The sequence below is a fragment of the Nomascus leucogenys genome, chromosome 4 (genome assembly GCF_006542625.1).
Source record: "Nomascus leucogenys isolate Asia chromosome 4, Asia_NLE_v1, whole genome shotgun sequence".
NCBI lineage: Eukaryota > Metazoa > Chordata > Mammalia > Primates > Hylobatidae > Nomascus > Nomascus leucogenys.
In genome coordinates, this window is record NC_044384.1 from 75,408,514 (window position 1) to 75,480,602 (window position 72,089).

The 72,089-nt window shown below is 36.3% G+C and overlaps 4 protein-coding genes and 1 pseudogene across 4 annotated transcripts; 1 reads left to right on the forward strand and 4 right to left on the reverse strand.

Moving 5' to 3' along the window:
• Positions 1 to 6,376: 6,376 nt before the first annotated feature.
• LOC100596790 (olfactory receptor 10AG1) lies at positions 6,377 to 7,381 on the reverse strand. Its single transcript, XM_003275276.3, has one exon. The coding sequence runs from the start codon at positions 7,378 to 7,380 to the stop codon at positions 6,430 to 6,432; it is 951 nt and encodes a 316-aa protein (XP_003275324.1). The 5' UTR covers position 7,381; the 3' UTR covers positions 6,377 to 6,429.
• A 10,886-nt stretch (positions 7,382 to 18,267) lies between these two features.
• Positions 18,268 to 25,839, reverse strand: LOC100599295 (annotated as a pseudogene).
• Positions 25,840 to 26,881: 1,042 nt separating this feature from the next.
• Positions 26,882 to 27,826, reverse strand: LOC100597139 (olfactory receptor 5F1-like). The gene is given in 1 exon segment (XM_030810114.1): positions 26,882 to 27,826. A coding segment is annotated over 1 exon segment (945 nt).
• A 19,561-nt stretch (positions 27,827 to 47,387) lies between these two features.
• On the reverse strand, positions 47,388 to 48,323 carry LOC100597482 (olfactory receptor 5F1). The gene has a single exon (XM_003275277.3). The coding sequence runs from the start codon at positions 48,321 to 48,323 to the stop codon at positions 47,388 to 47,390; it is 936 nt and encodes a 311-aa protein (XP_003275325.3).
• Positions 48,324 to 63,433: 15,110 nt separating this feature from the next.
• LOC100597818 (olfactory receptor 5AS1) lies at positions 63,434 to 64,408 on the forward strand. Its single transcript, XM_003275278.2, has one exon. It carries the CDS (start codon positions 63,434 to 63,436, stop codon positions 64,406 to 64,408), a length of 975 nt encoding a protein of 324 aa, XP_003275326.2.
• Positions 64,409 to 72,089: the final 7,681 nt, after the last annotated feature.

The window sequence follows — 72,089 nt, forward strand, 5'->3', positions numbered from 1 at the left end:
TTGATCATGGTGGATAAGCTTTTTGATGTGCTACTGGATTCGGTTTGCCAGTATTTTATTGAGGATTTTTGCATCAATGTTCATCAAGGATATTGGTCGGAAATTCTCTTTTTTGGTTATGTCTCTGCCAGGCTTTGGTATCAGGATGATTCTGGCCTCATAAAATGTGTTAGGGAGGATTCCCTCTTTTTCTATTGATTGGAATAATTTCAGAAGGAATGGTACCAGTTCCTCCTTGTACCTCTGTTAGAATTTGGCTGTGAATCCATCAGGTCTTGGACTCTTTTTGGTTGGTAAGCTATTGATTATTGCCACAATTTCAGAACCTGTTATTGGTCTATTCAGAGATTCAACTTCTTCCTGGTTTAGTATTGGGAGGGTGTATTTGTTGAGGAATTTATCCATTTCTTCTAGGTTTTCTAGTTTATTTGCATAGAGGTGTTTGTAGTATTCTCTGATGGTAGATTGTGTTTCTGTGGGATAGGTGGTGATATCCCCTTTATCATTTTTCATTGCATCTATTTGATTCTTCTCTCTTTTCTTCTTTATTAGTCTTACTAGTGGTCTATCAATTTCGTTGATCTTTTCAAAAATCCAGCTCCTGGATTCATTAATTTTTTGAAGAGCTTTTTGTGTCTCTATTTCCTTCAGTTCTGCTCTGATTTTAGTTATTTCTTGCCTTCTGCTAGCTTTTGAATGTGTTTGCTCTTGCTTTTCTAGTTCTTTTAATTGTGATGTTAGGGTGTCAATTCTGGATCTTTCCTGCTTTCTCTTGTGGGCATTTAGTGCTATAAATTTCCCTCTACACACTGCTTTGAATGTGTCCCAGAGATTCTGGTATGTTGTGTCTTTGTTCTCGTTGGTTTCAAAGAACATCTTTATTTCTGCCTTCATTTCGTTATGTACCCAGTAGTCATTCAGGAGCAGCTTGTTCAATTTCCATGTAGTTGAGCAGTTTTGAGTGAGTTTCTTAATACTGAGTTCTAGTTTGATTGCTCTGTGGTCTGAGAGACAGTTTGTTATAATTTCTGTTCTTTTACATTTGCTGAGGAGAGCGTTACTTCCAAGTATGTGGTCAATTTTGGAATAGGTATGGTGTGCTGCTGAAAAAAATGTATATTCTGTGGATTTGAGGTGGAGAGTTCTGTAGATGTCTATTAGGTCAGCTTGGTGCAGAGCTGAGTTCAATTCCTGGGTATCCTTGTCAACCTTCTGACTCGTTGATCTATGTAATGTTGACAGTGGGGTGTTAAAATCTCCCATTATTATTGTGTGGGAGCCTAAGTCTCTTCGTAGGTCACTCAGGACTTGCTTTATGAATCTAGGTGCTCCTGTATTGGGTGCATATATATTTAGGAAAGTTAGCTCTTCTTGCTGAATTGATCCCTTTACCATTATGTAATGGCCTTCTTTGTCTCTTTTGATCTTTGTTGGTTTAAAGTCTATTTACCTGGCTAACTTCTTAGTATTTTTTGTAGAGACAGGGTTTTTTCCATGTTGCCCAGGCTCGTCTCAAACTCCTGGGCTCTAGCATTCCTCCCGCCTTGGACTCCCAAAGTGGTGGGACTACAGATTTGAGCCACAACACCTGGCCTTCTGAATTTTTAACTTGAAAGTGGGATAGAACTTCTCACATAAATTTACTAATCTCATTTGAAAGTATATTTTAATTAGTTTTTGCTTTTATATATTTTTATCATTGTCTTCAGATTTTAACATTTGTTTATTGTATAACTGTACTAGGTACAATTTTATTAATGGCCCAAATATTACTGCTCCCTCCTGTACTTATACCTGTCTCCTAGTTGTGCAATTAACCACTAATCTAGGCCTTGCTGTAAAAGCATTATGCACATATAATTAAGGTCTAATATCAGTTGACTTTAGGGTAATTATTCATGTGGACCTGACCTAATCATATGAGTCCTTAAATCTAGGTACAGTGGTCAGAGATAAAAAAAAAAAAAATCAGATTTAAAGTGAGGGATATGGAAGAGGGGAGAGGGCATGGGAATGCAATTAGCTTCTAAGAGCTAAGATTTGGCCTCAGCTGACATCCAGCTAAGAAATTGGACCTGTGCAAGAGATTGAGACCATCATGACCAACATGGTGAAACCCTGTCTCTACTAAAAATACAAAAGTTAGCTGGGTGTGGTGGTGTGTGCCTGTAATCCCAGCTACTCTGGAGGCTGAGGCAGGAGAATCACTTGAACCAGGGAGTAGGAGGTAGCAGAGAGCCTAGATTGTGCCACTGCACTCCACCTTGGCGACAGAGGGAGACTCTGTCTCAAAAGAAAGAAAAGAAAAGAAATTTGACCTGTCTTACAATCTCAAGAAGCTAAGAAATTAGACTCTGCCAACAATGTAACTGACCCTAGCTATAATCAGATATTCTTCCCCAGAGTCTCCAGACAAGAACTTGGCCCAGCTGACACCTTGATTTCAGCCTCTGAGACTCTAAACAGGGAGCCTACCATCCTGTGCCAAATTTATGACCTAGAGAAACTGTGGGATGATAAATGTATGTTTTCTTAAATTGCTAAGTTTATAGTCATTTGTTATGCTGAGTTAGAAAGGCAATGCAATCACTTAAAAGGCATTGAATTTACCATTACCATTGTGGATATAGAGTTGATCTACACCTTTTGTTAGAAAAGCTCTCTTTATCTGGGAATGTATGGATGCCTAGATTTTTACTACTGGTGAAGATAAGATCAGTGGACTTTATGATATTCTGTATAAGGTCTAAAACAACTCTGGAACCTCAGTCACTTTCTTTTTAGATGGTTTGTGACTGCTCTAATGAGTTTGACAACCTGACTTGATTAAATGACAACAGAAATCATACTCCACCTCAATTCCCTTTACTCTCTGACCTCTCCAGAAATCCAGATTCTTTCCACAGTTCATCTGATGTTATTAATAAGCAAGAATGTAATTTCGTGTATGGGAAAGAAAGGGCCCTGGGAACTACTTCTTGCTGAGTACTCTAAGACATTCAATGCATGCCTGCAGTTTTCCTTTTCTCATAAACCATATTTTTTTACTCCATTTGTTTTTTTGTTTGTTTGGTTTGGTTTTGAGATGGGATCTTGCTGTGTCACCCAGGCTGGAGTGCACTGGTATGATCACAGCCTATTGTAGACTCAAACCCCCAGGCTCAAGCAATCCTTCTGCCTCTACCTCCCAAGCAGCTGGGACCACAGGCACATGTCAACATGCCAGCTTATTTTAATTTTTTAGTGGAGACAGAGTTTCACTATATTGCCCACACTGCTCTCAAATTCTTGGTCTCAATTGCTCATCCTGGCCTTGGTCTCCCAAAGTGCTAGGTTTATATGTGTAAGCCACCATGCCTGACCTTTGACTTTAAATAAAATCCTTTTTTGAGTACATTCTGTATAATCTAGTGAATCCTTTCAAATATTCAAATTAGAGAAAACAAGATAAATGTATTTATTTTCTTTAGGTTTAATAATGATACATAGATAGGAAATATTTGATCAATGATTTGACAATATTTAGAGATATATGTTTTCTTAATTGGGCTGATATGGTGGGATATCAAAAAATTAACTTACTGGCCAGGTTCAATGGCTCACGCCTGTAATACCAGCATTTTGGGAGGCTAAGGAGGGCAGATCACTTGAGGTCAGGAGTTCAAGACCAGTCTGGCCAACATAGTGAAACCCCGTTTCCTATAAAAATATAAAAATTAGTTGGGCATGGTGGCACGTGACTGTAATCTCAGCTACTTGAGAGGCTGAGGTGGGAGAATTGTTTGAACCCTGGAGATGGAGGTTGCAGTGAGCTGAGATTGGGCCACTGCACTCCAGCCTGGGCAAAAGAGCAAGACTTTATCTCAAAAAAAAAGAAAGAAAATTAACTTACCTATTGTATTGTCATTAAGTATAAATAGATTCATGTTATCTTTATTTTATTAGCCTTATTAAGTGCTTTAAGTTCCATTTTTTTAAATGATTAAATTTTTGCTATTTTTTTACTTTGTTATTTTGGAATTTGTTTAAATTATCATTGTCAGTAAGTATATGAACAAAAATTTATACATACCTTTTTGTATTAAAAAGGACAAAGGCTCACTTTATAAATATACCACTTATATGGCTTCTGATAATATGCAAATTCATTTTTATATATTTCATTTATTAAAGACTGAAAAATCATTTGTCAATAGTTATGTAAATTTTTATTGTGCTTATCATCTATTTGATTTGCTAAATATTAGTAAGAATCTGGTCATCAATTCAATATTTGTTCATATTTTTCTCTTTCCTTTTTTCTAGATTGTTCCATTGACCATCATTTAAGGCTCACTATTAGTCATTTGTTTTTAATTATGCCCACTTTTATTATTTTAAATTTGTCTCTCTCTGATATCATTAAATGACTTTCAGTTATTCTTTGAAAGAATGTCCCTAAATGCCATATGTTTTCATTCCTGTTAGATCAAAAGATATTTACTTTTTCTTTCAAAATTCAAACATGATTTGGTTGATATAAAAAATTTACCTACTTGATGGGAAATATTCTTTAAGACATTTAGTAGAAATAAAAAGAGAAATGCAAATATTTTCTTTGTAATATAGTTTTATATTTTCATAATAACAAAACATATTATTTCTTGTGATCTAGCTTTATATTCCCCATGTAGTAAATATAAATTGTAAATTAAAGTATAATAAAACAGAAATCTTCTGAATTCTTGCCAGTATGAGGAAGCCAATATTCTCTTCTAATGCACATCCCCCTGGACACTGCTAATATGCAAACAACCCATTCCTAACATGCACATGTAAAATGCTATATGAAATTATAGTTGCTATTATTATTGGTTTTACAAAAATGATGTTATATTTTTTAAGTACATATGCATTCTTTCTTACATATTAGGGAAGTAGGAATTTCTTCAATTGAGAGGTTCTGAGACATTATCTTGAGTGGTTGTGCATTACTGTAAGGTAAAGATGTACTCCAGTGTCTTCATATACTCTGAGACTGACTTCCCTTTACTCCTAAATTTGTTTTGCATCATTAAAACAAAGTTCATTATAAAAGTTTTTGAAAAAACACGTTTGTAATAACTATTGAAAATATATTACCTCTACAAGATCGAATTTCATTGATTTAGCTTGTAAAGTAAGAAATATATATATATGTAAAACAAAAGCCAATTTACTGCCCAAAATGCATGCAACAATTGAAGGGTAGGGTGGAATGGCATATCAGCTGAATCAGCTGAGGCAAGGTGGAATACAGAATTCATTCCAGATATTCGAATAAAAGAACTTAAATAAGAGGACAATTTGTGTGATATATTATTTCCCCTGGTTTATCTTAACAGCTTACTGCAAATTGGGTGGCTTAAGGCAATAGTAGATTAGTCATTCATCAGTTTTCTATGCTTCTCCAAAATCACAACGTTGGCAGGAACTCACTTCCTTCAGAGGCTTTAAGGATGATTCATTCCTTGCGCCTTTTTGTTTTGGTGAATCTTGACCATCTTTGGTTTGTGATTGAATCATTCCAGTCTCTGCCTTCACGTTTACATGATGTTCTTCTCTGTTTCTCTGCGCCTTTTTTCCCCTCAAACTTCTGCCTCTTTGTCTTTTATAATAACACTTGTCATTGGACTTTATATGCAATCTAAATCATGGTACTTTCGTTTAAAATCTTTCGCTTCACTATAGCTGAAAGACTTTCTTTTTCTAAATAAGATTAAATTTGAAGGTTCTAGTTGGAGATTTCTAATTTGAGGGTCCAGCATTCAACCCAAAACACATAGGTAAGGCTAGTTTAGGATGAAAACTAAATATTAACAAAGCAAGACCTGAAGCTACAAGGAGAGAAAATGTTATCAGAGAAGAGTAAGATGTAAGCAGTTAGAGGAATAAACATTCTCAGGATATTTAGATTTAAAAATATATGGACAAAGATACGAGAAACAAGTAGGGTAAAATGCAAAGAAAATCCCATATCCTTTGTTTCCACCATCTTAGCTATTTTTGGTGTTTCTAATCAGTTAAATCCAAACCCAAGGCTCAGAGAAAGGCAGTAAATACATCTGAAGGAATGGGAAGGTGAAAGAAGATGTATTACAGAGCACGATCCTAACCCCTAATTATATGACTCACTCAGTTATTTTTCATTTTATTGCTCAGGTGGTCTTTTAATCAATAGTTAACCATTGATCAAAATGAGATCTTGGCACCTGAGTTAAATTGTGCTCCAATTACACGGTAGCACATAACTATATTCTGTGAATAAAATACCCCTTGACATAATGTATGTTTGTATTTATGATTTCAGTACTCATTATTGAATACCATAGGAACAAAGCTAAAAAAATTTCATTGAAGCCACATGACAAATCTGTAGAGGAATTATTTCTGTAATTTCAAGTCTTTGTCTCATGTTAATAACTTAGCTAGTAATTTTCTCAATGCCACCATGATATCTTTGTTCCTCAGAGTATATATAATGGGATTCAAAGTTGGAATCAGAATGGTGTAGAAAAGAGAAATCAGTTTCCCCATCCTTTGAAACTGATGTGGTTTGGGCTGTAAATAAGTGATAGTACCTGCTCCAAAGAATAAGATTACAACTATTAGGTGAGATGAGCAGGTGGAGAAGGCTTTAGCCCTTCCTCTGGCTGATGACAATTTCAAAATGTTGGAGATAATTTTGCCATAAGAGACAACAATCAACAGAAATGGCACCATGATAAACACCACTGCCACTACATGGACTGTTATCTCATTCACAAATATGTTTCCACAAGCAAGCTTGAGTACTGGTGGGATGTCACAAAAGAAATGATTAATTGTGTTAGTTCCGCAAAAGCACAGAAGGAAAATTTGGCATGTTTCCCCAATTACTACAGGAATTGTGATGATCCAGGAAGCTATTATCAGCTGAATGCAGACTTTGTGGTTCATCACTAGAGGATACTGCAAAGGCTTACAAATAGCCACATAGCGGTCATAGGCCATCACTGTCAGAAGGAGACACTCTGTGCCTCCAAGCATAAGAAAAAAACACATTTGTGTAGCACAAGCAAACAAAGAAATATTTCCTTTCTGAGTCCAAAGGTCCATGAGCATTCTTGGGATAATGATTGTTACATAACAGATTTCCAAAAGGGAAAAATTGCTAAGAAAAAAATACATGGGAGTCTGGAGAGTGGGGTCAATTTTTGTTATTAGTATTATGATGCCATTGCACATCAGGATAGTCAAATATATCAGTAAAAATATACCAAAAAGCATCCAGTGGAGATTGGGAATTTCAGAAAACCCCAAAAGAACAAATTCCATTATTGTAGTCACATTTGGTTTTTTCTCTTTTAGTTTGCTCCCCATCTGCAGATATAGTAAATTCAAGACAGTTAATTCATTCATATTTTGAGCAATATTTTCCTCTTGAGTTAACTAAACGAGATACAGAAATATACTTACATAAGCTCTTAAGTCATTTTCACCAGTACTTGCTCTGTTTCTAGATAATAAACTGATTTAGCATTAAAATCAATTTAAGAAATGAAACCTTAATGTATTTTATTATACTAGGATATAATGTAACCAGAGGCATTGAGAAGCAGGCATTGTTGTTTAGAAAATATTGTGGAGAAATAGCATCTTATTATTTCACACTTAAGAGTAGAGTTATAGTGTAGGCTTTTACTGTTTCATCTGAGAATGTCATTTTTCTTTGTATTGGTAGTCATATTCCAGTTTTTTTATTCAAAATGTTGCCCTTTAATATTATGATTAATTCTTACTCAAAATGAATTTTAAAGTTTTCCTTTTATGCACCAGTGAGAATCAATTCTCTTAAACAACTTCTTGGTTACTGAGAGACTAACTACATGCGTTATTGTTGCTCTGCTTCATGTCTCTCTCCTATTATTTATGCTAAATGTAAAAACACTAATACCAGTAGGCAGTTTATTGACTTTCTCTGTTAGTGCCCTGAATACAGTGAATGCTAAATAGTAATTAAATTATAACTTAATCAAGATATAGAAATTCATCACAATTTTTTTTACATTTTTTTATCTAAGTGAAATTCTCCATTGTCATATAACCAAATACAATTCCTTTCAACCAAATACAATTCTTCTCTCTATTTTCCCTTCATCTTGTTGCCTTATTAAAGTAAAACTCTTTGATTAAACCCAGCTAACATTTACTCTGGCCATCTAAGTGGCCAGAGCATATAAATGGGATCAAAAAATTAAACAAAACAAAACAAAAACACACTGTCTTGCTTTACTTCACATCAATGTCATCCAATATGAAGAAATTACTGCTTGTCAATTCCCATTACACTTGCTTAATGTTTGTTTTCCAACTTTCTAAACAAATTCTTTTTTTCTGTGTCTTCAAATCTATACCCGCTACACCTATACCCATTTTAGCCCGATCAGCCGATGCGTTTGACTTAATACATTGATAAATGAAAGTGATCAGACAAATATTATCTCATATTTATACATTTCTATTAGTAGTAGTTTTCAAAATTACCTTAAATGATTTTTTATTATTAATGTAATTTTACCATTATCAGACATCTAATTTTATTTAACTTGAGCTACATAATTTATATATTGAATAATTAATTTTCAGATAAAGGTCTCAAATTTTCATGCTTTTCTGTTTTATTAGTTGCATTTCTATCCACAAACTTATAACTATTCTTAAATAAAATAATCTATCAACCCAGTTATGGCTTACCTTTAGGGATTTGGATGAAGCTGTCTGTACAAACTTTTGAAGCTCTTCTCTTTCTCAGGAACTGTAATTTTGCAATATGCTTGCTTGTTTCAAATAGCAACAGCTCTTAAATAGGAATAGTCAGACTCACCCTGGGGTATGTCTTCTCTTGGGTATCAGTTTAATTTCTAGAAGGCTGCTTCTGTTTGTCAATCGTTCTGATTCATTTTTCAAAACTACTTTGTTTGAGTAAACTTATCCTCCTCTTCATCTCCTCATGAGGGGAGTTAATTAAATACCATTTAGTTGTCTAGTATTACTTTCAGAAAAAGTTAAAAATTTTCTAATTATGTATTTAAGGCCCCTAATACTTAATGTGGATTTGTCTGCCTTACTTCTATTCCCATAATTTATCCAGATCCAAATTAACTAGACCTTTAAAAAATGTATCATGTGTTTAATCACATGAACATGATATGCTTGATGTCTTCGACATATTGAACAGTGAGATTCTTTTTCAGATGTGGAAGCTTCTGTTCCTAGGTTAACTTTTTTTTGGATATTAAAACATGTTAAGTCTGCTGAGAAAATCCATCTATACATTTATTTCATTCTATGTTGTCTATAAGGCACCAGGGAAATGTATCCAGCTGATTGAAAATGTAATACACCTCTCCAAGACGCACTCACGTCTGCACTAGACGCAGTCAAGAGGAACATCTTCCATGAGGGGCCAGGACATCAGGAAGATTGGTGCACTCCTAGCAGATCTTCAGAAGGAAAGGAATTCTGCATGGGGCTACCGCACACCAGGAAGCATTCCTGGCCCCCAGTGACTCCTGCAAAGGTATGAGTTGAATGGGCAAGGAGCAACCCTCTCTTTCCATGAGCCTCTGAATCCCAGCAGGAGAAAATCCCTGGACCACCAGCAACACTTGAAATGGCAGGGAGAGATACTTAGACAAGTGTTAGGGGCAGAACTCCAGGCTGTGTGGAGTCCAGAGGGTTTGGTGTGTAAGTGTCTGTAGTTGAGCATGGCCAGGGATGCCCATTCCCCCAGGCTTGACCTGCTCCTGTAGGAAGCTTTAGCCCTAGGGGAACTATGGGACCTGAATTCTGCAGGTCAGTCTCACCCACTACATGAGGCTATACTAACCTCAGCACCTCTCAGTTTGCTGGCCTCTCCTGGGTCCCAGCTTGGCCCCCAGCCAGGTACCTCCTGGGGGCCACATCATAGCTCCTGTGCTGGTGGACCCCTGGCTGCCCTGCAGACTGTTCCAGCAGAGTAGCCCGTACAGACACAGGCCAGCCCACCAGCACCCTCCCTGCACTGCAGCCTCTCCAGCCACTTTGCCTGCACTCACTCACCCATGGCCACCCTCTATTTATGTCTCTCTCCTATTATTTATTCTAATTATAAAAACACTAATACCAGCATCCCTTTGCCAGTAAGTGTGTGTGCCAGAGGACATTGCCTTCCCTTCCCTGCCACTGTGAGTGTGCCCATACATCCTGTGTGCCACTGCTGCCAGAGTGAGTGCACCTTTGCCCCTACCGCAGAGCCATTGTCCTCGGAGCGTTTGTGGGCCCATCCCTCCCTGAGCGGGTCTAATGGTCACTAACTAGTGATCATTAGAGAAATGCAAATCAAACTTTTCATCACTAACCAGTGATCATTAGAGAAATGCAAATCAAAACCACAATGAGATAGATACCATCCCACACCAGTCAGAATCACTATTATTAAAAAGTCAAAAAATAACACATGCTGGTGAGGTTGCAGTGAAGAAGCAACACTTACAGTGTCTTGGTGGGAGTGTAAATTAGTTCAACCATTGTGGAAAGCAGTGTGACCATTCCTGAAAGACGTAAAAACAGAACTGCCATTCTACCTCGTGATCACATTACTGGCTGTAGACCCAAAAGAATAGAAATCATTCCATGATAAAGACGCATGCACATGTATGTTCATTGCAGCACTATTCTCAACAGCATAGACATGGAATCAATCTATATGTCCATCAGTGGTAGACTAGATAAAGAAAATGTGGTACATATACATCATGGAATCCTATGAAGCCATTAAAAAGGAAGACTATGTCTTTTGCAGGAACATGGATGGAGCTGAGGGCCATTATTATCCTTAGTGAACTAACTCAGGAACAGAAACCCAAATACTGCATGCTCTCACTTAAAATTGAGAGCTAAGTGATGGGAACACATGGACACATGGAGGGCCTACCTGAGGATGGAGAATGAAAGCAGGGAGAGGAGCAGAAAAAATAACTATTGGGTACTAGGCTTAATACCTGGGTGAGGGCCGGGCGCAGTGGCTCACGCCTGTAATCCCAGCACTTTGGGAGGCCGAGGAGGGTGGATGACCTGACGTCGGGAGTTTGAGATCAGCCTGACCAACATGGAGAAACCCCGTCTCTACTAAATATACAAAATTAATCTCAGCTGCTAGGGAGGGTGAGGCAGGAGAACCACTTGAACCTGGGAGGTGGAGGTTGCAGTGAGCCGAGATCGCGCCATTGCACTCCAGACTGGGCAACAAGAGTGAAACTCTGTCTCAAAAAAAAACCAAAAAATAATGCCTGGGTGAAATCTGTACAACAAACCCCATGTGGAACAACCCTTCAAATGGACACCTGAACCTACAATAGAAAAAGTTTTTTAATGCAAGCCACTTCAAAAATAAACATTTTAAACTAGATTATTTAAAACAGAAGGAAAAGAAGACAATTTCAACATCCTTTCCCTATTGCAGCTACTTCCAGGTGTGTATGGTGATGTTTGTCAGGCATCAAATCAGGACCACCAAATCTACTTCTATGTGGCGTTACATTTGTTTCTTCTTGTTTGGGGTTCTATGACCATTTGACAGTATGTTTCTAAAACCAAGTTCCTTTATGCATGCTAAATCTGCTTCTCTATACCACAGCATGCCTCTCCTACATTGTTCCTCTGTACTCTTTATTATCACTGATTTGTTATGTCCAAATAGGGCTTTCTTCGTTGCCGTCTACAACTGAAAATGGCACTCATGATTTTCCAGAAACTTCCCATTACCAGGTTGGGACAAGCTGAATGTCCATTTTCCACTGGAGTACACTGGTCTATTATGAAAAAGGAGAATTGGATAAATTGGGTATTTCATAGTTCATTTAAATACCACAGTGACCTGAACAAGTCTAAAACTTGAAACATTACCACAGATATATCAATGCCTTATCAAAATTAATAAGTATCTTTCATTCATATCACAGTGCAATGTGGTGGTTAGTAATTAAAAAACTCTATTTCGGGCCGGGCGCGGTGGCTCATGCGTGTAATCCCAGCACTTTGGGAGGCCGAGGCGGGTGGATCACGAGGTCAGGAGATCGAGACCACGGTGAAACCTCGTCTCTACTAAAAATACAAAAAATTAGCTGGGCTTGGTGGCGGGCGCCTGTAGTCCCAGCTACTCGGAGAGGCTGAGGCAGGAGAATGGCGTGAACCCGGGAGGCGGAGCTTGCAGTGAGCTGAGATTGCGCCACTGTACTCCAGCCTGGGCGACAGAGCGAGACTCCATCTCAAAAAAAAAAAAAAAACAACACTCTATTTCCTTCCATCTAATAGTTCTATTGTTCCCTAGGTCATCTTTGTAGTTCTCTATTGGACCAGGAGCATTCAGAGAGCTGAGAACCAAGTATAGACAGAGCATAAGGAAGGAAACTCCCTCTAAAGAGTCTCAGCACATGATAGATGTGTCATTTCCACACATATGCTATTGTAGAAACTATTAACATGATCTAACTTAAATGTGAAAGGGCTAGGGGATGTTGTATTACTGTAGGTCAAAAAAACAAAACGATTTTTGGAGACCATCAAGGCAGATTCCACCCCAGGATATTTCACTCTTTCTCCCAAATATGGAAGATAATTCCCCAATGCCAAAACGTTCAGCCCTAAAAATTTATGATCTGTGATTATTACCCATTTCTCTATATTAGGTATGGGTGATCTCCTTCAGTTTAAGAGACCAATGAATAAAAAATGGAAATATTTCTTCCACTACACACTCAGTATACAGTCACATTGGGGTGGAACATGCTGATGCACTCTTTTTTTTTTTTTTTGGAGAGACAGCTGTCACTAGTTCTCTGGGTAGAATCTTAAGGACACTTACCCTCCATACAAGTAGATTCCTTTATTAATTTTTCTTCTAAACGCTTGGTTCCACTCTACCTTGTTTACCTCTTTTGCGGTGGCATCTAAAGGAGATTTGAACAATCCCAGTCTCCTTGCACCCTGCTCAGCTTTTGCATCTCAATTAATGGTGAAGCAAGTCTGAGGACCTAGAATTTATTTATAGATCGAAGAGTCAAAGATTTAGTAATCTTGACCTTGTGATGCTTTTGGCTATAACATTTTCTTGGAAATAAAAAAAATCCTCATTTAATTACTGCACAACAATCCCTGTGACAAATTTTTCTGAAATATAGATTTTAAATATCCTAGTACCCCCATGCCTCTCTGTTTCAAGTTAAAGCTGGCTAATTGGTAGCTCTCTGAGATTTTAGGCATCACTTAGAGCATCAATTTATTTATTATCTAACTCTGACAGTTTTGAAAGTAAATGGAGAAACTAAAGTTGACATATTATATTGTGAAACCTATATTTAAAAGCAAGTTTCAAATGCAAAATAGCATGTGATAACTTGAATACATTTATATTTATGTTTAAATGTTAAAATGTACAACACAATAATTATTCCTGATATTTGTCCATGTATTTTAGTTGTTTTATAAAAATATATTTGCATCTTATATTAATACAATGTAATTATTATTTTTAATATGGTCTGACTCTTACATTAACAAAGTTACTGAGGCATAATTTTCAGAAAATAAACTACATACATTAAAATATATTTAATTATATTTAAAATTCAATGTGGTGACAGACATATTCAATTGTGAAACCACAATCAAAGTATAGAACATTCACATTATCCAGAAACAGTCCTTCTTAAAATTTTTCAATATCATTCATTTTCGCCTGTAACCCAGGGAAACCACAGATCAGAATCCTATAGTTAAAGATAATTAATAATCAACAGAATATACATTTTTATGTGTGAAGTTTTTTTCCTTAGCATAAAGATTTAAGAGACATCTATGACGTAAATATCAATAGTTTTTTCATTGTCATTGCAGAATAGAATTCCACTGGATGAACATACCATAATTTGCTTATGCATTCCTCTGCTGGTGAGCTTTGATTGTTTCCATGTTTTGGTGTTGTACATGCAGCGGCTGTGTGTATTCATAAACGCAGTTTACATATGACACATATTTTCATTTATTTTGGATAAATGTTTGAACCATATTATAGAATTTATTTATATTTTAGGAAATTGTCAAAGTGTTTTTTGAAGTACTTATATTCTTTTACATTCTCTCCAACAGTGTATGAGAGTAAAAATACTTCTACACCTTTGCCAAAACTTGACAGTGTTAGAATTTTCAACTTTTGCCATAGTCATGGGTAGTTTCTGGATTTTTATTCCTATGTCTTTAATGACTAAAATGCTGTGCACATTTTTATGTGCTTATTGAATACTTAGAAGTAATTTTTGGCTGACGTGTTTAATAAATTCGTTTATTTCTTACAGGATTGTCTTCTTTTTTTTTGAGACGGAGTCCCTCTCTGTCGCCCAGGCTGGAGTGCGGTGGCGCGATCTCGGCTCACTGCAAGCTCCGCCTCCCGGGTTCACGCCATTCTCCTGCCTCAGCCTCTCCGAGTAGCTGGGACTACAGGCGCCCGCCACCACGCCCGGCTAATGTTTTTTTGTTGTTGTGTATTTTTAGTAGAGACAAGGTTTCACCGTGTTAGCCAGGATGGTCTCGATCTCCTGACCTCACGATCCGCCCGCCTTGGCCTCCCAAAGTGCTAGGATTACAGGTGTGAGCCACTGCGCCCGGCCCAGGATTGTCTTCTTATGATTGGATGGCAAGTGTTCTTTACACATTTTGTATAGAAACTCTTACTCAGAAATATTAAGAAATATTTTTACCACTCTTTAGTTTCCTTTTTTATTTTATTAACGCTATTCTTTGAAGAAAAGAGCCGTTAGTTTTGGTTTAATTTAATACATATTTTTATGAATTATGCTTTCTGAGTACTCTTTTAGAAGTGTGTAATAACCTTTATATCCCCACAATTTTCTTTTATGATTTTTTCTAGACGTTTCTATACTTTAGATGTTACTTTCATGTCTATGACCCATTTTGAGTTGATGTTTGCATTTAATGTGAAGTCAAGTTTGATGTTCCTTTAGTCCCTATGTAGATACCTGCTCTTGCACTGTTTCTTGAAAAGGCTTTTAATTCCCCATGGATTATCCCAACATCTTTGTCAAAAATCAGCTAATTATCTATAGATTATGTTATATGTATAAGATAATATACATTATTAATATATTATTAATATGATATAATATATTAATATGCAATATATTATATAATATCTAGTTTATATATTTTTTTCTGGACTCTTTATTTCATCCCACTGATCTATATATTTAGATACCTTAAGATATTCTAGGTAAATATTCATAATTCTTACCTAAAGGAGCAACTTTTCCTTTAATATTTTCAATTTTACTTTCCCTCACTTCGTTGCACTGGCTAGAACCTCCTGCACAAGGTAACATGCATATTTTTCTAATTGATATATAATAGTTATACATATTTATGAGCTGTATGTGGTATTTTCATACATGGATACATCGTGTAACTATCACATCCAGTGTAATTGGGATATTCATCACCTGAAACTATTATCATTTATTTGTGTTGGCATTATCCTAACACTTCTCCTCCAGCTATTTTGAAATATGCAACATATTATTTTTAACTGTAGTTGCCCTGTGCTATCAAGCACTAGAACTTATTCCTTCTATCTCTCTGTATTTTTGTACCCATAAGCCAAACGCTCCTCATGCTCCCTTCCTCCCATCCCATCCCAGCCGTTGGCTACCACCATTCTATTCTTTACTTCCGTGGAGTCAAAATTTTTTAGCTTTATGTATGAGTGAGATAATGCAACATTTGTCTCTTTGTGCCTGGCTTAGTTCACTTAACACAATAACCTCCAGTTTCATCACATTTTCTGCAAATGACTGGATTTCATTCCCCATCCCACCCCTTTTCTTCCTAGCCTCTGCTTCTGTGGAAATCAAGTTTCTCCAGCAACATTTATTAAAAAGGCTGCTTTTCCCACCAATGAACTTTCTTGGCACTCATGTTAAAAATCAGTTGAACATATACGTGAGAAGTTATTTATGGCTCAAAAACAACAACAGAGAAAATATAGCATGGGCTGGGCGCAGTGGCTCACGCCACTTTGGGAGGCCAAGGCAGGGAGCACAGTGGCTCCCAGCACTTTGGGAGGCCAAGGCAGGCAGATCACTTGAAGTTGGGAGTTCAAGACCAGCCTGACCAACAGGGAGAAGCCTCGTCTCTACTAAAAATACAAAATTAGCTGAGCATGGTGTCGCATGCCTATAATCCTAGCTACTCAGGAGGCTGAGGCAGTAGAATTGCTTGAACCCAGGCAGCAGAGGTTGTGGTGAGCTGAGATCACACTCATTGTACTTCAGCCTTGGCAACAAGAGGGAAACGCCATCTCAAAAAAAAAAAAAAAAAGAAAAAGCATGATTTCAGGAGTCCCAATTTAGGCTCAAAATGAAGAGTACAGAAGGGTGTGATTGGAGCAGAAAGATAATATCTTAAAAACCAGCATAATGAGAAAGTTAAAAGCTTCTTTCCAAGCCATCTGGAAATATGTAGTAAATTCTTGTGAACTAAAATTTCCATACTGTACTATCAAACACTAGAACTCATTTATTCCATCTTTCTGTATTTCTGTACCCAATTATCAACTCCTCTTCATTCCCCATCCCACCCCTTTTCTTTCTAGCCTCTGCTAACCACCTTTATACTCCACCTTCATGAGATTCCTTTTGTGTGTATGTGTGTGATGGAGTCTCGTTCTACTGCCCAGGTTGGAGTATAGAGACATGATCTTGGCTCACTGCTACCTCTGCCTCCTAGTTTCAAGCAATTCTCCTGCCTCAGCCTCCCAAGTAGCTGGGACTACAAGCATGCACCACCGCACCGGTTGTTGATTTTTGTATTTTTAGTAGAGATGGGGTTTCACCATGTTTGCCAGGCTGGTTTTGAACTCCTGGCCTCAAGTGATCCATCCGACTCGGCCTCCCAAAGTGCTGGGATTACAGGCATGAGCCACCACAGCTTGCCAAGATTTTCTTTTTTGTTCCTACATATAAATGAGGGCATGTAGTATTTGTCATTCTGCACCTGGCTTATTTCACTTAATATACTGACCTGCAATCTCATCAATTTTTGCTGCAGTGGAGAGGATTTTATTCTTTTTTAGGCTGAATAATTCTTCATTGTGTGTGTATACCACAGTTTCTTAATTGAAACAAATTTTTAAACAACAAATATGTTTAAAATGTATCAGAATGTGAAATTTTAGGGATACCCTGACCATTTTATTCTTTTTTAGTTCCCATCTTATGTATGTACAAGTGTGAAAAAACAGCAATCGATGTGTGTATAAATCCATAACTCAACAAATGTAAAATGAAAATGCTAAATGGTAAGAAAAAACAGCATAATAAAAATTGGTATGGTGTTGAAGGACAATGCATTTGAAGATAATATTTGAAGAAATCATATTACATTTAACTTCTGTTCTTACTCGTTGGAGCTTGATCCCTCTAGGAACTTTATCATTGGAACCATCTCTGGTGCTTTAAAAAAAGAAAAAAAAAAATCTGCATACCCACACAGGTGCAAGTAAATCAGAATCTCAGGTAATGAGACACAGGCCTCAACATTTGTAAGCTCCCCAGGTGATTTCAATCAAAGCCAAGATTGAAGACCGGTGACATGGATCTCTACCCATAACCTGCCTAAATAGATTCCATAGAAGTAGTCTCTAAAGAGATTCCACATGAACTCAGGAAAAGGATGTGAATTTGATGTACAGCATGTCCTCACTGAACATTTTTGATAGTGTCTTGGAAACTGAACCTTTAAGCAAAATTATGTATAGTGAAACCAATTTATTCCTCATCAACATTATAAGTAAGCAACTTTGAACAAAACAGTGGTGTTGGAGGACCTACTGTACATTGTTTCCATGAAGTCAATTTTCAGGCAAATACAAAATGAAGTCAGGACTTCCTGTATATAAAAAGGTGGTTGTGATTTCCCCTGGAAAACAGGGTTATTGCTCAGAAACTAAAGGGAGCCACCTAGGTATAGAGGATTCAGTTGTGATGTTTAAGCTAAACAAAGGATAACAGAATACTCACTATTCCAGTTAAAGACATAACAAAGAAAGCAATATTCATATAGGAAATGTGGAAAGGAATAAAATCCATCAAGCAACAAAAATAATGTGACCAAGGGGGTAGGATTTGCAGCTGTAGAGATTTAATGTGCTTGCGCTTTCTAATGCACCCAAGAAAAAGGATGGAACAGATCATGAGATTAGACTGTTGTGCTGTGCAGCCTCCACAGGGCACTTTGAATGTCCCTCTTAGGCTGCAGATGAAGGGGTTCAACATGGGGGTGACCACCACGGCGTACATCACTGACGCCACCACATCATTCCTGGGGGACGATGACACAGCTGAAGTCAGCTACACGCCAATGCCTGTTCCATAAAATAAGCAAACAACTGCCAGGCGAGAGCTGCAGGTGGAGAAGGCTTTATACTTCCCATCTGAGGATGGAATTCTTAGAATGGAGAAGACAATCTTATAGTAACACAAAAGGATCCCTGAAATGAGAAGAAAACCAAATATAGTACTATCTAAATCTATGAATATGTTATTCATGACACTGTCAGAACAGGCAAGGTTGAGAAGTTGAAATGGGTCACAGAAAAAATTAGAGATTTCCACATTCTTGAAGCAGATGAATTGCAACACAATCAAATTGTGCAGCTGGGAATCCAACAGGCTAAGGAAAAAAGACACCAAAACTAATAAGACACAGAAGTGAGGATTCATGATGCCTGGGTAGTTCAGGGGGTGACAGATGGCCACAAACCGGTCATAGGCCATCACAGTTAGGATTATGTCATCTATACATGCAAAAAGGACAAAGAAAGACATCTGTGTCAGGCAGCCCCCATGGTAGATGACTCTGCTATGCGATTGCATCTCCTCAATCATCTTGGGGACCGTGGTCGAGGTGAAACCGATGTCAGGCAAGGACAGGTTGGAGAGGAGGAAGTACATGGGAGTGTGGAGGTGGGAGTCAGAGCCGATGGCCAGGATAATGAGCAGGTTCCCCAGCACCGTGACCAGGTACATGGACAGGAAGAGCCTAGCAAGGATGAGCTGCAGTTCTGGATCCTCTGAGAGTCCCAGGAGGAGGAATTCTGAGACACCTGTGAGATTCTGTGGCTCTGTGTCACTTGGACACCTTGAGAAGAAAAGAGGATTGGAAAAATAAAAGATAAAAACCAGCACTTAATGCTGTGTGTATATTTTGGATACAAGCAATTCACAAGGAACATTTTCACACTTGAGGACCATACACCCTCAGCAATATTTCTCCGTTGTGACAAACCCAAAAATCTCAGAATTATTACATAATTTACTTTTTTGCTATTCAACTCTTTCTGTACATACCTACTTTAGAGAAAAGCCACTGACCAATGTTAGAAGATCAAAATGTAATATATAACAAATCCATGATCTCAGTAAAATATGGCCTACTCTTTTCAGAAAAAAATTAATAAATAAAATGTTCTTCTCTCTTTAAGAAAAAAAACAATCTAACTGAAAGAAATTAAGAAGCAGTGAAACACACTTTATTTTATTCTGACTCTGTGCTACAAATTCCTTTGATGTAGAATATTTATAAGCACTATATAAGAGCTAGGACCGCATTATCTAAAAACTAAATCAAACTTTACAGTTTTTAATCAGAATATCTTTTTACATGCCAGTTACTTTTCATATTTATTATCATCCTTAGGTTTTCTGACATCATTTCTTCATAAAAGTAAATGCACAGTCAAATATGGGAGCTGTGTTTCCAGATTTATTAAATGTATAACTCTTGGCCGGGTGCGATGGCTTACACCTGTAATCCCAGCACTTTGGGAGGCTGAGGGTGACGGACCATCAGAGGTCAGGAGTTCCAGACCAGCCTGGCCAACATGGTAAAACCCCATCTCTAGTGACAATACAAAGTTAGCCAGGCATGGTGGCGGGCACCTGTAACCCCAGCTACTCAGGAGGCTGAAACAGGAGAATCCCTTAGAACCTGGGAAGCAGAGTTGTACACCCTTTGATATTATTTTTGATATCCTAGGGAGATACTGCTTCTAATATCATAGTGGGCATACACCCTGTGATACTATTTATAATATCCTAGAACAATATTGCTCCTAATATCACAGTGGGTATACACCATGTGTGTACACCCTGTGAAACTATTCTTAATACCCTAGGAAGATATTACTCCTGATATTACAGTGGGTGTACACTCTGTGATATAATTAGTAATAATCTAGGCAGATATTTCTCCTAGTATCACAGTGGGTGCACACCATCTGTGTACACTCTGTGATGTTACTCATAATATCCTAGGGAGATATTTCTCCTAATATTACAGTGGGTGTACATCATGTGTGTACACACTGTGCTGTTATTCATTATATCCTAGGTAGATATTACTCCTAACATCACAGTGGGTGTGCACCATGGGTGTACATTCTGTGATGTTATTGGTAATATCCTAGGGAGATATTTTTCCTATTATCACAGTGCGTGTACCCCCAGTGATATTATTCATAATATCCTAGGGAGGTATTACTCCTAATATCACAGTGGGTGTACACCCTGTGATATTATCTGTAATATTCTAGGGAGATATTACTGTATATGCTGTGATATTATTTGCAACATTTTAGGGACATATTTCTCCTAAAGTCACAGTGGGTGTGCACCCTATAATATTCTTCCAAATATCACAGCGGGTGTATGCTGTGTGTGACATTGTTCCTAATACCTGGAGGGGGGAAGATGATATTACTTCCAATAGCACAGAAGGTGTACACTGCCCCCCGCCGTGATATTGTCCCTAATTTCCAGGGAAGGAGACGATGACATTATTCCCAATATCACTGGGGGTGTACACGCTTCTGTGATATTGTTCTTAATATCCAGGAGTGGAAAGAATGATATTACTCCCAATATCCAGGGGGTTTACAGCACCCCTGTGATATTGTTGGTAATATTCTGGAGGGTAGAGAATGATATTACTACCAATATCGCAGGTTGTGTAAACACCCCCTGTGATATTGTTTCTAATGTCCTGTGAAAGAGAAAATATTACTCCCAATATCACAGGGGGTGTTCACCCCCCTATGATATTGTTTCTAATATCCAGCGAAGGAGAAGATGATGTTACTCCCAGTATCACAGGGGGTGTACACCTTTTTGTGATATTGTTTCTCATATCCAGGGAAATAAAGGATGATATTACTGTCAATATCGCAGAGGGTGGACACCTCCCTGGGATATTGTTCCTAATATCCAAACGGGGAGAGGATGGTATTACTCCCAATATCGAAGGAAATGTAAACCACCCTCGTGATATTGTTCCTAATATCCAGAGAGGAAAAGAATGATATTACTCCCAACAGCATAGGAAATGTACACCCGCGCTGTAATATTTTTCCTAATATCCGGGGGAGAGAGGATTTTATTATTTCCAACATCGCAGGGTGTGTACACCCCCCTCTGTGATCTTGTTGCTAATATCCAGGTTGGGGGAGGATGATATTACTCCCAATGTCTCAGGGGCGTACACCCCCCCCGTGATCTTGTTCGTAATTCCCTGGATTGAGAGGATGATATTACTCCCAATGTCGCAGGGGTGTACACCTCACTGTGATACTTTTTCTAATATTCAGGGCTGGAGTGGATAATATTACCCCCAATAACGCAGACGGTGTACACTCCTCCTGTGATATTGTTCATAGTATGTAGGGAAGAAGAGGATGATGCTACTCCCTGCATCGCAGGAAGAGTACGTCCCTTCTGTGATATTGTTCCTAATATCCAAAGTGGGAGCGGCTGACATTACTTTCAACATAGCTGGGGTTTTCCACCTCCCCTCCCCCCACCCCCTTGATATTGTTCCTAATATCCAGGTGGGCAAAGAATTAAAAATGTGGGTCTCATGGAAGTAAAGAGTAGTATTGTGGATACCAGAGGCTGGGAAGAGTTTGTGTGGGGAGCAGGGGTAGAGAGAGGCAGGTAAATGGGTACAAACGTACAGTCAGATAGGAGGAGTAAATTCTAGTATTAAATAGTAGAATAGGGAAACTACAGTTAAAAATAATTTACTCACTTTGGGAGGCCGAGGTGGGTGGATCACGACGACAGGAGATCAAGACCATCCTGGCTAACACGGTGAAACCCCATCTCTACTAGAAATACAAAAAACTAGCGGGGCGTGGTGGTGGGCGCCTGTAGTCCAAGCTACTCTGGAGGCTGAGGCAGGAGAATGGCGTGAACCTGGGAGGCAGAGCTTGCAGTGAGCCAAGATTGTGCCACTGCCCTCCAGCCTGGGTGACAGAGCGAGACTCTGTCTCAAAATAAATAAATAAATAAATAAATAAATAAATAAATAAATAAAAAAATAATAATAATAATTTACTGTATGTTTCTAAATAGCTAGAAGAGAATGTTTGAAATGTTCTCAACACAAAGAAATGATGAATATTTGAGTGGATGAATATCTTAAATATACTGATTTGATCATTATACATTTTATGCATGTATCAAAATATCACATGTACTTCCTAAATAATTATTCATATCAATTTAAAAATGCTTAAAGATTTAAAAATAAATAAAATCGAGTTTGATGTTTGTAACTTTTTTTCTTTTCTCTATTGGCACCTTTCTCTGAGTTCATATTACTTGGTTCTCTCGGGCCCTACTGTTTCTGTTTTTCATCTGGCACTTTCCAAAACCAGAATAGGTTCAGAGAGACTCTCAAGGGCCTGAATACTGGGGGAGAAAGCCGTATCATTACAGTCAGCCACAGGAGGTCATTTTCATTCGCTCTTTAGTGTTTTTTGTTTGTTTGTATCTTTTCACTAACATTCACGAGATCTGGCATTTCAGATGATTCTGTCAACATTCCTCATCCATAACACATGACTTGGACTGATGATTTTATAATCTATAAATTAAAATCTCAATATTTATTTCACATTTGTCTGCTGTTTACAAGCGTTCTGTTTCCCAACTTAATAAACCTTCTATTCTAGTCCTCACCAAGTCTGTGCCTTTTTTTTTTCATTTTTCTGTTTCTCTTAGCAGTGTATTAATGAATCTGACATGCCCTGAAAAGAAATTTAGCTAATAAATTACATTTTATTTATTTGTTTTACAATACATAGTTAAAATAATCATACAAATTTAGGAGGCTGAGAGTTTTGAGCCCAATTCAGAAACTCAGTGTTTTTGATAAAGATTTCATCAGGTTTCTCTCCTGCTTGCACCTCAGAATGCCTTGGAGTTCCTTAATTAATATTTATCATCTCATGCTTTACTAACAAATATGGGGAAAATAATTTTTTTAAATGGATGATACATCCCAAGAATTCTTCTGAAGCTCAGGGATATTACAAGCATATGTGCACTGTTTTACAGTAATATTAAAATAAAAATAAAAAAGAAATTTATAAAGAGAACACATACCTGCCAGGCACAGTGGCTCACGCCTGTAATCCCAGCACTTTGGGAGGTCGAGGCAGGCGGATCAAGAGGTCAGGAGATCCAGACCATCCTGGCTAACATGGTGAAACCCCATCTCTACTAAAACTATACAAAAAAAAATTAGCCAGGCATGGTGGCGGGCGCCTGTAGTCCCAGCTACTCTGGAGGCTGAGGCAGGAGAATGGCGTGAACCTTGGAGGCGGAGCTTGCAGTGAGCCGAGATAGGGCCGCTGCACTCCAGCCTGGACCACAGAGACTCCATCCCCAGATTCATCCCCCCCAAAAAAAATCTAACACATACCAATTACTTAGCCAAAGCAGAAAATTATATCTAAGTTTAACAATGAATGACCACTTTTCCACTTTCTGATACCAGAAATTTCATTAGACACAAGCACTCTATGTATTTTCAGTAAAGCTATTAAGTTATTTGAATATTCCTCTTCTACAGATTACATATTTTCACAATTTACCTACTTTGTATTTGAATTTTCATGTAGACACCTGAAGTGTACCTTGAAGCAAGTTGCCTATGAATTAATCCACCATTTTTATTTGACTTATGTAAATTTAAATGAATTACTTCATTAATCTAGATACTAACCTTTAATAATTTACAAATCTTTAATTTCACATCTTAATAGACCAATGAAAATCACATTGTGCACATTAGTTTTTATTTAATAAACTAAATCTAAACTTGGTATTACATACTAATAACAAACAATTTATATTCATTTTATGCCTTAATGTAGGTCTCCATCTATTAATATAATTTTATTTGGGGGGTTATTTGGATATAGGTAATCCCTGAATCTTGATTCTTTCATTCTTTCCAACTTGTTGCTTACTTTTCTAACTTTGGGACATTCACAGATTTTGAAAACTAGTTTCCACTTGGCCTTATCTAATTACTGATGAAGAAATTGACTCAACATAGTCAATAGCATAATTTTAACAAATAAATTATTCAAAAACCATTAAATGAGGAAAAACATTGGTTGATAGCTGCAAATTTTGAGAATGTGGTAACAATAAACACCTAAATGAAAGAAAAGACTAGAAATTAGAAAAGTTGGGCCTGGCATGATGGCTCACACCTGTAATCCCAGCACTTTGAGAGGCTGAGGCAGGCAGATCGCGAGGTCAAGGGTCCGCGACCAGCCTGGCCAATATGGTGAAACCCCATCTCTACTAAAAAATACAAAAATTATCCTGGCACGGTGGCGGGAGCCTATAGTCCCAGCTACTCGGGAGGCTGAGGCAGGAATTGTTTGAACCAGGGAGGCAGACGCTGCAGTGAGCCGAGATCCGGCCACTGCACTCCATCCTGGGTGACAAAGCGAGACTCCGTCTGAAAAGAAAAAAGAAAGAAAGAAAGAAAAATTGGAATACAATAGAGATAGTTGCATAACAAAGAGACTAAAATGTTGTCTTTTTGAGAGATGGTTTCGAAATATTGTTAGTTTCTAAAGAAAGAAGATGAGAAAATCACATTCAATACAATAATTAGCAGTTTCTTAATGCTTTTACAAGTTAAGTTTCTTTTGAGTTAAATAAAATAAAAGTATTAGGAACTTTGTTGTATACAAATGCATTGAACAATATGCAAGAAAATATAATAGTTAACTAATATAAATCTGATGAATCAGGTAAACATTTAAATTTACATAAAAAGTACACATTCAATGAATTAAAAACTAAGCAAAATCACCAAGTGATAAGAGCTCTTAATTTAAAAATATTTGTAGATTTTGTGAGTTTAGACATAAGAGACTTGAATTAGAGGGTAGGGAGCACAGCTCAAAACATGTCTAAAGCTCCGAATCTCAAAATAACTGGATTTCATCTCCCAAACATTGTTTCTAAGTTCTACATCAAAAGAAATATAAGCATTTACTTGTACAATATTTTAGTCCCATATGTGATTCCATTAAATCATACCAGTACAGGGGAGGCAGAGAAAATGCAGCGGTCATCTGGTATGGAAACTGTACCTGCTTAGTGGACAGGGCTCCAGGGCCTGGTAACCACTGTGGTCCAGTAAGGTGAGAGAATAATCTGTAGGTGCATAGACAACACCAAATTATTCATGAACATCTACGTGGCCAAAGTCACCCAAATGAACCATGGAGGGAAATAAGATGGTGGAATTGGGCAACATTTTGTGACAGGCCATAGTGTCTGCTATGCCCACATACCAGATGATGTGCTCATCGCCACTTCTATCAGGTGCATATTCACTGACAAGGTCAAGAGCAAGAGCCATGGGGAATTTCCCTCCATAGAAGTGTCTGTCTCCTTACCAAGCCACAGCCCCAACTCAGCTTCTTCCAGAGTTCTACCAAGGCAACTTCCTGTTTATCTCCACATTATTAATGCCTACATTTAATACAAATACCATTTTCAATTAATACGTCATTGCAATTGAGAAAAGACTTTCATGAACAGAAATTCCAAGACCTTATTTTGAAGAATATCTGTCAGATTCATTCATTGAATATTAATCTATCAATTGCAACTATGCAATGATTAAAATCTCTGCAGCACCTGAGCATGTGTCATGTGTCTTTCTGAATGTGTGTCTGTCTCAAGGAAAGAAAGGGAGAGACAGTGCTAGAAAATTTGGAGCAGAATGAAAGAGAATAAAAGAATAGCTGTAATTGACGCATACTAATTAGAGTTTTCTTGATAGCACATTTTTGCAGAAACTCTCACATTCTTTAAATACACTCATGCACATGTGTGTGTGTGAGAGAGAGACATAGAGAGGCAGAGAGAGAGAGAGAGAGGAGGTAAAAAAAGGAGAGTTTAGAATTCCTATTAAAACTATAGTCCGAAAATTTGATTTTATTCCTCCAAGAAGTAGTTCAGTGAATACAAAGGAGAACTATACATTAAACTTATAGCATTTCTCACCTATGTGATATTTAACAATCCCCTAAAAATCATAAATGGTGAAAAATAATGCATAAGAAAAAATGAATGGATGATAGAAATTATTTTATATTTCCAGTTTCATGTATCATTGTGGCTTTGGTCTGTAAACATATATTCCATTTGATTTCTAGATAAGATTTCATTTAAAAATATTCACTATTTTGGAGAACCTAACAAAGATATATAGAATCATAGTAAAGTCAACATGCCATGATCTTGAATCAGTTTGGTATCTTACTTTATCTGTAACTGGATACAACTATTAACAGAATGTGCTTACTGAGAAAATATTCTAATAAAAAATGTAGGTATAAACTAGACTTTGAAAGTAACTAAAATATGCTCTTTAGTTCAGATTTTTAGCCAACCAATCACAGAAATGAAGAGATCCTTTTCCTGCTAATTACATTCACTAAAGCCTGCTTTACTTCCTTATTCCTGAGGCTGTAGATCAGAGGATTCAACATGGGGATCACCACCGTGTAGAGCACAGAAGCCACTTTGTCCTGATTCAGGGAGTAGCTGGAACTAGGTCTCAGGTAAGTATAGATGCAGGTGGTGTAGAACAGAATTATGGCTGTCAGGTGAGAGGCACACGTGGAGAAAGTTCTGTGCCTCCCCTCCCCTGAATGCATAGAAAAAATGGAGAAGAGAACTTAGGAGTAGGAAGAGAGGATGACAAGCAGAGTCCCCACAATATTCACACCAGCCAAAATAGAACTTACGCTTTCTTTCAGGATTGTGACAGAACAAGAGAGCTTGAAAAGTGGGGGGCTGTCACAGAAGAAGTGATGGATGACATTGGATCCACAGAATGACAAGCTGCTGACATGGCTTGTGTTGACTGTGGAGTTCAGCAACCCTGCAGCAAAAGCCCCGGCTGCCATTTTTAGGCAGACTGTCCTGGACATGATCAAGGAGTAAAGCAGTGGGCGACATATGGCCACGTACCGGTCATAGGCCATTAACCCAAAGAGGATGCATTCGGTTGACGCCAGGGCGATAAAGAAGTACATCTGTAGGAAGCAGCCAGCAAAAGAGATGGTTTTCTTCTCTGATAATAAATCTGCCAGCATCTTTGGGGTGATGGTGGTTGAGTAACAAACGTCCACAAAGGACAGGTTAGCCGGGAAGAAATACATAGGTGTGTGAAGCCAGGAATCGATCCTGATTAAGAGGATCATCCCGATATTTCCCAGTACTGTAAGTGTGTAAATCACAAGAAAAAACAGAAAGAGGATAATCTATAGCTCCAGTGTGTCTGCTAATCCCAACAGGATGAACTCAGTCAGTGAGGTATAATTTTTTCTGGTCATTTATGAGAAATATATTTTGTGTAAACTTTGTATTAGTTGTAAATATTTTCCTCTCTAAAAGTTTACCAAAAAAAAAAAAAGAAGTGTTAATAGGACAGTTACATATGGCAAAGAAATAAACAAAAACCTAGAATAATATGTCATAATTACTGGAATTACTGAAGTAATAGGAATATTAGAGGACCCATGGGTAAGCATTTACATGTAATAAACGATTGTATTGAATTGGAGTTGTAGGCTTCTCAAATCACTGGCTGAAGTCCACATACTCTCTTTCTGCGAATGCAAATACTTTGTTCTATTGTTTCTATACTAGCCCACATCCAAAATGTAAAATAATAAAAATATTCTTGCTAAAATTTCTCCCATTCTCAGAGCAGGTATGTGAATTTAACTCAAATGCATTCTTCTGTAATTTTCTCAAAACCACTCTGTACATTCTTCAACTCTAAAATTCATACTTTATCTCTTGCGAATGGCTTATGTGTAGCCCTAAGCAGCAAAAAGAGTGACCATTTCAAATAATCAATATTTTGACATCTATTGTATCCTTAAAAATAACTTAGTGATGTTTTAAAAGTAAACCAAATGATTGTTATACTACAATGTCCATTATCAAGTTAATTCCAAGAAGCAGCCGACAGGGTACCTATCCACCTTACTTAATAACATCACCAAATCTTTAAAACTTCCTCCGCAGATGGCTACTTACCTAAGTAAGTAACTATTTTTTTTTATCAGAGGTTCTTAGTTGGAGCTTAAAAATAAAAGAAGAAAATTTAATTTAAAAAATGCAATGGAAAATTGAATTATCTATTGGTAAAATCTTAAGATGTCCTATGATTAAATACATGTTACTGCGATTGTATTTTGTTTTTCTCCAAGAAGACAGGGTAACCATGGGGAGTAGATTATAGCTATTAATTGCAGAGTCAATTCTCTACAGGCAGGAGCTCTGTCTCAAAACAATATTAAATATAATATGATCACATAGAGATGTATGGAATCAGACATTATGAAAGTCTTACATCATAAAGTGGTTTGTGACCTCTGGAAAATACTTTTTAATTGTCTACACTGACTCTCTCTGTGTCTGTATTTTTAGCTTATTCTAAGTGCGTGACTAAACTATCATTCTCCCCCTGTGCCATTTCAGTGTGTGTGTGCACCCCTCTTTTTTTCAGTGTGAGTTAAAATTCAGCTATTTTCCTGTATAAAGGTAGTGAGAAAGGGTAGTTAATAAATATCTATTGTATGATTTTTAAAGAAATGCTATAACCTGAGCAAATAGCACAAAAGATTTAAAAATTAATATATATTTATGATTTTGAAATTATGTTGGTTTTTGCCGTTGCTATTTGTGATTCTGACCCTGCAAAGACATGAAAGTATAGATTTTCTAGATCTAAATTCAAAAATAAGACAAGGTAAAATATACTACATTGGGTATTCAAATGCAAAGAGAGTCTATTTGCATATGGAACTCATAATGCAGCAAATGCAATGTTAATTATTTTGTTTAAATTCTCAATTACTTCTCTCAACCATTCTTTCAGGTTGACATTATTATTCGCACATTTTGTAGATGAAAAAGTAAGGCTTTAATCTGTTAAACAACTTCCCCAAAGATAAACTGTTAGTAAGTGGAGGAATATACTTGAACACAATCTTCAACGTTAAGAACTAATACCGAGCTCGCTATTTCTATCATGCTCCATTTTAACTTATATGTGTATATATGTGTGTGTATGTTTGCGTGTATGTGTATATGTAGCGTATGTGTATGTATATCTCACAGTGAATCTAATCCTCCAATCTTCAAGCATGTAGGAGACATCAGCATCTAAAGGGAGGCCTCTAACATAATGCAAAAAATTGGTTAAAAAGTTGACTTTTAAAGATCTCACCATCATGTCTGATATGGTTTGGCTGTGTCCCTACCCAAATCTCATCTTGAATTGTAGTTTCCATAATCCTCACATGTCATAGGAGGGACACCATGGGAGGTAATTGAATCATGGGAGTGGTTACTCTCATGCTGTTCTTTTGTGATAGTGAGTGAGTTCTCATGAGATCTGATGGTTTTATAAGGGACTTTTCACTCTCTTGCTCATTCTACTTCTCCTTGCTGCTGCCATGTGAAGAAAAATATGTTTGTTTCCCCTTCTGCCATGATTGTAAGTTCCCTGAGGCCTCTCCAGCCATGCTTAACTGTGATTCAATTGAACTTCTTTCCTTTATAAATTACTCAGTCTTAGGTATGTCTTTATTAGCAGTGTGAGAATGGACTAATACAATGCCATCAAGAACTATGCCATGATTGATAATTACCAATTATATTTTCAGTATTTATTTGCTTATGTATATAAGAATACATAACTTAAGGAACGAAAGTATGTGAAATAATTTTTACTGGAGCAAACTCAACTGTGAATTAAAAGAGTTGGAGAAAAAACAATACATTCTCAATACATGAATTTTGTTAGAATCAAGGAGAGAAGATAATACTATGAAAAAAGAAGAGATTGGTGTTATTAAACCTTAAAAAAGCAAAGACTGAAAAATTAGAATGAACTGGAAATTTTAATTTAAACTTTTGAAAGGAGTTTATTCAGGAAGAAGCAGAAAGAACAATGAATAAAAATATTTTAATTCATGAATGTTTAAATGGGGACAATATGGCCTTAGAAACCATTAATTTCCTAAAGCCATTGTGGTATAGCTTTCCTACAAAAAGCTTTCATTCTTTTTTTTTTATACTTTTAAGTTTAGTGTACATGTGCACAACGTGCAGGTTTGTTACATATCTATACATGTGCCATGTTGGTGTGCTGCCCCCATTAACTCGTCATTTCGCATTAGGTATATCTGCTAATGCTATCCCTCCCCCCTCCCCCACCCCACAACAGTCCCTGGTGTGTGATGTTCCCCTTCCTGTGTCCATGTGTTCTCATTGTTCAATTCCCACCTATGAGTGAGAACATGCAGTGTTTGGTTTTTTGTCCTTGCGGTAGTTTGCTGAGAATGATAGTTTCCAGCTTCATCCATGTCCCTACAAAGGACATGAACTCATCATTTTTTATGGCTGCATAGTATTCCATGGTGTATATGTGCCACATTTTCTTAATCCGGTCTATCATTGTTGGACATTTGGGTTGGTTCCAAGTCTTTGCTATTGTGAATAGTGCCACAATAAACATACGTGGGCATGTGCCTTTATAGCAGCATGATTTATAATCCTTTGGGTATATACCCAGTAATGGGATGGCTGGGCCAAATGGCATTTCTAGTTCTAGATCCCTGAGGAATCGCCACACCGACTTCCATAATGGTTGAACTAGTTTACCAATGGAAAAACTCATTCTTAACGGTACAGTTTGATGAGACTTGACAACACATACAGTCTTGTAACCACTACCACAATTAAGACAGAATATTTCATTTAGCCTCATAAATTCCATATTTCTTTATATTTAATTCCTCTCCTTCCTGTAGTCCCTGACAACCACTGGGAAACCAGAGATATGATTTCTGTAATTCTTTTCCCCTTTTTGGAGTATGATCTAAGTGAAATCATACAGCTTATAGCCTTTCAAATGAGGCTTTCATCCTTACTATGATGTTTTGAAATTCAACCATATTGTTGCTTTTATCACTTTGTTTTTCGTGAGGTTTTTTTGCCTTTATAAAAAAGAAACTTCCAAAAGCAATGGACTAATGGACTACTACTTAGTAGTCCATTCTCTTCTGTTAACACTAACTGAGAGAAAATGACATTGTTTCCAAATAAGAGCCATTATAAATAAAGCTTGTCTTTGTATCTACATATTTTTAAAATTTCACTTGGGTAATAACTGGAAGTCTATTGGATCATAAGGTAAGTAAAAGCTATTTAAGAGACTGACAAACTTTTACAACATTTTAAAACAGTGTTTTGTGTCAACACAACAATGTCTGGGAGTTCTTGTTGCTCTAAATCATTACCAGCACTTGGCATTTTCTTTCTTTTAAATTTTTTAGCTAGTCTGATAGGTGTGTCATTATTTCTCATTGTGGTTTTAATTTGAATTTCCCTAACAACTAATCATTTTAAAGATTTTATATGTTTTCTTGCTATCTCTATTTTTTGTTGTTTTGGTAAAATGTCTGTGAAAATTTTCTCTTTGGTTGTTCGTTTTATTATTATTGTTTTTTCATAGTTCCTTTTATATCCTGGATACAAGTCCTTTAATGCATATGCACTTTGACAATGCATGTTTTCAGTTTATGCCTTGACTTTACATTTTTGAGAGTAGCTTTTTATAAGCAGAGGTAATTTCAATTAAGTGAAGCAAGTACATGGATACAAAGACAAGCTTTATTTATAATGGCTCTTATTTGGAAACAATGTCATTTTCTCTCAATTAGTGTTACATAAGAGAATGGAATACTACTTAGCAGTCATTATTAAGTCCATTGCTTTTGGAAGTTTCATTTTTATAAAGGCAAAAAAAAAACCCACAAAAAACAAATAAAATGATACAAGCAACAACATGGTTGAATTTCAAAACATCACAGTAAGGATGAAAGCCTGATTTCAAAGGCTACAGGTTGTATGATTTCACTTAGATTATATTCTAAAAAGGGAAAAGAATTACAGAAATCACATCTGTGGTTTCCCAGTGGTTATCAGGGACTAGAGGAAGGAGAGGAATTAAATACAAAGAAGTATAATGGAATTTATGAGGCTTTACTTATATGTTTGTGTTTTCTTGTGTAATGTCTAAGAAATATTTTCCTAACCCCAGGTCAAAAAGATTTTCTTCTGTTTTATTTAAGTGTTTTCTGTTGTTTCAAGTTTTAAATTAGGTCTATCATTTTCCCCTTGATTTTGATATGCAGTTTAATAAAGGATTTGTGGTTTATTTCTTCCTTCCTTTCTTTCTCTCTATTTTCTTTTTATTTTTATCATAAATTAATTTCCAATTTATCCACTACCATTTTTCAAAACACCATCATTTTTATATAGTCTTACTTTGGTATTTTGTGAGATTGTATTGGCTATATATAGAGAGAGAGATCAATTTCTGAACTCTATGCTGTTCTTGATTACTGTAGATTTATCATTCAATTATTTTAGTTTTTAGTGTACAATAAATTATTTTTTTCTGTACTCATCATGTTACACTATCAAAAGCTTTTAAGTAAAGATTTCTGTTAAAAATTTTCTATTAATGTTACTTATTTTTATTCAAAAAATAAATATATAATTAACAAATTAACATATTAGATATTGAAATGTGTTGACTTGATATGTGTACAAATTATTTAATGATTATCACAATCAAATTCATTAACATATCCATATCCTTATATGCTGTATATAAAATATCCAGAACTTGTTTATCTTGTAAATGAAAGATTATACCCTTTCGTTAACATCTACGCATTCTCCTCCACATTCTCTCAGAGAGTGTATAACACCTTTCTACTCTGTTTCTATGAATTCAACTTTTTTAGATACCACACACATCTGTGATCATGCAGTATTTGTCTTTCTGTGCCTGGCTTATTGCATTTAGTCTAATGCCCTCCAGGTGCATCAATATAGTTGAAAGTGTCAGGATTTCCTTCTTTTATGACACTGAATAACATTTTATTGTATGCCTACACCACATTTTCTTTCTCCATTTATCCATTGATAGACACATAAGTTGTTTCCATATGTTGGCTACTGTGAAGAATGGTGCAATGAATGTGGGAGTGCAGATATCTCTCTGAAATTCTGCTTTCACTTCATTGGATATACACCAGAAAGGAGACTGCTGGATTATGTGGTAGTTCTATTTGTACTTTTAACTGGAACATTTAAGTTGCTTTCCTTAATGGCTGTACTTATTTACATTCCTACCAACAGCATATAAGGGTTCTCTTTTTTCACATCCTTGCCAACACTTCTTAGCTTTTGTTTTTTGGAAAATGTGGTACATGTACACTATGGAATCATACGCAGCCATAAAAAAGACAAAATAGTAATCCATGATGTTCACATACCATGCTTTCTTTATCCAGTCCACCACTGATGAGCATCTATAATAGGTTGACTTAATTTCTTTGCTATTGTGAACAGTGCTGTCATGAACATAAGCTTATATGTGTTGTTTTGGTAAAATAATTTATATTCCTTTGGGTATATACTCAGTAATGGGATTGCTAGATTGAATGGTAGCTCTATATTAAATTCTTCGAAAAGTTTCCAAACTGCTTTCCACAATAGTTGAGCTAATTTTCATTCCCATGATCAGTGTATAAACATTCCCTTTTCTCCACAGCCTCATGAACATCTGTTAGTTTCTGACTTTTTAATAATGGCCATTCTGAGTTGTGTGAGATGGTATCTCCTTGTGGTTTTGATTTGCATTTCTCTAATGGTTAGTGACGTTAAGCAAGTTTTATATGCTGGTTGGCTGCATGTATGTCTTCTTTTGAGACATGTCTGTTCATGTCCTTTGCGCATGTTTTAATGGAGGTGTTTATTTTTTGCTTGTTGATTTGTGTAAGTTCCTTATAGATGCCGGATATTAACTGTTTGCCAGATGCATAGTTTGCAAATATTTTCTGTCATTCTGTAGGTTGTCTGTTTACTTTGTTGATAGTTTCTTTTGCTATGCAGAAGATCTTTAGTTTAATTAGGTCCTATTTTTCTATTATTGTTTTTATGGTAATTGTCTTGGAGAGTTCATGAAATCTGTGCCCAGGCCTATGGCCACAATAGTATTTTCTAAGATTTCTTGTAGTTATTTAAAAAGAGTTCTGGGTTTTACATTTAAGTCTTTAATCCATCTTGAACTTATTTTTATGTATGGTGAAACGTAGGGGTCTAGGTATTATCTTCTGCATATGGCTAGCCAGGTATCCCAGCACCATTTATTAAACACAGGGCATTTGTCGATTTTGCTAATAATCAGATGGTTGTAGGTACGCAGTTGTATTTCTGGGTTCTCTAACCTGTTCAACTGAATTATGTGTCTGTTTTTGTGCCAGTACCATGCTATTTTGATTACTAGAGCCTTGCAGTAGAGTTAGAAGTTGGGTAGTCTTATGTCCCCAGTTTTTTTCCTTTTGCTTAGGATTGCTTTCCTATTTGGGTTGTTTTTTTTGGTTACACATGAATTTTAGGATTTTTTTTTCTAATTACATGTCTTACAAGGGTCCTTAATGTAGTGCTACATATGGAAACAAGACTGTTACCTGGCCCCACAAAAATACATGTAAGTACATAGCCCATTGACACTATAAAGCAACTATAAAATTAAGCCTGCACAATCAGTTAACATGATGACAGGATCAAATCTTTACATCACCATATTAACTTTGACTGTAAATTGTTTAAATGCCCCACGTGAAAGGCACAGAGGGACAAGTTGGATAAATAAGCAAGACTCAACTGTATGTTGTCTTCAAGAGACACATCTCAAAAGTAATGACACCCACAGACTCAAAGTAAAGGGATAGGGAAAGCTAGATCAAGAAAACAGAAAATGAAAAAGAGTACGAGTTGCTATTTTTATTACAAACAAAATGGACTTTAAACCAGCAATGATCAAAAAGGAAAAGAAGGGTATGAAATAATGATGAAGAGTTCAATTCAACAAGAATACTTAACTATCCTAAATATATATGCTCACAACAGTAGAGGACCCAGATTCATGAAACAAGTTATTTGATACCTATGACAAACTTAGGTAACCAAACAATAATAGTGAAGGATTTCGAAAAACCACTGACAGTAGTAGACAGATCATTATGGCATAAACCTAACAAAGATATTTGGGATCTATATTCCACACTTGGCCAAATGAACCTAACAGACATCTACAGAATACTCCATCCAGCAACAGAATATGCATTCTTCCCATCTGCACCTGGCACATACTCTAAAATCAACCACATGCTTGGTCATAAAGCAATTATCTACAAATTCAAAAACCTGACATATACCAACCATACTTTCAGACACAGAGTGATAAAATAAAAGTCAAAACAATAATATCTCTGAAAGCTATACAATTATATGGAAATTAAACAATCTGCTCCAAAATGAGTTTTGGGTAATCAATGAAATTATGGCAGGAATCAAGAAAATTTTTAAAACGAATGAAAACAAAGGCACAACCCACCAGAGTCTCTGGGACTCACTAGAGCAGTGTTAAAAAAAAAGTTGATAGCAGTAAATACCCACATCAACAAGTTAGAAGATCTCAAATTAACAACCTAACAGCACACCTAGAGAAATTAGAAAAATGAGAGCAAGCCAATCTCAGAGCTAGCAGTTGAAAAGAAATCAACAAAAACAGGACTGAAGAAAACAAATTTGAGACGTGAAAAAACATAGAAAAGCTCAATGAAAACTAGTTTGTTCTTTGAAAGAATGAATAAGATTGACAGACCACTAGCTAGAGTAATCAAAAAGAGAGAAGATCCAAATAAAAGCAATCAGAAATAAGAAAAGGGGTACTACCACCAGCCCCATAGAAATGCAAAAAATAAAAGAAATCTAAGAGACTATTATGAACACCTCTATGCACACAAACTACAAAACTTAGAATAAATTAATAAATTCCTGGAAACATATAATCTAAAGTTTAGTCTTCCCAAGACTAAACTGGGAAGAAATGGAAACCCTGAACAGACCAATTACAGGTACCAGAATTGAATCAGTAATAAAATTCCTACCAACAAGCAGAATCCCAACACCAGATGGATTCCCAGCTGAATTCCACCAGTCAAGTATAAAGAGAGCCTGGTACCAATCCTCCTGAAATTATTCCAAAAAAAAAAAAAATAGAGGAGGAAGGACTCTTCTCTAAGTCCTTCTATGAGGCCAGCATCATTCTGATATCCAAACCTGGCAGAGAAACAACAACAAAAAAGAATACTACAGGCCAGTATCTCTGATGAGCATCGATGGAAAAATCCTCAACCAAATGCTAGCAAACTGAATCTAGCAGCACCTCAAAAAGATAATCCACTATGATCAAGCAGGATTTACTCCTGGGATACAAGGTTGGTTCAACACACAAAAATCAATAAATGTGATTCATCCCACAAACAGAACTCAAAACAAAAAAATCACATAATCATTCCAATGGATGCAGAAAGGTCTACTGATAAAAATTCAACATCTGTTTATATTAAAAACCTCAAAAAAGTAGGCTTTGAAGGAACATACCTCAAAATAATAAGATTAATCTTTGACAAACCCACAGCCAATGTCATACTGAATGTGAGAAAGCTGAAATCATTCCCCCTGAGAACTGGAATAAGACGAAGGTGCCTACTTTCAACATTCCTATTCAACAGAGTAATCGAAGGCCTAGCTATTGCAGTCAAGTAGGAGAAAGAAATAAAAGGCACCAAATAAGAAGTGAGGAAGTCAAATTATCTCTCACCTGAGCTCTATAATCCCCTAACCTGATTAGAGAGTCACAGTGACATTTCAGTTTTCCTGAAATCAATGTCAGATTAGAGCAGGTGTCCAGTAGTACCCAGAAGGTCTTTTTTTAATCCTCCTTTTCCCCAGTGCATAGTTATTCTGGTAAAAGACCACGGGTCCCTTTGGGGAAGGCTTGGGAAGAAGATTAGCAGTATGAATTGTTAGTAGTTTACTGGGGTCCTTCTTGGAAAAAATCTGGCCTCCCATTCATTCAAGGGGTTCTGGGTCTATAAACTAGCTCAAGTCCAGGAATTGACTGAGGGGCCATGATTCTCTGTTTTTATTATTTGAGTTAGATTTTTACCCACTGAACTTTCAAGTTTTCTGCTTTTACAGATCCAGCAGGAATTTAGTAGGCTTCCTATCTATTTCACTTCCAGCAACACCAAGGTTAACTAGCCAAAGCCACAGGTCAACACAAGGCACACAATTCTGACTGTTGCTTTGTCTCTGCTGTCTATTATGGTAACTACATCAACCTTGCCTTTGGTAGCTTTGTGCTGCCACTTGACCCTGCTACCTTGGAATACAATTATTCTCATTGCATTTCTGTTTTCCAATGGAATGGCTGTGATTCTTACTGTAAAATCTGGCCTGCAGAGAAGAGCAATCATGAAGCTTTTCAAGGATCCTAGGACTCTTCTCAAATATATGCATTTTTTATAATTGTTTATTTTTAATTTTTGTGGGTGCATATACATTGAATTTCTTGAAACTTAACCCAAAGGAGATCAGGCACCTCCCACTCACTCCAGGTGGGCCATTTTTTGGTCTGTGTTTCAGCCAACTAAACAATTAGACTTTTGCCCACTGAACTTGGAAGTGTTCCAAAGGAAACTTGGAAGAAGGGGGAGCTCCCTTTTTTTAACAAACTCTTCAACCTGTAACATTGAATATCTGTTTAGTGAGCCCATATCAATAAATTTAGCCAGAATAAAATTTATGAGCCTTCCACCATTATTCCACACTATTAGCATCTGTTCCCACCCATGTTTCCTAGATTTCTGTTGTATAAATCAGAGAACTCAAGCAGCTCTTTTGTGGTGGAGTGCACCTCCTCATGTGTCAAACTTTGTATCTCACCTTTGTGGTCTCCTGGGACTTGAGTCTATTTATGCTATAGAAGCAAAGAAGGTTGGTGGAATGAATCCTGAGAAGAATTAGCATTGTCTTGCTCAGCAACTACCTCAGAAGAGGCCATTAGATTTAATCACCTCAGGAAGATTTAATCACCTCAGGAAGAGAGATACCACTATGGGTGAGGAGGCTACCACCACTAGGGTGTGGGGAGGTCACTAAAACTGGAAAGCAAGACGCACAATATAAGAGTTTAATATCCGCATCTTTGCCAGGATTTTCCCACACATCCCCATTCTAACTGACAGGATCTAATTCCCTCCAAACCAATGACCTCTCTTTGATATTAGAAGTCTTTCAATTCTGATAATTGAACTCTCCTTATAAGTCAGTCAATCAAATGATGAGAACTTTTCTTGATTTTCAGCAATTTCAGCTTTGTGGCTACAGGAGAGATTTTCCTTCAGGATGTACTTAGAAGCTCTTAAGCTATTTACGTAGAGCTAGAGCCAGGAATTCAAAACCCTGAGCTCATCCTCTTCTTTCCTCACTTTGTCCAGCAGTAATAAACCAATGTCATTATATTCCTTATTTTTCCACAAATGTATGAAAGTATCATACGTGAAGTTAACAAGTTCCTTGACTCTTAAAAGGAGTTGATTAGAAGTATGCAATGCAGATATTTTGCATAACTCTATAAACAATTCATGACATGGATTGTCAGTGCTCTCTGCGCTATTGGAAGTAGGGTCCTTAGCATTTTTATGCCTAATTAGAGAGTCAATTCTACAAACCTCAAAACTAACTGGGAAAACTCATCCTTAAAATTCTGTTTCTCCAAGCAATAGGGAACAGGCTCCCTATTTAATAAATGGTGCTGGGATAACTGGCTAACCTTATGCAGAAGATTAAAATTGGACCTTTACCTTTCACCATATACAAGAATCAACTAAAAATGGGTTATGGATTTAAATGTAAAACGTAAAACTATAAAAACCCTAGAAAAATACCTAGGAAATACCATTCTGACATAGGCTCTGGCAAAGATTTCATGACAAGGATTCCAAAAGCAATTGCAACAAAACCAAAATTGACAAGTGAGACCTAATTAGTCTAAAGAGCTTCTGTAGAGCAAAGGAAGTTATCAACAGAGTAACCCTACAGAACGGGAAAAAGTATTTGCAAACTATGCATCTCACAAAAGCCTAATAACCAGAATTACAAGGAACTTAAACAAATTAACAAACAAACAAAAAAACTCTATAAAAAATAGGCAAAACTTGTGAACAGACACTTCTCAGAATAAGACATACACACATGTCTTATTTCAACAAACATGAAAAAATGCTCATCTCTAACCATTAAAGAAATGCAAATAAAAACCACAATGAGGTTCCATCGCTCACCAATCAGAATTTCTATTATTAAAAAGTCAGAAAATAACATGATGGTGAGGCTGTGGAGAAAAGGGAATGTTTATACCCTGCTGTTGAGAATGTAAATTAATTCCGTCATTGTGGAAAGCAGTTTGGAGATTTCTCAAATAATTTAAAACAGGACTTCCATTTGAACTAGAAATCTCATTACTGGGAATATACCCAAAGGGGTCATTCTACCATAAAAGCACATGCCAGCATATGTTCATGGCAACATTTTTCACCATAGCAAAGACAGGTATTCAATCTAGATGCCCATCAACAGTGGACTAATTCAAGAAAATGTGGTACATGTAGACAATGGAATACTACACAGCCATAAAAAAGAATCAAATCTTGTCATTTGTAGCAACATGCTTGGAGTTGGGGGCCATTGTCTCAAGGGAAATAAATTAGGAATAGAAAACCAAATGCTACCTGTTCTCATTCATAGGTGGAAGCTAAACATTGAGTATACATTCACACAAAGTAGAGAATAGACATTGGGGCATACTGGAGGGAGAGGCTGGGAAGAGGGTAAGGATGGAAAAAGTACTCATCAGGTACTATGCTCATGACCTGGGTGATGAAGTAATCTGTACACCAAACCCCTGTGACATGAAATTTGCCCATGCAAGAAACTTGCAAATACACTGTCTGAACTTAAAGTAAAAGATGGAAAGAAAAAAATATATATGTTTCTCTACAACCACTCTTAGCACACAAATCTGTATCAGTCAAGGTTTTTCAGAGAGACTCATCAATGGAATATATGTAAAGACAGATATATGAGGAGAGATTTATTAGGGGAATTGATTTACATAATTACAGAGGCTGAAAAGTCCCACAATAGGCTCTCTGCAAGCTGGAGAACCAGGAAAACCAGGAACATGGCTCAGTCCAAGTCCAAAGGCTGCAGAATCAGGGAAGACAGAGGCCTGATAACCCCGAGCAGGCAGGGAGTTTCTGGTGTCAACCCCAGAGTCCAAAGGCTGGAGAACCAGGAGTTCTGACGTCCAGGGGCTGGAAAAAAGGATGCCCCAAATCCAGGAGAGAAAGTGTAAATTTGCCTTTCCTCTGCTTTTTTGTTCTGTTCAGGCACCCAGCTGATTATATGGTGCCCACTCACATCTACTTTAGATCTTTCCCACTCAGTCCACTGACTCACAGTCTTATCTACTTGGTAATACCCTCGCAGACACACTCAAAAATGATGCCTTATCAATTACCTAACTATCCTTTAATCCGGTTGAATTAACACCTACAATTAACTATCACAGCCTCATTCTATCAGTCCACGTTACTTGGCTCTATTGAGCCTTACTATTACAGGATAAAGCTATATAATTACAAACAACCATAGACATACCTTTGTTATTTGCGCTTTTTTCTTTTTTTTTTTTTTTTTGAGATGGTGTTTCACCATGTTGCCTAGGCTGGCATTTGCTCTTAAAATGTGTTGTCTGTTCTTTTTGACTAAAGCTCACCAAATACAGCATTTCAGATGATTCTTACACAGACTTCTGTAACACATAATTTGGGCATAATGATTTTATGATTTGTAAGATAATTTTTCAACCTTTATTTACATTTTTTTTCCATTTTTTCTTTTTCTTTTTGAGAAAAGTTCTTGCTCTGTTGCCCAGGCTGGAGTGCAGTGGCACAACCTCTGTTCACTGAAGCCTCCATCTCCTGGGATAAAGCAATCCTCCCATCTCAACCTCCCAAGTAGCTGGGACTACAGGAGCAGGCCACTACACCTGGCTATTTTTTGTATTCTTAGTAGAGATGGGGTTTTGCCATGTTGGCCAGACTGGTCTCAAACTCATGAACTCAAAGGATCTGCCCATCTAGGCCTCCCAAAGTGCTGGGACTACAGGTGTGAAGCATCACACCCAGCCTGTTCACATTTGTATGCTGTTTATAAGCATTACGTTTCCCAGCTTCCAGCTTCTATTATTATAAACCTTCTGTTTCCATGCCCTCTGTGTATTCTTTTTTTTTTTTTATCATTCTGCTTCTTTAACCAGTATATTAAGAAACCTGACATACTCTCAACATAAGAAAGCTAATAAATTGCATTTTATTTACTTTGTATTTGTTTTACAACATACAGTTACAATGATTATACAATTTCAGGAGACTGAGAATTTGAAGTCTGATTCAGAAATTTAGCATTTTTGACACAGATTATCAGATCGATTTATTGCTTGCAAACCTTAATCAATATCAATCACCCCATGTTTTAGTAAAAAATATGAGGGTAATAATTTTTGTTAAATTGCTGAGATATTCCAGGCACTCTTCTGAGGCTTAGGGATGGTGCATGGATATTTGCAACATTTTCATAGCAGCATTAAATCACACAATTTAAAGAGAATTGTAAAGATAGTAAATATAACATTTACAAGCAAAGCTGTAAATTGTATCTAAGTTCATAAGCAAATTTCTGCATTTCTCCTTTCAATGTCATACATTGTGTTTGATTCTATATATTTGTTTCTGTATGTTATCAATTAAATGAATATATCTTTGTGTTTTCCTTTTCTACAGATTAAATATTCTCACATCAACTTATCTACCTCGTGTCTGATTTTTTTCCATACACCCGACCATCTGTGTATTTCCTTCTTGACATAACATTGCTTATCTCTATCTTTTGAAATATATTGACAATGAATTAACATAGTATTTTTTATTTCCCTAGTGTGAATTCAGAGATTGTTACTTCATTTAATTACTATTTTTAAAGTCTATGACATCTCATGCATTAAATATTCATGAAAATGATGTGTTTATTGGTTTTTATTTATCAAGCCAAATGGAAAAATATGTTTACACAGTAATAGCAAAACATGTTATACATTTACTGCCTTAATATAAGGCTCTATCTACTAATACCCTTCTGTTTGTTTGTTTTATTTGGATCCATGTTAATTCTTGAATATGGAGGCTTTCATATTTTTCCAATTTGTTTGCTCACTTTTTCAGTTTTGCGGTATTTTGATTTTGTAAACTAGTCTCAATTTGGCCTCACTTAATCACTGATAAAGGTATTGACCAAAATGCTAAAACCTGATGACATATATTTCAAACTGCTCTCATTAATTTTAAAGAATAAATAAATTACTCGAAAACTATGGAACAAGACAAAACATTTATATCTGTATATTTTTGGAATGTGGTAACTTTAAACAATCAAGCAAAAGCAAACACTAAGAAACTTACAAAATCATAAACAAAAGAGATAGCAAAGAGACAAAAAAATCCTTATTAAATTCATAAGAAAGTATTCAGCAAACATTGCCAGATTCCAAAGAAAGAAGAGAACTAGAAAATCACATTGAATATAATAATTGAGTTTTTAAATGTTTTTTACAAGTTTAAATTTGTTAAATAAAATTTTAAAATACACTCGGAACATTTTTACATAAATGCGTTGAACAATAAGCAAGAAAATATGACTGTTTTTATGAAATTCACCTGAATGACCTCTTTATTACAGTCTGTATTGTATGCTGTGTCCACATCTCAGATGATGAGAACATCACCACTTCTATCTGGTATAACTTCAGCAGCAGAGGCAAAGACCGTGAAAATTTTTCCTTCAGATACTCCAGATAAGTACGGCTGTCGCTTTAGGAAGCCCTGGTTCTCATGCAGTTTCCTCTGCATGTCTACTAAGCAACTCCCCACCTATCTCCCTATCAATAATGCTTAGCTGTAATATTAATATTGATTTCAATTCACTTTTATTCTAATTTACTTGGTAACACCCTCACAGACACACTCAAAAATGATGCTTTACCAATTACCTAAGTATCCTTTAATTCAGTTAAATTGACACCTACAATTAACCATCACAGCCTCACTCTATCAGTCCATGTTACTTGGCTCTATTGAGCCCTACTATTACAGGATAAAGCTATGTAATTACAAACAACCATAGATATATCTTTGTTATTCGCGCTTTTTTTTTTTTTGAGATGGCATTTTGCCATGTTGCCTAGGCTGGCATTTGCTCTTAAAATGTGTTGTCTGTTCTTTTTGACCAATGCTCACCAAATACAGCATTTCAGATTATTCTTACACAGACTTCCGTAACACATAATTTGGGCACAATGATTTTATGATTTGTAGGATAATTTTTCAACCTTTATTTACATTTTTTTTTCTTTTTGAGAAAAATTCTTGCTCTGTTGCTCAGGCTGGAGTGCAGTGGCACAACATCTGTTCACTGAAGCCTCCACCTCCTGGAATAAAGCAATCCTCCCATCTCAACCTCCCAAGTAGCTGGGACTACAGGAGCATGCTGCTACACCTGGCTATTTTTTGTATTCTTAGCAGAGATAGGGTTTTACCAGCCTGGTCTCAAACTCATGAACTGAAAGGATCTGCCCATCTAGGCCTCCCAAAGTGCTGGGACTACAGGCGTGAAGCATCACACCCAGCCTGTTCACATTTGTATGCTGTTTATAAGCATTACGTTTCCCAGCTTCCAGCTTCTATTATTATAAACCTTCTGTTTCCATGCCCTCTCCAAGTCTGTATTCTTTTTTTTATCTTTCTGCTTCTTTAACCAGTATATTAAGAAATCTGACATACTCTCAACATAACATAGCTAATAATATGCATTTTATTTACTTTGTATTTGTTTTACAACATACAGTTACAATGATTATACAATTTCAGGAGACTGAGAATTTGAAGTCTGATTCAGAAATTTAGCATTTTTGACACAGATTATCAGATCAATTTATTGCTTACAAAATTTAATTAATATCCATCACCCCATGTTTCAGTAACAAATATGCGAGTAATAATTTTTGTTAAATTACTGAAATATTCCAGGGACTCTTCTGAGGTTTAGAGATAGTGCATGGATATTTGCAACATTTTCATAACAGCATTAAATCACACAATTTAAAGAGAATTGTAGAGATAGTAAATACCACGTTTTCAACCAAAGCTGTAAATTGTATCTAAGTTCATGAACAAATTTCTGCATTTCTGCTTTTTGATGTCATACACTGTGTTTGATTTTCTATATATCTGTTTCTGTATATTATCAATAAAATGAATATATCTTTGTGCTTTTCTTTTCTAAAGATTAAATATTCTCACATCAACTTATCTACCTCATGTTTGATTTTTTTCCATACACCCGACCATCTGTGTATTACCTTCTTGACATAACATTGCTTATCTCTATCCTTTGAAATATATTGACAATGAATTAACATAGCATTTTTTATTTTATTTCTCCAATGTGAATTCAGAGATTGTTACTTCATTTAATTACTATTTTTAAACTCTATGACATCTCGTCTATTAAACACTCATGAAAATGATATGTTTACTAGTTTTTATTTATCAAGCCAAATTGAAAAATATGTTTACATAGTAATAGCAAAACATGTTATACATTTACTGCCTTAACACAAGACTCTATCTACTAATATCCTTTTGTTTGTTTTATTTGGATACATGTTAATTCTTGAATTTGGAGGCTTTCATATTTTTCCAACTTGTTTGCTCACTTTTTCAGTTCTGTGATATTTTGATTTTATAAACTAGTCTCTATTTGGCCTCACTTAATCACTGGTAAAGGTATTGACCAAAATACTAAAACCTGACGACATATATTTCAAACTGCTCTCATTAATTTTAAAGAATAAATAAATTACTTGAAAACCATGGAACAAGACAAAACATTTATATCTGTATATTTTTGGAATGTGGTAACATTAAACAATCAAGCAAAAGCAAGCACTAGGAAACTTACAAAATCATAAAACAAGAGATAGTACAGTAAAGAGACAAAAAAAAATCCTTATTAAGTTCATAAGAAAGTATTCAGCAAGCATTGTCAGATTCCAAAGAAGGAAGAGAATTAGAAAATCAGATCCAATATAATAATTAGGAGTTTTAAAATACTTTTACAAGTTAAGTTTATTTTAGATTAAATAAAATTTTAAAATACACTCCGAACATTTTTACATAAATGGATTGAACTACTTTTAGGATTCAAATGGTCCGTTTTAGGCCAACTCAGTTTGGCTGCAAGAAAATATGATTGTTTTTATGAAATTCACCTGAATGACCTCTTTATGACAGTCTATATTGGATACTCTGTCCACATCTCAGATGATGAGAACATCACCACTTCTATCTGGTATAATTTCAGCAGCAAAGGCAAAGATCATGAAAATTTTTCCTTCGGATACTCCAGATAAGTATGGCTTTCTCTTTAGGAAGTCCTGGTTCTCATTCAGTTTCCTCTGCAGGTCTACTATGCCAATTCCCTATCTCCCTATTAGTAACGCTTAGCTGTAATATTAATATTGACTTCAATTTACTTTTATTTTATTCTAACTAATAACAGTTTCTGTATACAGAAAATTGATGAAAGTATTTAAAGAAAATGTCAGATTTATTCAGTGACCATTAATCTACCTCTTTTGAAAGTATACACTGATTAAACTCTGTAACACCTAAATGTGTGTGCCTGTGGCTTGTGGCTTGTGTGTATGTGTTAATCTAGAAGAGAGAAAGGAAGAATAGGGTGGCTCAGCTCACTCGGGCTGCAGTAATAAAATACCTTAGGCTGGGTAATTTATAAGTAACAGAAATTTATTGCTCACAGTTTTGAAGGCTGGGGAATTCCAGGATCAAAGGACCAGCAGATTTGGTGGTTGACGTCTTGTTCTCTGCTTCAAAGGTGGTGTCTCCTTGCTGTTTCCTAACATGGCAGAAGGGGCAAACAGCTCTCTCGCACTACTTTTGTAAGGTCACTAATTCCACTCATGAGGGCTTCATCCTTATGATTAAATCACCTCCTAAAGACTCTACCTGTTAATGCTATTACATTGGTGATTAAGTTCCAATGTACAAATTTTGATGGGAACGTTCAGGCCTTAGCAGAGGGGCTAAAAAAGCTTGTGAGTAATAAATGAGAATGGAAAAAGCTGTAATTGATGCATTCCGATAGGACAGTAGCTCTTCTAATAGCTCATTTCTGTACAAATTAACATGAATACTTTAATGAATATAGGTTTGTATGGAAGAGGAGAGACATAAAAGGTGGATAAATCAGTGTCTGTTAACAGTACAGTCTTAAAATTTGATTTAGGCAACCCTCCAAGTTACAATTTGACCACCTAAAAAGGGAATTATATTTTAATTCAAAATGTTTCTATTGTATGTGATATTTAACCATCTGTTACAGATAAGAAATGAGGAAAATACAAACAATGGATAATCAAAAATATTGTATATGGATAGTATCATGTGACATTGTGGCTTTGGTTTCTAAACACTTAATCCCTTTCTTCTTGTAGTCAAGGTAAAATTAAAATAAGCCCCTAACTGTGAGAACTCAGTGAAGATTTAGAATGATTATAAAGTAAAGGCCCCTTGGTCTTTATCAGTTTGGGTAATTTGCTTTATCCCTAACTGCATACAAATATTTGAGTATTGGCAGAATGTGTTTAATGAGAAAATATTCTAATAAAAATTGTAGGCATGAGCTAGACTTTGAAAGTAACTAAAATATGCTCTTTAGCCCAGATTTTTAGGCAAAAAATCACAGAAATTAAGGGATCCTTTTCCTGCTAATTACATTCGCTAAAGCCTGCTTTACTTCCTTATTCCTGAGGCTGTAGATCAGAGGATTCAACATGGGGATCACCACTGTGTAGAACACAGAAGCCACTTTGTCCTGATTCAGGGAGTAGCTGGAACTAGGTCTCAGGTAAGTGTAGAAGGAGGTGGTGTAGAAGAGGATTATGGCTGTCAGGTGAGAGGCACACGTGGAGAAAGCTCTGTGCCTCCCCTCCCCTGAATGCATAGAAAAAATGGAGAAGAGAACGTAGGAGTAGGAAGAGAGGATGACAAGCAGAGCCCCGACCATATTCACACCAGCAAAAGTGGAAAAGATGCTTTCCTTCAAGTGTGTGTCAGAGCAAGAAAGCTTAAAAAGTGGGGGACTGTCGCAGAAGAAATGATGGATGACATTGGAGCCACAGAATGACAAGCTGCTGACATAGCTAGTGTTGACCATGGAGTTCAGCAACCCTGCAGCAAAAGCCCCGGCTGCCATTTTTAGGCAGACTGTCCTGGACATGATCAAGGAGTAAAGCAGCGGGCGACATATGGCCACGTACCGGTCATAGGCCATTAACCCAAAGAGGATGCATTCGGTTGTCGCCAGGGCGATAAAGAAGTACATCTGTAGGAAGCAGCCAGCAAAAGAAATGGTTTTCTTCTCTGATAATAAATCTGCCAGCATCTTTGGGGTGATGGTGGTTGAGTAACAAATGTCCACAAAGGACAGGTTAGCCAGGAAGAAATACATGGGTGTGTGAAGCCGGGAATCGATCTTGATTAAGAGGATCATCCCGATATTTCCGAGTACAGTAAGTGTGTAAATCACAAGAAATAACAGAAAAAGAATAATCTGTAGCTCCAGCGTGTCTGCTAATCCCAATAGGATGAACTCAGTCAGTGAAGTATAATTTTTTCTGGTCATTTATGACAAATATATTTTGTGCAAACTTTATATGAGATGAAAATGTTTCTCCCTTTGAAAGTTTATGGAAAAAAATAGAAATGTTAATAAGGATATTCACATATGGAAAAACCTAGGATAATATGGCATAGTCATTAAAGTGACTGAAGGCTGATTAGAAGACAAATGGATGAGCATGTGAATTTAATAAACAATGGTCTCTATTGAATTTGGGTTGTAGGTCTCTCAAATTTCTGATCTAAGTCTACATACTTCAGTTTCTGTAAATGTGCATACATTGTGCTATTTCTTCTATACCAACCCCCATTCAAATCCAAAAGACTGACACATTAATGCTAAAATCACTCCTATTTTCTTTGCAGGTATGTGAGTTTAACTAAAATACATTTTTTTTCTTGCCTTTAAAAGAGCTCTATACATTTAACTCCAAAATTTATACATTGCCACCTGCTGCAATAATAGGAATCATTTCAAGTAACACATATTTTGACATCTATTATATCCTAAAGAATGATATTTAATGTTTTAAAGTAATCCAGTTATTTTAGTTACAAAGTACATTATCAAATTAATGCTATGTAGCAGAAAATGTACCTGTCCACTGAAGTGAATACAGCAAAAAATCTTTATAACTTCCTTCCCATGCAGAGTTTTACCCAAATAGTCTATTATTTTCTTTTTAAACTGGGATTCTCACTTGTAGGTTAAAAAATATAAAAAAGAAACTTTATTTTTTAAATGCAGTGTAAAGTTGAACTATCCATTGGAAAAAGTTTAAGATTTAACCTTCTGATTAAATACATGCAGCTGCATTTTTATTTTGTTTTCCTTCAAGCAGATTGGGTGATCTTGGGGACTAGATAAGTATTAATTGAGGAGTCAATTCTCTAAAGGCAGGAACTTAAGTCTCAAAAGAAAGTTAAACCCAGGCTAGGGTTGTGGCTCACACCTGTAATCCCAACCTTTTGGGAGGCCAAGGTAAGCGGATCAGTTGATGTCAGGGATTTGAGACCAGCCTGGCCAACATGGCAAAACCCTTTCTGTATTACCCTGACTAATACAAAAAAGTTAGTCGTGCCTGATGGCGGCGCATGCCTGCAATCCCAGCTACTGGGGAGGATGAAGCACCAGAATCGCTTCAACCCCCAAGGAGGAGGTTGCAGTGAGCCATGATCACGCCGCTGCACTCCAGCCTGAATGACAGAGTGCGATTATTTAGCGCTTGTATCATAAAGTGATTTCTGACGTCTATGTAATTTTAAAGTCCCATTTAAAGTCAGTGAAAATGCTATGTATTGACCATTTACATTGTTTCTTTCTCTGTAGTTTTAGCTTATTCCAATTGGATGCATAGCCTAACACCAAATTATTATTCTTCCCTATCAAAAGGCAAAATTACACAAACGATTTTAAATATAGAATAGGTGTTTATTTGCAACTCTAGAATTGGGTAACATCTACTTCTATAAAATAGGATAAGAGATCCATTGAGCTGAGCAGAGGAGCTTGGCTTTACAGACAGAAAAGGATTGGAGAAAGCAGAAATAGGGGGAAAAAAGTAGCTTGGGGCTGGGTGCGGTGGCTCGTGCATGTAATCCCAGCACTTTGGGAGGCAGAGGCGGGCGGATCACGAGGGCCGGAGTTTGAGACCAGCCTGGCCAACATAGTGAAACCCCATGTCTACTAGAAAACAAAAAATTAGCTTGGCGTGGTGATGGGTGCCTGTAATCCCAGCTGCTTGGGCGACTGAGGCAGGAGAATCACTTGAACCCAGGAGGCCAAGTTTGCAGCGAGCCGAGATCGTGCCACTGCACTCCAGCCTGGGAGATCTGTCTTGCTCTGCAACTCTGTCTCAAAAAAAAAAAAAAAAAAAAAAAAAAAAAAGCTTGGTTATTTCAAAGCTACTTTTAGGGTTCACAGCCGTTTTAGGCCGACTCAGTTTGGCTGAAATCTCCTGTGTGTTTGGAAAACAGGATTGTTTCAAGTTTAGTTTGATTACCTGGCATTTAGGAGACCAGTTCAGAAAAATGGCCTCCGATAAATTTTGTTTAACATCCCCTATCCCCTTTGTCACTCTCTCCCTCTCTTTCTCTCTCTCTCTCTGTGCATTCCTTTGTCTATATGTTTAACTTCCAATCTAGCTCTATTTCTCATTATAAGTAATAAGAAAGGGAAACTTGCTAATATCCATTCTACAATGTTTAAAGAAATACTATCCTAAGCAAATAGGATAATGAATAAGTAAACCTAATTTCTTTTTAAAATTTTAAAGTTATGTGGACTTTTTGAAATTATTATTTGTGATTCTGATTCTACAAGGGGATGAAAGTTCATATTTTCTAGATCTCAATTCTCAAGATAGTAAAATAAACCACACTTGGGGTCCATATGAAAGGGAGTCTACTCATATAGGGAATTCATAATACATTAAGCATTATAGGATAGTTTTATATTTAAATTCTTAATAAATGTCTACATCACTTGTTGGGGTTGTCATAATTATTTCCCCCATATTTTAGATGAGGAAAGGTGGTACTGTTTACACAAAAGTCTATTCAAAGTCTCTTCAGTTATAAGATGGCACATTGTAAAATCTTGAAACCGTTACTTCGATATTTAAGGCTTATTTTCTACATATGCTTAGTAGATTTCAACCATCACTTCTGAGGGGCCTTTGCATAATGATTGATCTCCTTTACAAAAGTAATTAAAAATCTTCAAATAGTTTAAATGGAAGGTATACATTTTAAATTTTATGCCTTTTTTTTCGAATGCTTCAAATTAATGGAACGTAATAAAACAAATCATACATATATTTAATAAATTATACTTATAAGTAGAACTAAACTTAAGAACTTTCAAATAATACAATACTAATAACTTAGATTTCAAATTTAAATTTCAAGTTTAAATCAAATTATATATATGAAGAGGGGGTAGCAAGACTCTTAATATTATAAAACAAATTATACTAAATAATACTTGTACAAAAATGCCAGATATACACAAATTCCTTGTTAACACACATAAACGTAGTAATCTGATTATAATTTTCTTATAACTTTTGACAACTAATTTTACATCTTACCATAGATTAAATAATTCCCCCACAAAATAATAACATTGCCATCTCAATTAGGTAACATGACTACTAAAAATACAAAAAATTAGCCGAGAGAGGTGGCAGGCGCCTGTAGCCCCAGCTACGCGGGAGGCTGAGGCAGGAGAATGGCGTGAACCCCGGGGGGCGGAGCCTGCAGTGAGCTGAGATCGGGCCACTGCACTCCAGCCTGAGTGAAAGAGCGAGACTCCTTCTCAAAAAAAAAAAAAAAAAGATTTGTCTTATTCTTCTATGACTCATATCTGGATTATCATATATATAATCGTATATACATCTTTTTTTTTTTTTTTTTGAGATGGAGTCTCGCTCTATCACCCAGGCTGGAGTGCAGTGGCACGATCTCGGCTCACTGCAAGCTTCGCCTCTCGGGTTCACGCAATTCTCCTGCCTCAGCCTCTCCGAGTAGCTGGGACTACAGGCGCCCACCACCACGCCCGGCTAATTTTTTGTATTTTTAGTAGAGACGGGGTTTCACCGTGGTCTTGATCTCCTGACCTCGTGATCCACCTGCCTCGGCCTCTCAAAGTGCTGGGATTACAAGCGTGAGCCACCGCGCCCGGCCAACATCTTTTATATTTATATAAAATAAATGACTTTTTATAAAGGAAGTCTTGAATGAATTAAACATTCAGTTTATTTTTAAGACATATAAGTGTATAATCTTTGAACCTGATGGAATAGTAATATATGTACAATGTATTTTCTAACAGATGATAAAGCTTGTGTGACCAATGGGAATCTTAAAATAGGTAAATGAATTTTCCATTAAACTATAAGGGCTTTGAATTAATGAAGGCCTATATTATTTTATATTCTCAGAATTATTCAACCTTTATAAATATCTACAATAACTGTAAGCAGGAAGAATTTCTTATTATTCCAAAAATCATTGCAGAATTGACTAGAAAACCAGTAACTTTTATTCTACCCACATCATTATCCACCAGAGGTTTGAATCTTCCCCTGAGTTTTGAGGATTCAGATTCTGGGAAACCAAAAATTATCAGCACTCTCCTAAACCCCAACCCATATTCATACTTTGGCATCTGAGTTTGTAATATTCGTCAGTCATTTAGGCCACACACAAATACTGACTCCATAAACAAATTAAGCAATGGAGACAAGGTTGTCTTCTGGAATGCAAACCCACCATATATCCAGCAGTTTGTCCATATCGCTATGTAGCAATGAGGATGTAAGTATATGTCTCCTCTATCAAAAACGTCTGGTGTATAAACTTTCTCCAAATTCTAATCCTTAATCCAATCTATGTAGTATGGTGCTTGCCTTTAACTCCTTCACCATAATAATTAATTGAAGAGTCATGACCTCTATGATTTTTGTCAGACTTTGGGAAACATCTTAAGGGGTCATTTTATTAATGGGGGTATAATGTTCATAGGCACAGGAAATACGATTTTACTACTGATGTCTCCTCTAATTATAATACAGGGAATATAAACAACAACAACAACAAAAAAAAAACATAGGCTACTACAGTGATAAAAAATGTAAAATGTCCAGACAGGTCTAGACTAACTCGGAAAATTGCCTTGATAATAACTGATGTTCTTGGTATTTCTGTTATAATGCATTAAGTTGCATTACATAAATGTAAACATTTTAAAGGCTAAAATGTTCAGCTTTTTGGGATTATTTTTCCAAGAGGAAGGGACTATATCTTTGGGTAGAGATGCCATAAAGTTTGAGATCCCTGCATCTGTACTGTATCTTTATCACTGAATTTTCTCTTCAATGTCATTAGTAACCTGGTTTTAGCTAAATCCAATGGACTTGTTTTATTATTTTAACATAATAATATCTCTGAAGATTTACATATTTACACCCTTCTTTCTATGTATTTATGCCTTTATTTATATTTGTTTCCTTCTAATTATCTCATAAGTAATAAAGATATTGACTTTCAGGGAAGGTGCATAAGAGATTAGTGTTTTGACAATTGTAGTCTCTTGACTGGGTATAAATTGTGTACTGATCAAAAGAACATTGCAGTTTATAAGACATAGAGTAAGTTCTAGATTTTCACAAGTCACTCAACGACAAGCAAGGAGAAGGAGAAGAAGGACAAGGAAGAAGAAGAAGAATAGGAAGAAGAAGGAAGAAGAAGAAAAGAAGAGGAAGAAGAAGAAGGAAGAAGAAGAAAAGAAGAGGAAGAAGAAAAGAAGAGGAAGAAGAAGAAGGAAGAAGAAGAAAAGAAGAGGAAGAAGAAGAAGGAAGAGGAAGAGAAGAAGAAGAAAAGAAGAGGAAGAAGAAGAAGGAAGAAGAAGAGAAGAAGAAGAGAAGAAGAGAAGAAGAGAAGAAGAGAAGAAGAGAAGAAGAAGAGGAGAAGAAGAGGAAGAGAAGAAGAGAAGAAGAAAAGAAGAAGGAGGAGGAGGAAGAGGAGGAGGAGGAGGAGGAAGAGCAGGAGGAGGAGGAAGGAGGAGGAGGAGAAGAAATGTAAAAAAAGAAGTTTGAATGGATACTTTTCAAAGAAAGTAAATATCTTTGTTAGTCATTGAGTTACATGATAAAGATGGCATTATTTTGTTGACTTGTATTTTCACATCTTGATTTTATTATATAAGATTGTTGTGCTTTCTATAGCTAAAATTAAACAAAACAAAACAAAACCTCAATGTCAAAGAATGAGTGAAGCCCTTAATTACAAAAACCTATTTAATTATCTTCACGAGATATAATAAAATCTATAATTTTCAGTTATTACATCTTTCTCTTCTTTACATTTCTAATAAACTATTTTAGAACATACATATTTGCAATTATTGACTAGGTTAATTAAATAGTTTCTGCCACAAGCATTCAATAAATATTTTTGAATAAAGTAATGAATGAAAGAATTAATAGACTTAACTCATTTTTAATGTTTAAAAATATTATTAAAGTCAGTTTTATAAATGATTAAATTCGTTTTTCATTACTTCTTAGAATGGAAGCATGTTTGTGGAAGTCATTTATATAAGGATTGACTTCAGGATCCTAATGTTTTACTCTAATAAGTTTCTTTGTGTTACTAAGACAAAAGCATATAATAAATTGCAATGAAGAATGAAGAAAAATTGGTCTTATAGTCATTTTGTTGTTGAAATATACATGTGGGTCTTTTAATAGAGAAAAGTAAAAATATGTGATTTATTAAATAATTGGAATATCTATTGATTTCCCTTGAGACTGAATAAAATTAACATAGTTAAAAAACATTCTAATGCTAAACTCTATCTTTTCCCTAATGCAAAATGGAATAATTCATAATTTCCAAAGGGATTTGTTACAGTAAAGTAAAAAGAGTTCTAGAGGAGTCTTAATTTCTTTACCATATGTTCAGTTTTCTCACAGGATAATCACCGTTTATGATATTTATCCTTTTAATAATAATTATATATTCTTGGAATTCAAGCTAAAATGCCTCAAATATTATGAATAATGAGGTTTATTGGCCATTCCCTTTGAATGGTTAATCTGTCTCAAAAGGTGGCAGAATTAACACTGTAAATTTCTAGACAAAAAGTTGAAATGACAATGCTTTCAAAGGCAGTGGATAACCTTTAATGTCATGGCCTTCTTGTTCATCCAATTTAATGGCTAAAATGTTATTCTTTTAGTTGCTTGAACTTTTGTTTTAAATAATTTATGACTGCGCATGAGATTTTTCTCTTTCTTTATGTCAATAGTGGTTCAGGGCAAGCTAGGTAAAACGCATTGAGAGGCTCAATCACAACTTCAATTAGAATTTATGAATGAATGTACATTTTATGATAAAGGCTGATAAACAGAAGTTAAATGGTATTCACTTTAAGATTTTCTAAGTGACAACACTGTCCAATATCTCCAATTCTAGTTAACAAGGTAATAATTTATTGGAGGCTGTATTAGGTAAGAAAAACAAAACAAAATAAAAACAAAACTTTAAAAAATGTATAAGAAAGCCTGGCACAGTGGCTCACACCTGTAATCCCAGCACGTTGGGAGGCTGAGGTGGGCGGATGATAAGGTTAGGAGATCTAGACCATCCTGGCTAACACGGTGAAACCCCGTCTCTACTAAAAATACAAAAAATTAGCCGGGCGTGGTGGTGGGCGCCTGTAGTCCCAGCCACTGGGGAGGCTGAGGCAGGAAAATGGCATGAACCTGTGAGGCGGAGCTTGCAGTGAGCCGAGATTGTGCCACTGCACTCCAGCCTGGGAGACAGAGCAAGACTGTCTCAAAAAAAATAATAATAATAAGTATAAGAAGTAGACTCACGCAAGGGGATAAAATGACACATTAGATGAATTAAAAGACTTTCGGTTGTTGAATATAGATCAGTATCTGGAGATCAGTTGTATTTCCTTGCCATAGCAGAAATTATTTAACATTAATTTTTAAAGGAAAACTTTTATAACATACAAGGCCCTTAGGAAAATATAATTAACAACAGATACTCTAAACTTTTATGGAAACAATTATAAAATGTTTTTAAAAGATCATCAATAATGTAAATAATCAGTGACTCCATATTTATGAGGATGATTCTTATAAAGATACACTTTTTACAATATTGGTTTATAAATACAACATAATTCCAAATAATATTTCAATAATATTCTCAATTAATGTGACAAGCTGGTTATAATTTTTTTAGTAATAACCCAGAACAAAAAGGGCCAAGACATTCCTGAAGAAGTACCAAGTAAGCCTATATCAATGCTATAATAGGAAGGAAAGTGTAGCAATGATGAAAATTGAACATTGACAAGTGATCACAATAGAGAGCCCAGAACCAGACCCACACAAAAATGAAAATTTAATATATCATAGAGCACCATTGAAGATAGAGAAAATATATTTTTTAAAAAACTGCAAAAAATATACTGTCTGAGATTTCTACCTCATATAATACACAACAAATTATTCCAGGTGTGTTAAAGATTAAAAATATCTATCACCCCCATTATATTGGCAGAAAATATTAAATTTCAGAGTATAAAAAGCATTAGCAAGTACAAGTAATCTGAGGTGTTATTTTCTGTTGTTGAGACTGTAGATATGAAAAAGCAATGACAGACTGGATTAAGAAAATGTGGCACATATACACCATGGAATACTATGCAGCCATAAAAAAGATGAGTTCATGTCCTTTGTAGGGACATGGATGAAGCTGGAAACCATCATTCTCAGCAAACTGTTGCAAGGACAAAAAACCAGACACCACATGTTCTCACTCACAGGTGGGAACTGAACAATGAGAACACTTGGACAAACGAAGGGGAACGTCACACACCGAGGCCTGTCGTGAAGTGGGGGCAGTGGGGAGGGACAGCATTAGGAGATATACCTAATGTAAATGACGAGTTAATGGGTGCAGCACACCAACATGGCACATGTATACCTATGTAACAAACCTGCACATTGTGCACAAGTACCCTAAAACTTAAAGTACAATAATAAAAACAAATTAAAAAAATAAAATATTACAATGACATATATATTTTATTTACATATTAAAATCGTACTAAGAAAAGGAAAAAAAACAACAAAAAAAGAAATTTAGAAAATAATTTGCTATATTTTAAAGTTGAACTATGTATACCCTATATGCAGTCAATGCAAACTCTTGTACATGTGTGCTTAGTGAAGAGTAAAATAACATTAATAGTAGCATTGGTCATAAAATTAGATAATAAGCAATTTAATTATGATACAGCAAAAAAAAATAATACAACAAATTATGAAATTACAGAGTAAAGAAATATGCATGCACATGGGAGAATGTGAGAAACACAATATTAAAGAAAAACATAAGCACTATAGATGACAAACATGATATCGTATTTACAATGTTCAAAAATTTTAGAAAGGATATTTATTAAAAGAATCGTTTTAGGAATATAGATGAAATTACTTTTAAAATTGAAATATAGGGGCCAGGCGTGGTGGCTCACACCTGTAATCCCAGCACTTTGGGAGGACAGGGTGGGTGGATCACAAGGTCAGGAGACTGAGACCATCCTGGCTAACACAGTGAAACCCTCCCTCTACTAAAAATACAAAAAAATTAGCTGGGCCTGGTGGCACATGCCAGTAGTCCCAGCTACTCGGGAGGCTGAGGCAGGAGAATCGCTTGAACCCAGGAGGCAGAGGTTTCAGTGAGCCAAGATCATGCCACTGCACTCCAGCCTCAGTGACAGACCAAGACTCCATCTCAGAAAAAAAAAAAAAAATTGAAATACAGGGAATAATGCCAAAAAGTAGCTGCCACTGTCAGGGAAGCAAGATAATGAAGATGATCATAGAGAATTTCCAATTTTGGCAATATTCAGGATTTTTTGTTTTTTAATTAATTTCTGTGGTGAATTTATAAGTATTCCTTTTGCTTTCTGATTTATATAGACATTTTTAGATTTAACTAAATGTTTACCTAATATTTTATAGTAAAATATTTTATAACTATCATGTATTTTTACATATTTTACCTAATATAAAATAAAGAAGGTTGAAATCTTGTTAAAAAAAATACACTTGAGGACATTAGAACTTAGCACTTGTATCAGAGATCCCAAAGACTATCATCAGTTTCAATGATTCACTAGAAGAACTCACAGAACTCAGAAAAGCTATTATGCTTATGGTTATAGTTTATTACCACTAAAGACTGGAGGACAGTTTTCCAGGCAGCCTTTGAGTAATCCAGTTGTCCCTCCTCTCTCACCTGTAATTCTCAAAAATAACTGTAGAATCTACTGGAAATATAACATTCTGAGATAGGGGAGGCAGCTGGAACAGAGCCTGTGTTGTTCTGGCCAATGCCTCCTTCACTTTAGAAACCGATTTTCCTTCAAGGCTTTGGCCCCAGCAATTCTTCTAACCCTAGGGTACAAAACCAGGATAGGCTGCTTTCTGGGTTCCCTCAGCTGCAGTGCAAGTGAGGCACATGCAGATGAAACCCCATTCAGTCTGGGCATCTTTCCTGAGTTTTGGAAGCCTAGCTTTCAAAAAATCCTAGGCTTCTGTTGTCCTTTGCTGCCTGCTTCATGTAACTTGTGTGTATGGGTGTTCTGTCTCACTGAACCCAGACAAGTTGGTAACCAGTACACACTGAACCTGTTTCACAAAGATATGGATTAAATTGTAGAGGGAAAAGAGTGTATAGGTCAGTTTCCAGGAGAACCAAGTAAGAGCTTCCCCTTGTCCCCTTAAGTGAAATCACATAGGCAACACTTAATTCTCCCAGAATATTGTCTGATAACAAGTATGGAATATTGCCAATCACAGAAGCTTACCAAATAATTGTTTCCAGGGTTTGAATGAGAGTCAGTCACATGGGCATGGAGAACCCACTTACCTGATCTTAGATATGTAGTCTTCAAATGGCCCATCCGAATACAGCATAACTTAGAAGCCCCAGGTACACAAAAACAGGCAAGCAGAATAAATCATACCATCAGTGTAAACTGTGCCAAAGTATATAAAGATGCCCTTATCAGACAGGATATTCCAAGACAGGATATTTCAGAGGTTGTCAGGGCCAGTTCTGAAGACCCCAGATAGTTGAGTTTATCCTTTACTGCACAATACTAACATTTAAAAATATATAGATGGCAACGTTTCTAATGTAATTACATTTGGCTCTTTTATTTTGCCAGCACAGGAGAAAAATGAGTCTTCAAAAATATGAGTTAATTATTCTTTATTAATCTGATCAACTATCTATTTCTATTTAAAACTATCATTCCAGATGGTCTCCTTACCGTACAGCCCATGGTACCCTCCATGTGGCTTTTAATCTGTATAGTATTTTCTCCCCCTCCCTAACCCACAAAAGGAGAGCAAACTCCCTCAGTCATTTTACTTGTTCTTAGCAGGAGAAACACAAAATGTCAATATTAGTCTCTAAATTTGTAAATTTCAGCCTCTGAAGAAAAAAGTCAATTTGCCTTTCATTATCCCATTAAAGAACACAGTTATCCACCATATTGAAGACAAAACATAATATGGAAAACTGGAAATATTAGCAATTTAGAATCCTTGTTTCTGTCGGTCCAGCCATCTGGGGGCTTTCTGTGATTCCTTACATGGAAGCATCTTTTTCTAAACCTTGTATTTCCTACCACATAAAGGACACAACCTATGAATAAACTGCTTTCAATTTTTGAGATTACATTCATCTTCTATATGAATGAGTGCATTTTTGAACCATTTACTGGATGCTCTCAAAGGTTGATAACTTTGTTTAAACCTTCTATTTCTAACATAGGTCCACCTATTAAATAGAAAGCCCTTCTGGAAGCCACAAAACTGATTTCAATTTTCCTACCAGGTATAGAAGAGAGGCCAGGTGGGATCCTGTATTTATCCACTCCCTAGTCTGTCAATCTTAAGAATCATAAGGTATAGACTATGCCATCATCAATCATTTAAAGAACGTTACAATCTAGAGCAGTGTTATAAAGTATTAAGAAATACTGTTGCAAACACTGCTATAATTGTTAGAGAAAACTAAGAGTCACGGAACAAGTACCATCTCTTGAACAAGTGACCTTGAGTTATCTCAATCTTGACCAGAATTTGATGTATGTAATTATTATTCGCAATTTAAAAATTAGTCAACATTAGCTTAAATGAGTAGTTCAAGGTCCCATAGCCATGAAATGGCACAACTACTCTAGGTTGCCTGAGTCACCAGTGTTTACTGTAGTAGCTTAACATTCAAGGCAAATTTCTTTCTAGTCACTCCAACAATGGAAAAACAACCAAAAATTAGAGTGCTTGAGATTCTTCTCAATATATTGAGCTTGTACTTTAGAATTTGATAATATCACTAAATATTTCAAAGTATCATTAAGTAACTGAATTCATAATGAGAACTGATAGAAATAAGAATTTACAGAATAAATTTTTTTGGCTGGTAGAATTAAAAGATTGTTGTTTTAATCAAACCTCTCTCGATGAAGACAGGTTATGTTATTACTGGTTACACTGTAGCCAGTTGTGTTATTATCCTTTACCTTTTTTCATTTAAGATAAATCAGCTAAGCCATATACCTATACCACTAGGATGACAATAATGAACTATCAGATGCCCTACTGGGATTGGAAATTATCTTGGGATACTGTCTCACTTGTCACAGACTAGAAATATATACTCATCCCTTATAAGAATTATTTCTGAAACCTAGAGAAAAATGTTGATAGTCCATTGTGCAAAATAAGTGCTACAATTCAAAATTCTTGATGGTGCTGAGGTAGGTGATTTTTTCCCTAAAGCATCAACAAAATGTTTGTTGTGAATGTAGCAAAGACCATGAATTTACCTCAGATAAAATGTATCTCTGCTAACTATTTCTGTGTGTGTGTTTGTGTCTGTGTGTGTGTGTGTTTGTGTGGTGTGTTTCAGTTTGTGTATGTATGTGGGCTAAGAGTGGGCAGAAGATGGTGGTAGCCTAGACCTAAGCTTACCTTATCCATGGCAATTAGAAAAAAAAAGTCACTGCCCAATTCGTTGTGTACCTTATTGCCCTGAGAAGGAAGCTGACTATGCCTATTTAAGAATTTTTGGAAAAACAATGGTGTAATAAATTTCTATAGCAACATGCTAAACCTCAGATTTTATAAGCACAAATCACATATTCACCTGCAGTGTGGTTAATTGTTTGTGTTTGTTCATATAAAAACAAACTAGGAGAATTTGTCATTCAAAGTCCGATATTGAATTGTTAAATAATCACAATGGCATTAATAGTAATAATTATAATATATAATAACATACATTTTGATGCATCTACAGCATAGCAACTTCTGTAAAGTTACCTAGCTCAATCTTGATTTCAGTCTTATACTATTATACTAATTAAATATAACAAATAATTTAGGCATAGAGAAGTTCAATGACTTCTAGAAAATTATATTTGGACCTGAGGTTATTTATATTCATTTGCCTAACTTCAAATCCTGTGTGCTTAAGCTCAGCACAATGCCATTTGTAAACGAAAGAAAAGATTGAGTGAAATCAGTACTAGTATTTCTGCTATCTGCATATCTTCTTCAAAGAGAATAGCAAATAAAGTTTATTAATGGACATCTTTTAGAAACAGGAGGTTTGTCAAATGAGATTTCCCTAAGATCCAATGGGATCAAACTCATTTTGGGAGATTTTTCTGATTTCAGTTCAGAGCAGTGTGAGATAAATCCTGTAGGAAAAGGAAAGTTGTCCTGGGATGCTCAGTCTCTCACTGGACAATTGACTACAAAACCCCTTTAAATCATTTTGTAGGTGCCATAGGACTCAAGAAAGAAAAATAAGACTTTGATCCCATAACTTGTTTTTAGATATAATATATAAACTGATTAAAATCATTAATGGAAATGTCACTTGTTTGGATGAACCTATGAATTCGATTTAGCCATCCCATCAGAAATGTAAGTGTGGAAAGTTGCTAGGGTTGGCCAGGAATAATAGAGAAAATATACATCCAGTTGGGAGGATTTGAATGTTATATAAAGCTTGCAAATGACTTTTGTACATTTTTCTAGTATTTTTTCAGAGTTGGGATTTCTTCACTATAGTTTTAGGTACACACATTGTATTCTTACCCTGTCAAGTTATTTGGTCTTCTGAAAAATCTGAGTTTGCAAAGAAGGCTGGCTTCTCTTTTCAGTACATTTAGAAGATTCGTTGCCATTTGGCTGGAGAAAGGAGGTTCTGAGGTTATCAGGCATGATAGAGACAACAGATCTCATAATTTCCCTTAGTTACTCACTACGTTAGTCACTGTAGACACTTCTCACTTCCAAACGATCTAACTTCCTGCTGAATATTCCATTAGCATTGTATTTTATTTAAAATCATCTCAGCTTTTCTTGTTCTTGATTATTTTTTTCATTTTCCCATACAATGTTTGTCCTTACAGAACCAGTTTAGAAGTCCAATCGCATATGTAGCCCTTCAAAACATACCAATATTTCTGGAACCTCACACCAAACAGTGCTTACTTCAGAGATTAGAAAGTAAACTAAACCTTGAAAAAGAAAGCGACAATGATAGGGCATGAGTAAAAGATTTAGTATGCCAAACAGTACATTTGTGTATAGCACACACACACACACACACACACACAGACACACATACACGACTTATTTTTACAACAGAAAACAAATAATTCATCTATGATGTTAAAGACAAGATGAATATTGAGAATGATTTGGATATTTCATGGTGTTCAGACAAAAAAAAACAAAACAATCAAAATGGAGTCAATTTATTTATTTTTAATAAATTTTATTTAATCAGCGCTCACACAGTGACTTGTATGTGTAGTCACATAAGTGATGTAGAGATATCCACTTACTAGGAATATTTATTTATTCATCTTAACTATCACAGAAAGTCAAATAACAATACCAAAGTCACACAAACAGTAAATAGCAAAGCCAAGTTGTAAATCCAGCCATTTCTTGCATAATTACCATGCTCCTAACTACTACATTAAGTAAACTCCCAGCATCACAGATATTCTTCTGTGCGATTACATAGTTTTGAATATGGACATTCTTTCATATTTTATCTCAACTCTCCTTTATGTAGAAGAATGTGATTTTATGATTGCAAAAATAGAGCTTTGCCTCTAGAGATTTTGCTAACTCTCATTATTCTACTAGGTCTCCTTACATGAGCTACATGTATCCCTTTCAGCTTGAAAAAACTACTATCATCACATAAAGTGCAGCGCGTTTAAAGAGGTACTACATTATAAAAGACCACCATATAAATAACATTTTCTTATATCAATGATGATCTTTAATTATTATACTTCCTTTAATCAAATGACAAAAACAAAATCAAAATTTACAAAAAATGACATCTCTGTGATTTTACTGACCTTCTATTTGCTTCCTTAGAAGAGAGAGTAAAGATACTTTTGGTTCATCCATAACTCAAGTTAACTCACATCTGCTGATACTATCTAGGTCCAGTAGGAAAAACAAGAAAACTAAGATGTTGGAGAGTAATTACACTATGCCAACTGAGTTCCTATTTGTTGGATTCACAGATTATCTACCTCTCAGAGTCACACTGTTCTTGGTATTCCTTATGGTATATACATTAACTATGGTGGGAAATATACTTTTAATAATTCTAGTTAATAATAATTCAAGCCTTCAAACCCCCATGTATTATTTTCTTAGCAACTTGTCTTTCTTAGACATCAGCTATTCTACAGCAATCACTCCTAAAATGCTGGCAAACTTCTTAGCATCCAAGAAAAGCATCTCTCCTTATGGGTGTGCACTACAAATGTTTTTCTTCACTTCTTTTGCTGATGCTGAGTGCCTTATCCTGACAGCAATGGCTTATGACCGCTATGCAGCCATCTGCAACCCACTGCTCTATTCTACACTGATGTCTAGGAGAGTCTGTGTCTGCTTCATTGTGTTGGCATATTTCAGTGGAAGTACAACATCACTGGTCCATGTGTGCCTCACATTCAGGCTGTCGTTTTGTGGCTCCAATATTGTCAATCATTTTTTCTGTGATATCCCACCTCTTCTGGCTTTATCATGTACAGACACTCAGATCAACCAGCTTCTGCTCTTTGCTTTGTGCGGCTTCATCCAGACCAGCACTTTTGTGGTCATATTTATTTCTTACTTCTGCATCCTCATCACTGTGTTGAGCATCAAGTCCTCAGGTGGCAGAAGCAAAACATTCTCCACTTGTGCTTCCCACCTCATAGCAGTCACCTTATTCTATGGAGCGCTCCTGTTTATGTACTTACGGCCCACGACCCGCTATTCCCTAGACACTGATAAGGTGGTGGCAGTGTTTTATACTGTTGTGTTTCCCATGTTTAATCCAATAATCTATAGTTTCAGGAACAAAGATGTGAAAAATGCTCTCAAAAAGCTATTAGAAAGAATTGGATATTCAAATGAATGGTATTTAAATCATTTAAGAATAGTCAATATCTAACTTACCCTTCCAATCTCATAAACAGCAATTATGCCATGAACATCTTATGTGTTAACTATTTTAAATTTATCACATTTTCAGAAATAAAGATAACTTGTTATACTCAATGCATAAAAATGCTTCATCCTCTCTTCCAAAAATGTTCTCTCCACAATTCTACTCTATAAAACATTACCTAATTAAACATAATCATGATTTATATCCAACTAGTGTTTCTAAAATACTTTGTACATTGATTCTGTTCTTTACTATGTTGTATTGAAGGTAAATATTGACTTTTCAGTCAATCAATCGGTATTAGAAGCTACTTGGCAGCAGAGCATGTGTATATTGGCTTGTTTTTTCCAACACCTGTTTGGCACCTGGTATACTGCATGTCCTCCTCATCTGTGTGTTTAGGCCATTTATGCATAGGGTTCCATTATTGGAACACTAAGCATCCTACTGCTCAAGGTCATCACCAAGGTCTGATTTCAAAAATTGAAAATATTGCAACCTCAGACATAAATTTAAGTGATGGATGGAGGGATGGATAGATGGATAGACAGATGAATGACTGGGAAAATATAGCCTTATTTTATTTGGATAGTGAGTCTATATTTGTACTCACAAAGCATTTGTCAATAGAGATATTTTATAATACCAATAATGTGTTAGGGATACTGACGGTGGTTTCACTGGCTCTCAAGAAATTAGAAGACATGTAGCAATAGTCTCATTATTATTAAGTCAGAATGAAGATATATCACATTGTCTTTGGGCTAAGCTGATTACTGCAAGAAATTCCCTACTCTTTCATTCATAGTGGGTAATTGTGAAAAACAAGTTTATGAATACTATCAAGATTGCAAACTGTATGATTTACTAATTATTTATATTCATGTTGCTAACATAGTCTTTGAGGCTCTATCTTCAAGAAGAGGTGAAAATTACACTGATCTTTTATTCTGTAAATTTACAATGCAAGGCAATTAAAGTATAAACAATTTTTACTCTGTAATCAATTTTGATAATTAAATTATCAGATATTTTGTGGTTTATTCTGATCTTTCAGTCTGAAGTCTCTATTTACTTTTTGTCTTATTTTGACAAAAAGTGATACACTATATACATGTGAAATAAAAAAGTGTGCATTTTGTAATAATTATGAAAATATAAATGGTTGGATTAGTTATATTGAATTTAACCTTGGACATGGAGACAATAAGATAGCACCTAATGAAATTGATTGTTTTGAGTATTAAATAAAGTTATATATGTAAAATTACTGGTATATATATATGATTTGAAAATTAAATAATCTAATATTTATAGACATACCTTGAAGATACTGTGGGTTCTCTTCTAGACTACTACAATAAAGCAACTGACACAATAAAGTGTCACACAAATTTTTAGATTTCTCAGTGCATATCATGGTTATGTTTGGTGGCTGGCAAGATGGTTAAATAGGAACAGCTCCAGTCTGCTGCTCCCAGCGAGATCAACCGACAAGGTGGGTGATTTCTGCATTTCCAACTGAGGTACCTGGGTCATCTCATTGGGACTGGTTAGAGAGTGGGTGCAGCCCATGGAAGGCGAGCAGAAGCAGGGTGGGGCATTGCTTCACCCAGGAAGCACAGGGGGTCAGGGAACTCCCTCCACTAGCCAAGGGAATCCATGAAGGACTGTGTCGATGAGGAATGGGCGCACTTCAGCCCAGATACTATGCTTTTCTCATGGTCTTCACAACACACAGACCAGGAGATTCCCTTGGGTACCTACGCCACCAGGGCCCTGGGATTCAAGCACAAAACTGGGTGGCTGTTTGGGCAGACACCAAGATAGCTGCAGGAGTTTTTTTCATACCCCAGTGGCACCTGGAATGCCAGCAAGACAGAACCATTCACTCTCCTGGAAAGGGGGCTGAAGCCAGGGAGCCAAGTGGTCTAGCTCAGCAGATCCCACCCCCATGGAGACCAGCAAGCTAAGATCCACTGGCTTGAAATTCTTCCTGCAAGCATAGCAGTCAGAAGTTGACCTTGGATGCTTAAGCTTAGTGGGGGGAGGGGAGTCTGCCATTGCTGAGGCTTCAGTAGGCAGTTTTCCCCTCACAGTGTAAACAAAGCTGCCAGGAAGTTTGAACTGGGTGGGGCCTACCGCAGCACTGCAAAACCTCTGTAGCCAGACTGCCTCTCTAGATTCCTCCTCTCTGGGCAGGGGATCTCTAAAAAAAGGCAGCAGCCCCAGTTGGGGGCCTATAGATAAAACCCCCATCCTCCTGAGACAGAGCACCTGAAGGAAGGGAAGCCTGTGGGTGCAGCTTCAGCAGATTTAAATGTCCCTACCTGCTGGCTCTGAGGAGAGCAGCGGACCTCCCAGCACAGCGTTCAAGCTCTGCTAAGAGACAGACTGCTGCCTCAAGTGGGTCCCTGACCCTTGCGACTCTTGACTGGGAGACACCTCCCAGTAGGGGTCGACAGATACCTCATAGAGGAGAGCTCCAGCTGGCATCTGGCAGGTGTGCTTCTGGGACGAAGCTTCCAGAGGAAGCAATGGGCAGCAATCTTTACCGTTCTGCAGCCTTCGCAGGCAAACAGGGTCTGGAGTGGATCTCCAGCAAACTCCAGCAGACCTGCAGCAGAGGGGCCTGACTATTAAAAGGAAAACTAAGGAGTAGCATCAATATCAACAAAAAGGACGTCCACTCAGAAACGCCATCACCAACATCAAAGACCAAAGATAGATAAATCCACGATGGTGAGGAAAAACCAGTGCAAAAAGGCTGAAAATTTCTAAAACCAGACATCTCTTCTCCCCCAAAGGATCACAACTCCACATCAGCAAGGAAACAAAACTGGGCAGAGAATGAGTTTGACGAATTGATGGAAGTTTAACAAACAGAAGAATTGGGTAATAACAAACTCCTCTGAGCTAAAGGAGCATGTTCTAACTCAATGCAAGGAAGCTAAGAACCTTGAAAAATGGTTAGAGGAATTGCTAATTAGAATAACCAGTTTGAAGAGAACATAAATAACCTGATGGAGCTGAGAAACACAGCGCGAGAACTTCATGAAACATACACAAGTATCAATATCCAAGAATTATGGGGCTATGTGAAAAGAGCAAACCTATGTTTGATTGGTGTACCTGAAAGTGACTGGGAGAACGGAACCAAGTTGGAAAGCACTCTTCAGGATATCATCCAGGAGAAATTCCCCAACCTAACAAGACAAGCCGACATTCAAATTTAGGATATACATGTAACACCACAAAGGTACACCTCAGGAAGAGCAACCCCAAAACACATAATCGTCAGATTCACCAAGGTAGAAATGAAGGAAAAAATGTTAAGGTGTTAAGGACAGCCAGAGAGAAAGGTCACATTACCCACAAAGGGAAGCCCATCAGACTAACAGCAGATCTCTCTGCAGAAACCCTACAAGCCAGAAGAGAGTGGGGGCCAATATTCAACATTCTTAAAGAAAAGAATTTTCAATGCAGAGTTTCATATCCAGCCAAACTAAGCTTCATGAGTGAAGGGAAATAAAATCCTTTACAGACAAGCCAATGCTGAGAGATTTTGTCACCACCAGGCTTTACAAGAGCTCCTGAAGGAAGCACTAAACATGGAAAGATACAACTGGTACCAGCCACTGCAAAAACACAACAAATTTTAAAGAACATAAACACTATGAAGAAACCACATCAGCTAACGGGCCAAATAAGCAGCTAGCATCATGATGACAGGATCAAATTCACACATAACAATATTTACCTTAAATGTAAATGGGCTAAAAGCCCCAATTAAAAGCCACAGACTGGCAAATTGGATAGAGTCAAGACCCATTTGTGCGCTGTATTCAGGAGACCCATCTCATGTGCAAAGCACACATAGGCTCAAAATAAAGGGATGGAGGAATGTTTACCAAGCAAATGGATAGCAAAAAAAGAAAAAAAAAAACACAGGGGTTGTAATCCTAGTCTCTGATAAAATAGACTATAACCAACAAAGATCAAAAGAGATAAAGAAGGGCATTACATAATGGTAAAAGGATCAATGCAAGAAGAAGAGCTAACTATATTAAATATATATGTACCCAATACAGGAGCACCCAAATTCATAAAGCCCGTTCTTAGAGATCTACAAAGAGACTTAGACTACCACACAATAATAGTGGGAGACTTTAACACCTCACTGTTAACATTAGACAGACCAAGACAGAAAATTAACAAGGATACTCAGGACTTGAACTCAGCTCTGGGCCAAGCAGACCTAATAGACCTCTACAGAACTCTACATCCCAAATCAATCGAATATACATTCTTCTCAGCATCACATTGCACTTATTCTAAAATTACCACAAAATTGGAAGTAAAATACTCCTCAGCAAATGCAAAACAACAGAAATCATAACAGTCTCTCAGACCACAGTGCAATCAAATTAGAACTCAGGATTAAGAAACTCACTCAAAACCACACATCTACATGGAAACTGAACAACGTGCTCATGAGTGACTACTGGGTAAATAATGAAAATAAGGCAGAAACAAATAAGTTATTTGAAACCAATGAGAACAAAGACACAATGTACCAGAATCTCTGGGACATAGCTAAAGCAGTCTTTAGAGGAAAATTTATAGCACTAAAGGCCCACAAGAGAAAGCAGGAAATATCTAAAATCAACACCCTAACCATCACTATTAAAAGAACTAGATAAACAAGAACAAATTCAAAAGCCATCAGAAGACAAGAAATAACTAAGATCAGAGCAGAACCAAAGGAGATAGAGACACAAAAAACCCTTCAAAAAATCAGTGAATCCAGGAGTTGGTTTTTGGAAAAGATCAACCAAATAGAAAGACCACTATCAAGACTAATAAAGAAGAAAAGAGAGAAGAATCAAATAGACACAATAAAAAATTATAAAGGGGACATCACCACTGTTCCCACAGAAATACAAACTACCATCAGAGAATACTATAAACACCTCCATAAAAATAAACTAGAAAATCTGGAAGAAATGGTTAAATTCCTGGAAACATACACCCTGCCAAGTCTAATCCAGAAAGAAGTCAAATCCCTGAATAGACCAATAATAAGTTCTAAAATTGAGGCAGTAATTAACAGCCTACCAACCAAAAATAGTCCAGGACCACACAAATTCACAGCCAAATTCTACCAGAGGTACAAAGAGGAGCTGGTACTATTCCTTCTGAAACAATTCCAAGCAATAGAAAAAGAGAGTCTCCTCCCTAACTCATTTTATGAGGCCAGCATCTCCCTGATACGAAAACCTGGCAGAGACACAACAAAAAAAGAACATGTCAGGCCAATATCCCTGATGAACATGATGCAAAAATCCTCAAAAAATACTGGGAAACCTAATTCAGAGGCACATCAAAAAGCTTATCCACCAATCAAGTTGGCTTCATCCCTAGGATGCAAGGCTGGCTTAATATATGCAAATCAATAAACGTAACCCATCACATAAACAGAACCAATGACAAAAACCACATGTTTATCTCAATAGATGCCGAAAAGGCCTTCTATAAAATTCAACACCCTTCGTGTTTAAAACTCTCAATAAACTAGGTATTGACAAACATATCTCAAAATAAAAAGAGCTATTTATGACAAACCCACAGCCAATATCATACTGAATGGGCAAAAACTGGATACATTCCCTTTGAAAACCGGCACAAAACAAGGATGCCCTCTCTCATCACTCCTATTCAACATAGTATTGAAAGTTCTGGTCAGGGCAGTCAGGCAAGATAAAGAAATAAAGGGTATTCAAATAGGAAGAGAGGAAGTCAAGTCATCTCTGTTTGCAGATGACATGATTGTATATTTAGAAAACCCCATCATCTCAGGCCAAAATCTCCTTAAGCTGATAAGCAACTTCAGCAAAGTCTCAGGATACAAAATCAATGTGCAAAAATCACAAGCATTCCTATACACCAATAACAGACAGAGAGCCAAATTGAGTGAACTACAATTCACAGTTGCTACAAAAGAGAATAAAATACCTAGAAATACAACTTACGAGGGATATGAATGACCTCTTCAAGGAGAACTACAAGGTAGTGCTCAAGGAAATAAGAGAGGACACAAACAAATGGAAAAACATTCCATGCTCATGGATATGAAGAATCAATATCATGAAAATGACCATAATGCCCAAAGTAATTTTTAGATTCAATGCTATCCCCATCAAGCTATCATTGAATTTCTTCACAGAATTAGAAAAAAATCTACTTTAAATTTCATGTGGAACCAAAGAAGAGCCCATGTAGCCCGGGCAATCTTAAGCAAAAAGAACAAAACTGGAGGCATCATGCTACCTGGCTTCAAACTATACTACAAGGCTACAGTAACAAAAACAGTATGGTCCTGGTACCAAAGCAGGTATATAGACCAATGGAACAGAACAGAGGCCTCACAAATAACACCACATGTCTACAACCATCTGATCTTTGACAAACCTGACAAAAACAAGCAATGAAGAAAGGATTCCCTATTTAATAGATGGTGTTGGCAAAACTGGCTAGCCATATGCAGAAAGCTGAAACTGGACCCCTTCCTTACACATTATGCAAAAATTAACTCAAGATGGATTAAAGACTTAAACATAAAACCATCAATGCACTGATCCATGCACTTGCCTTGCTGTTGATGGCTTCTGTCTGATCACAGTGATGTGTAGCTGTGGCATATTCTGAAAATAATAAAATAGTAAAGTTTGTTATATAGATGGACGCTTCTTTTGATGAAGATTTATCTGAAGCATGTAATGCTGTTTGATAGCTTTTTACTTACAGTAGAACTTCTTTCAAAATTAAAATCAATCCTTTCAAACTTGCCACTGCTTTATCAACTACATTTATGTACTCTTCTAAAATGTTTGTGGTCATTTCAATGATCTTCACAATATCTTCATGAGGAGTAGATTTAATCTCAAGAAACCACTTTCTTTGCTCATCCATAACAAACAAGTTCTCATTTATTCAAGTTTTATAAATGTGATTCTAAATATCTAGTCACATCTTCAGGCTCCACTTCTAATTCCAGTTATTTTGATATAGCCACCATATCTGCAGGTGTTTACTACACTCTTGAATGCCTCAAGTCGTCCAAGAGGGTTTAGAATCAACTTCTTTCAAACTCTTATTCATGTTGATATTTTTACCTCCTTCCATAAATGAAGAATGTTTTTAATGGTGTCAGGAATGATGAATCCTTTCTGGGAGGTTTTTTAATTACTTTACCCAGGTTCATCAGAGCAATCATTATTTATAGCAGCTTTAGTCTTACAAAATACATTTCTTACATACTGAAAGTTAAAATTACTTTTTGGCTAATGGGCTGCAAAATGGATATCATGTTAGCAAGCATGAAAAAAACATCAATCTCATTGTGCATCTCCTTCCGAGCAGTTGGGTGACCAGGTACATTGTTAATGATCAGTTACATTTTCAAAGAATTTTTTTTCTCAGCAGATCTCACCAGTGGGCTTAAAATACTCAATAAACCATGCTGTTAATAGATGTGCTGTCATCCAAATTTTGTTGTTCCATGTATAGAGCACAGGCAGAGTAGATTTAGCACAATTCTTAAGGGTCTTAGGACTTTTTGATTTGTAAACAAGCATTAATTTTAACTTAATATCACCAGCTGCATTAGCCCCTAACCAGAGAG

Coding starts and splice junctions, on each gene's coding strand:
- LOC100596790 (XM_003275276.3), bottom strand. CDS start 7,380: ATGGGGAGCAAACTAAAAGAGAAAAAACCAAATGTGACTACAATAATG.
- LOC100597482 (XM_003275277.3), bottom strand. CDS start 48,323: ATGACCAGAAAAAATTATACTTCACTGACTGAGTTCATCCTATTGGGA.
- LOC100597818 (XM_003275278.2), top strand. CDS start 63,434: ATGTTGGAGAGTAATTACACTATGCCAACTGAGTTCCTATTTGTTGGA.